The following is a 71,090-nucleotide window of genomic DNA, read 5'->3' on the forward strand; positions in this document are numbered from 1 at the left end:
TCATTCTACAACTACATGTAGTTAGGCCCTTCATATTAATTCCTCCTTTTTTCTCCGTTTTCCCTTTTTTCAATCTCTCTTCTAACATTTCTTCACAGCTCACCGTCTCTCTTTGAAATTAATTGCATCGATATACGTGCAGTTATGCAATGCCAGCTACTGTATTGAGGATACGCCCCGCGTGCCACTGGGCCATCCTATTGATTAGAAGGGCTCCCATTGGGACTTACCCAGCGATTTTGATTGGTTTGCCTCCAAAAAGATGGGTGTAAACTTGGAGAGATTTGACAGGGAAAAGACAAAATTTATGACAAAAGTTATCACAGTCTTCCAGAACAACACCCTGGGCTTATAATAACATTTTTCATTGCTCTGTTTGATCAATTTCACTCTATTCAGATCTCTGGTGGAGAACCCATACAATAATGCATGCACCCAATACTGCCTTAAAACAGATAAATAGCACCTCTTGGATTTTCTGTAAATGACCAATTTTTTCTCATAATGTGTGATTGAAACACCACCATAACATCATACTCCAAGTTACAAGCAGCTGGCAAGGAAAGAGTCATTCCTGAAAATAAATACAAGTTGTAACTGTATATGTATTCATACAAAACACCAATCAATTATCGTGTTGTTACACAACTGATTGACTCAACGGCAAATAGTCAGAAATGACTTGCATAGGAATTTTTGCACACGATCCCCGATCTGAAGTTCTTGAAACTAATAAGGCATAATCACGGTTTGAAAGATTCAAGGCACAGACTCCTCGCTACTGCCAGGCCTCCTGTTGTCCCATAAATACCGCTCATCACCCAGCATTCGTGCGAGTTCACGATTAAAAGGAGCGTAAAATTCATCCAGTAATTGTTGCGTCTCGGGAAGCATGGGACCGAGACTTAGTTTGTCTGGTGAACGAGTGTTTTCCGCATCGTCCTGACATATCTTGATTAATGCTGGAATTCGAAGCGGCTCTGTAACAATAAACAAAATAGTATGAATATGATTATAATGTTACGACGACTTGTATACAATGATAACGATATAATTATACTGTTTCTGTTTGTGGTAACTCCCGCAGGAACTCGGCAGGACAGCATTTTGCTGGTAAACGCCAAGCTGGTATATAACCAATTACCTATGAAACATTTTACGTCTAGGTTAATCAGTCATAGTGGCTGACGTTATTGACGACAGATATCACTCTCGGGCCTTTTTATCAAAGTGGAGACAATGGCAGAGTTGGGATTCGAACTCACAACCTTGCGATTATGAGTCCAATGCTCTAACCACTGGACCACACGACCTGTTCTAATTGTTCTAATGTTATGATTTTTTGTAGATAGTTTAATTATCTTTGATTTGTTATTTTTTTTATACTTGGCCCATGTTGACCCAATAATACATTTAAAGGGGAATCCAGCCTTGGCCATAAAATGTTGTGTTGGGAAGGTGAAAAATAGATTAAATAGAATGGCGAAAGTTTGAAAGTAATCGGACAAGCAATAAGAAACTTACAGCTGCTTTTAAATTGAGATCACTAATACTATGTAGATTTCAAATTGACAACTGGGTGAGTAAATTATGACAAAGGGCAAGGACAACTTTCCCATAGGCCATGTACTTTATTATCAGAGATTTTTGGTTTTCTCCCAAGTATCCATTCCCCTGGGGCAGTAATCTAAATATAACCCAGGTAGTATATTGTTTTACGTCCTCATGGAAGAAAAATAGAATTTGAAATAAAACTTTTGGGGAAAATGACATTTTAGCCATAATATGTATTGGAGTACATGGAAGAGTAGTCCTTGCCTTACATCACTATGACATCCCATGTGCGGCCAATTTGAAGTCTCCATGGGTGTAGTGATTACCAATATTTACAACTTTTGAAAATTCTTAATTTTCTTGTTGTTTGTCCAATATTGTTCAAACTTTCACCTATCAATTTGTCTGATTTTTCTTTTCCTTATAAAAACAAGATTTATTTGGGTTGGATTCCCCTTTAACCACAAAAAACATAAATATACTGGCTTATATAGTGCATCATTATCATCATTCCTCCTTATCCTCCTAAGTATTATAGTTATATTCTGAAAGCATATCTTGAACTCGACTTACCGAAATCCAGATCAAAATTCTCATTATCCAAAGAATAAGATAAAATTTTCATAATCATTTATAAACCATCCCAAACAATTGTATCCACATTGTAGCATTTCCCTGAATTAAGAAAATGTTGAATGTTAAAAAACAAGAGAATTTTTGCTTTAAATTCTTATAAATAATTGCTGTGATTCCCTTCAAAGCACAAAGGAGAGTTATTATCACAAAAGCTTCTTTTGGAGACCAGCTCAGGTCAAGAACTCTGTAAATTCAAGTGACGATAAAATGGGAGCCAAGACTCACCTATCGCTAAGAATTCATAAAGTTCTCTCAGTGTTTTAGCGCACTGCTGATGCCATTCTTCGATCCGGATTACTTTTAATCTCTTCCTTGGGAAGAATGATAACCAGTCTCGAAAGTAGACACTGTATAGACCGACTTCTAATCTCTGTAATAAAAACGAAAACAGAGGAGGAAAGTTTTCAGAAATAAAAATGTAAACACAAGGAAAAAGTCTTCATAGAATTATATTTTTTCTCTCATAAATATGCTATCTATGATACAATTTCATTACATGTACCAACTAAGGGAAATGGTACTTCGAAAAAACAGGTAATTTGTGATTATTGTGTGCATAATGGCACAGAATTGTCCTTGCTACTTGTCCTAAGTTGCCAATTTGATATTAACATATCCTTAGTGATCTCATTTTCAAAAAGGCCATAACTTTGTCCAGTTGTCATTTATTGTCTAATGCCAGATGGTTTAATTCTACTTTAATTGCAGTAACTATTTTGCTCTTTGTCAAAAGAAATGAAAATTTAGTTTAAAAACAGTTCATCTAAGCATATAGACTAAGTGGTGCTAGACCAAGCAGATATTACACAAAATGGGAATAGGCATACTGGAAATTGACAATATGGTAAATGGGCTACCTGGCAATTAGACCAAATGGTTAGTAGACAAACTGGATGAAGACAAAGTAAGATTAAACCATGTAAGCTGAGACCAGTGTAATAGCTACAGTGGATGACAGTGGTTGGGGCCCAACTGATAGAAGATTTCTGGCCACCACTCATGAAAAATACTGCTTCCATCCACCACTAATTTCAAATGAAAAGTGCTTCAAAGCTAACTCCTTCAAAAGAGGAATCACACTTATATTCATTTCTATCTTTAATCTTGTTATAATTGCATAATTTATATCAAATGTTCTTATATTTGATTTACATAGGTTATTTGCAAGATTTGCTAATATCAGATTGTTGATGTCCCTTCGCTTTTGGCTTTATTTTGAGACCACTGATTCAGCCTGAAAAAAACTTTGTAATGCCATGAAATAGCGACCACCACTAATATGGGTCTAGTTAGAACACTGACTGAGACCAAATGGAAAGTAGGCCTAGACCAAAGGGGTGTGGACCAAATTACAAGCAACCATATGAGTGTTCAGGGGACTTACCACAAAGTTCTTTATATTACTGGTATCGTACGTGCACGTACGGACATCTAATCTCTTTATACATTCATGGAACTTCTCTATACTTGTTTGTACTCTTTCATGGAAGTGTTGAGGTGTTAGCGTACTTGCAGGGGTGAAATAGAGGTAGTCGGAGTATAACCTGCAGGAAAATATAGACAGAAGTTTGACGACAATATGGACAAGTGTATTTTAATTGAAGGAACCCATCAACTTAAAAAAATAACATATTTAACGCCAAAATAAACATACTCATAATCATTCCAATCACTACCAAAATCATTCCCAACACAACCACATCATCATCTCAATCACCACCATCAAAATTTTAACCTGCAGTGCCACGGCAATATAAAATATAACACTATCACTACCACAATTTTCACCATCAATACGCAACTGTTATTATGATCATGCATTCACATCACCATCATCATCATTGTCATCATCATCGTCAGCATCATCATCACCATTATCATTATCGTCATTACAATCGCTATCATTACCAATTCATCGTCATCAAGATCATTATCAGATGTCTCCATCATTATCACTGCATCATCATCATCACCATCGTCATCACCATCATCACCATCATCATCACCGTCATCATCACCATCATGATTATCGTCACCACCACTATTACTATCATTATTATCATCAAAATCATCAACATCATCAACATCACCATCATCATCATCGCCATCACCATCATCATCACCATCATCATCTGCTAGAAGTTTACCTGTCTGAGGGGTTTCTCAGGATAGCTATCGCCCTTGCATCTGGTTGGATCGTTATAATCAACTCCCCGTTGACATGGGCGGGGCCATGGGTAGCCTTAGGATAAAATTGCCTCCACAGTCGGTTATCCCACATGGTAGACGCAGACCCATCACCTTGACACCAAGATAAAAACATATTTCATAGATGATGCATATTTCATGGATAATATGTATTTCTTAAACAAGTGTGTGTTGTTTGTGGGTTGACACGTAAGATTCCAGTCAGTCAATTACATGTTCGAACGGTTTATCAACTTTGAAATCTCATATTTTTAGACAAATTTTTACGCCTTTAAAGTATCAGCTACGCAGAGAGATATAGATTCCCATAGTATTCTGTTCTTTCAGACCCATCTTATTTACCAACCACTTACAAGAACAAATTACTGCTGTGAATTCTTTTGTGATAGTTTGTACAAAAGAATGGAATAAGTTACCACAAAGCTTGAGACCCAGTCCACCACTGCCCATGTTTAAAAATTCATGCCGAAAATATTTATTTGAAAGATCACAAAAACATCTTTAATTGATTCTTGATAAACCATATGTTTATGTGTGTGTGTATATTTTACTCTCTGGATCATCATTGAAAATATTTTTTTCATCTCGTTTATGTTGTAATGCACTTTATAAGGGGCCCCTCTCACAAGCTCTGCTTCTATGGGGTCACCAAAGCTATCATGTATTTTCATTTTTTGTTAAATTGTGTAATGTCTCTTGTTTTGATTGGTTTAAATAAACTTGAACTTGACTTGAGAATATCGTTACATAAAGATTTTATTCTCACCCGCAATAACCTTGCTTATGTTGCGATCATACACCTTTGTGTAGTTGACAAGTAATTTGGCAAATCGACTGTAGTATGAGATAGGATTGGAGTTTAACCTTGTGTGGTTCACATTGCCTCGACCTATACAAAGAAGATAATTAATGATCGTATTAATAATGATGATGATAATAATAATGATAATAATAGGAAGAAGAAGTTATAATAATAATAATGATAATGATTATCATCATTATCATCAGAATAAGAGTAGCAGTAGCAGTAGTAGTAGTAGTAGTAGTAGTTGTAGTAGTAGTAGTAGTAGCAGCAGCTGCTGCTGCAGTAGTGGTGGTTGTGGTGGTGTAGTAGTAGTAGTGGTAGTAGTGGTGGTAGTAGTGGTGGTGGTAGTAGTAGTAGTAGTAGTAGTAGTAGTAGTAGCAGTAGTAGTAGTAGTACTAGTAGTAGTAGCAGCAGCAGCTGTAGTAGTGGTGGTGGTGTATTAGTAGTAGTAGTGGTATTAGTAGTCATAGTAGTAGTAGTAGCAGCAGCAGCAGCAGCAGTAGTAGTAGTAATAGTAGTAGTAGTAGTAAACATAATCATGATAATAATAGTTACATATAATAATATAAGAATGATCACAATAATAATAATATTGGGTCACAAATCTGGTGCTGAGATTGTATCAGAATTCAACTTTGTGTGGTTCACATTGCCTAGACCTACAAAAGGAGGATAATTTATGATCATAGTAAGAATAATAATGATGAGAATAATAATAGTGAAATTATAATAATTGGAATAATGACAATAATGATAATATAATACTAATAACAGTATATATCAACAATTGTTATGAGTGTAGCTTTGCAAGTGGTTTGCATTGCCTCAACCTAAGATAATAATGATACGAATGATGATAACTATGATACAGTGATGATAATGATAATAATAATAATAGTAATAATGATATAATAATACTAATGATAATAACAATAATAATCATAATAAGAACAATAACTTACATAATTACATAATTATATCTTACAAATTTAGTAATTGAATATCCAGGGGCAGTACCATATAATATTTAGATAAACATACCAAAGTGACATCATATTTTGTTTCAATTAAATAATAAGAGTATTATAGAGTTACACAGACCAGGATCCTGTAACACGAAGGTTAGCGATTAATCATAGAAGAATGATCTACACTGTAAAAACTGCAGTGTTAAAACTGACACCAATTGGTGTTAATAGAGGACCACACCCTGAGATGTTAAAATTACAACCTAGAGATTAAACATATCGCCAAAGAGTGTAAATGTAACAAAATGTGTTGTAATAAACACCTATAGGTGTAAAACTAACACCACCAATTTAACACCGGTGTAAAATAACTGGTGTGGTCCTCTATGTACACCGGTTAACACCACAGTTTTTGCTGTAAACGGTCATTGCTTACCGTTGTGTTACGGGCCCCTGACCTGTCCTTTTCAAAGTCTTCTTTCTCCTTTTCTTCCATCCCCCCCCCACTTTTTCCAACATTTGTATTTTTATTGCTTTGAACCAAAATACGAACCCATCCTTATCCTACTCCACCAATGTGGTTCCTTCTTGGTGTCAGCGATGTAAGGATGACGGATTAATTTATTCCACAGATCCGTGGTGCCGCACTTGGGCATCCCGATGAGATAGAAATAAGGTAGACACTGCCTCGGTTTCTTGCGGACGTCCCAACATGGATTCCTAAACTTGGGGGAAAACGGCTGCGGAAGGGCCTTGAATAGCTGCAACAAAAAAGAATTAAATTATTTTGCGAAATTTATTTTGTTTAAACCGTTTGGGCCATGGGCACATGCATTTATTATTCTACGAAAGAGTTGAATACACTTAGAAAAAAAGGTTCTTTGAGGGTTATATGCTTGTCCCGTATTTGCAACCTTGTTGCTTAAAAAGGTTCTAAATTACCCTTATGTTCTTTATTAAAACATTTAAAGTTCTTGAGCACATAAAGAACATTTTTGGAAACCCTTTTTCGTGAGTGTTCCAATTCGCACTTTTTTTCTAAGAGTGTATATTTCTGTTACATGGGAAACAACTAAAATTGGAAATAGGCATCTAGAAATAGGTGTAATAGGGCAGTATTGGTTATTCTAAAAACATCAGTCTCTTTAAATAAAATATAAATAAAAACATTATTAAAAAATTTTCTCACTTCTTTTTATCAAATTAAAGATTCATACCAAAAATAAGACATCTGAGTTGTATCTGTAATTTTTTCCTCAAAGCAAGTTAATTTTACTGTCAGAAACCCATATCCGTAAATGCAAGGCAACATTAATGCCTTGTAGAAACAATCTATATATGAATATTATGAAAGGAGGCAACTTTCTCAACCCCCCCCCCCCCCTCCTTGGAGGGCCTTTTGGCACATATTTCAACGTTGAACACAGAAACCCTTCAGAAATGAAAAATTAAGTTTCCGGATATACATTGTGACTGTATTATGCGTCCAGGATCATATATCTTACATTTATGTATATTTATGTACTTACATGTGTCATAAAAATATATCGCGAAGTTATAGAAATACTTCGATACATCTGAGATCGGGATGGAGCTAGAATGATTTGATGTGAGCCCAAAACGACTTTCATCAATTCATGAGATTCGGATTTTTCTCTTTTTTATAGTTCATGTGTTTTCTTCTTTTCTTTTCTCCCTTTTCTAAGTCTATTTCCCCCTTTTTTTCACTATCTGAAAAATCAAATGGGTGGTCACCCCTGTCCCTCCCCCATAGCACCGCCCGGCTGCGAGATAATTATGGCGAGTGATGAGAATGGAAGCGACGGTGCACGTTTCAGGGGGTTTTACTTTCGTCGTCGTCAGCGATCAAAATTGTCTGCCAGTCGCGATTTGTAAGGGATCGGCAGCAATTTCCGTGTGATCTCACTGGATCTCGATCTCGCCGGTTTCGCTGTCAAAAACGTAATCTTCAGGACCAAAGGTTCCGACCTAAATTTTCCGGAGATTGTCCTTGATTTAGGAATGATTTCCTTTTAGTAGTCCAGGTGCCTGGCTGCAGAGAGAGTTGAAATCGAACGTAACTCCCCCTAAATCAAACACAATTTGCGTTTTCGATTGATAACTCTTTTTCTCAGAGGTTTTTAAATGTAACCCTTAATCGCATGCAGTTGCAGAATGGATTGCAGGAGGTCTTCTTAATAATAGTGCTTAACAGGGGGGGGGGGGGGGGGGGGGGGGGTTGTGAAGGAGAAGAATAGAAAGAGATGGAAATGAGAAAAAATGTAACGATGAACGGGCAAATGAATTAATTAAATGAACAAACGAATGAATGAAATGAAATGAATGAATGCATTAAATGAATGAATTAAAATAATGAATGAATGAATGAACGAATAAACGAATGAATGAATGTAGATTGAACCAAGGAGTGAAAATAACATGGATGAATGGATGGACAGAATTGATATTAAATGAAAAAGAAGAACTTACGAATGAATTGATGGGTGTTTGAAGGGATAAAATTATTATGAATGTATTATGTATGAAAGAATGGAACAACGAATGGATGGATGTAGACATGAAATAGTGAATGGATATAGTATGGATGGGTAAAGAATTAAATAATAAATTCATAAAAGAATATATCAGGCGGAGAGGTGCATGAGGGGAACACGGAAGCAGACCAATCGGAAAAGAAAGAGGGAAATGAGAATGGAGGCGCAGGAAGCTGCAAGAAAATACAGACTGTATCTGTATCTCAAATCAACAGCTAATCATGTTGTCATGTAAAAGTGGAAGGTCATTTATCAAGCCATGCAAAATTAAATGCCCAGACTAGAATTTCCTCTTGCATTACATGCAGATTGGAAGGTTTCAGATTGGTGTCCTGTTATACTTAACATTTGAACCTTTCGGTTCCCTATTTTGTCACATATAAGTTCGTGACCTGTGAGAATGTGTAACACCTTATCCCGATCCATCTGCCAGGTGTCACACTTTTTCAAAAGCAAATATTAATTTAAAGGTCAAGTCCACCTCAGAAAAATGTTGATTTGAATCAATAGAGAAAAATCAGACAAGCACAATGCTGAAAATTTCATCAAAATCGGATGTAAAATAAGAAAGTTATGACATTTCAAAGTTTCGCTTATTTTCAACAAAATAGTTATATGAACGAGCCAGTTACATCCAAATGAGAGAGTCGATGATGTCACCCACTCACTATTTCTTTTGTTTTTTATTGTTTGAATTATACAATATTTCAATTTTTACGAATTTGACAATTAGGACCTCCTTGCATGAAGCACAAAATGTTAAAATAATGGAATTCCACGTGTTTAGGGAGGAATGAAACTTCATTTTACATGACAATGACGAGAAAATCAAAATATTTCATATAATAAAATACAAAAGAAATAGTGAGTGAGTGATGTCATCAACTCTCTCATTCGGATGTAACTGGCTCGTTCATATAACTATTTTGTTGAAAATAAGCGAAACTTTAAAATGCCATAACTTTCTTATTTTACATCCGATTTTGATGAAATTTTCAGTGTTGTGCTTGTTGAATTTTTCTCTTTTTATTCAAATCAAGTTTTTGTTGGGGTGGACTTGTCCTTTAAGGCGGCCTGTCTCATCGGGAGTTCGTCTATGAAAAAAAATATATAGGGCATACTCCTTAAAAAGAATCAGGGGATTGTAGATATACGAATAATGAAATAATTTGCATTTTTATTGAATTAAACTTGAAAGATTTAATGAAATTATGAGGAGGAAATTAAAAAAAAAACTGTCAATGTTGAAAATGGAAGAAGATGAAGAAGGAAGAGAAGAAGAATAAAGAGAAAAAAGAAGAAGAAAAAGAGGAAGAAGAATAAAGAGAGAAGAAGAAAACGAAGAAAAAAAGAAGAGGAAGAGGACGAAGAAGACGAAAGACAAGGAGAAGAAGGAGGACGATGAGAATAAGTAAAAGTAGACAAAGAAGGAGGAGGAGAAGAAGAAGGAGGAAGAAGAGTAAACATCGCGCTTATTTAGGTTATTTTTAACTGCTCTTGCTTTTTCTATCAGAAGAGAAGGTGGAGGAGAAAAGGTTTATACAATCACCTGAGGTGCAAGATTTTTCAAACTGTTTTCCGGCGCATCCCTCAGTTTCTCAGCGTCATAACTCCACGACGACGCCGAAGCCTTGTCTAAGGTTTGTCTTATCCTTATCTCGTTCACCGCTTGGTAGTCGTCGACCTCGGTCCGGGCGAAAAAATCCTGAAAGACGGAGCGATTGTAGAAGCCGAAATAGAACAGTGTACTGCACAAGGAGACGAATGTCAGAGCATGTGTCCTCTACAAAACAATGATAAAAGAAATTATTGTTACTATGAATATTTATTGAGATTTTGATCAATGTGTAGTGCGGCCGGAACCTTCCTACTTCAAAACAAAAGTTGAAGATAGCTCATGCAACATTCAGTTGTCCCTCTTATGCCAAGAAATAATATTACGGTATATCGTATTACCTCGAGGTGCCGTGGCCGAGTGGTCTAAGGCGCCTGGCTATACATGGAAAGTCCGGGGTTCGAAAAAAAACAAGCAATGATTAAGAGAGATTTAAAGGGGTATTCCAGGCTGAAAATATATATATATCTAAATACGTAGAGTAAACTTCATTAAGCAAAATTCTGAAAATTTCATCAAAATATGAAAACAAATGACGAAATTATTGAATTATATGATTTAGCAATATGTGCACGTCGTCATGAATATTCATGAGGTATGCTGACATGGCTGATGATGTCACATCCATACTTTTCGTTTTCTTATGTTATTACATGAAATCCTTGTTTTCATAAAAGTGCGAATTGTAATGTCCCCCTTACGATGAAATAAGTTGCAGTAATGAGTATCCAATGCATTAAATCAGCTTTCAATCTAACTGTTTTAGTTCTTGGGGAAACTTTCATGGAATGAAATACAAAAAGAACAAGCGGGGATGTGACATCAGTTGTATAAGCAAACTTTCATGAAATGAAAAAAAAACAAGCGGGGAAGTGACATCATCAGCTCGCTCAATGAATATTCATGACGACAAGCACAGAGATGTTTCACCGAAATAACGCAGATAAAAAAATGTTATAACTTTGCTATTCCTTATCCGATTTTGATCAAATTTCCAGCTTTTTTGTCTGATGCTTCTTTATCTGTTCCAATCATATTATTTTATCAGCCTGAAGTATCACTTTAATTAAAAGTCAGCACGGAAATGACATGGAGCTATTACAGAGATAATCGGAAAGTTCGGAAACTAATGATCCCAGTGTCGGGGCATTTCCTTATAGTAAGCTTATGCAACAAAGTTTAACAAAATTATTAACAGCGGGAGGGCGAGGAAACCTCAAATTAACAATTTTGCGGTCATTACCGCGAATAACTTCCCTATATAGCCGGTCCGACCGCAGCTCGCACGATAATGAGCATATTCACGAAGATTTATTCAGCGGCCCTCTCGCGGTCTCCGAAGGAAAACGTGCGATCAATTTGGCTTGATTTTCCCAGTGATTTGGAGGGGCTGAAGTTTTAGCTCTGTACTGGTCGCTAACTTCAGTTTACGTCGAAACGAATTGTGGTAAGTTATTCTCAAGGCCTTCATCTACATTTTGATATATAATTTTTCATATTTCGACATTTTCAACCTACCATTTTTACCTGTTTAATTGATGCTTATTTTAGTAATATTTTAACTACGATTTTGTAGTCGGAATTTCACTTTTGGTTCCTGACTTTGCTACATAACCAAATTGTTTCGATCGGGGTTTTTTATAAACTAATAAAGAAGAAAAGTCACTGTTCAAAATATATCAGAACCAATTTGACGCAAATTCACCTTATATTTTTATTTTAGAGAAAATGATACCTTAAAAATCAAGAAATTTACGTTTTACCCGGAAGTAACCTTCGCGTTCACTCTACGATGGCGCGAAATAATGCTAAAATTGCGTTCGTCGCGGGTTGGTAGGATTTCGTCTTTGGTCCCATACGTTGAAACTTCTGTAATGATGACAGATGGCTCGCATTATTTATGTGACTGTGGACGGTGGACCTGTTTTTATTTGTAATTAAGACTTAATATAAACGAAGCTCAATAAGTAGAAGTCTTCTAAAATTCATTTAATGATTATCAGGTTTCCGAATTCCATCAAGTTTTTATAGATTGAGATATTTCTTGATTTATGTTTAAAAAAAGTTAACCTTTTTCTTAATAATTAGGCCTAGTCGAAGTTGAGTCCCATGATGATTTTTGCCACAGGCTGCGGTTAAGAATGAAATGATGATTATTTTAGACAGTCTACTCTATAGAAAATAAACAATTTAAAGTCAACTAAAAAGTTTGGTACTACCGTACTCGGTAGTATTTATAAACCATTTTGTTCAAATAAAAAAAATGTGGCTGTCGCAGACAGTACAGTACTACGTGTATTAGTCTCTTACATGTAAAATAATTCATACATGTACTTTGAATGATTATTTAGTAATTTAGACTATCTCTTTTTTTGTCTCTTCTACACACAGATCTGCACACTTGCTGACTCTGGTCCCTGCTCACTACTTCATTCTGGGAGATGATCCATCATGTACTGGTCGGACTGATTTGGACAAAGCCATTTTTCGTTTGCAAATTTTGAAGTGATAATGATACAGCAGAAAATTGATCTTTATCGGTATTGGAAACAAGAAAATTCGAGCACAGTTTTGGAGAGGACTAAGAATACTGACTTTGACAGGAATACAGCTTGACAAAAATAAGAATACACAATTTAAAACCAAAGAACAGTTTTAATATTACTAATGGTGCATTGCAAGAAACTTTCTACTCATTCACACATTCCAAAATCAAGGGTAAGTCCTTTGCTTAAACACAAACATGTAGTTGATTTGCAATTGAACATAAGTTTCTTGCAATGCCCCATAATTATATTTTGTTCTCAAGAAACTCTGTTAATGTTATCCAATGTGCTGAAGGTTAAGTGTTTATGTATGTTCACAATTTTTTCTCAAAAGCTATAATATATTTGTCCTTTTAAACGGTATTCGATTGTGGTTACGCTTTGTTTTTGTTTTCCACAGTAATTATTGCATGTGTGAACAGAAGTGAAATATTTGTTGCAAAGCACTGTGTGAATGTTGTGTGATCATGGAGCTATGGTGTGATGGTATTATGATTAATTCATCATTTTTGTTGTAAGACTGTAAACCTGGTGGATGTGAGGGAGTGGCCTGGATGAAAGGAAAGTGAACATGTGTCCAATTACTGATTTGCACACTTTAAGACAATTTTGTTCGTGGATAAATATTAATGTGCATTCCCTACATTCCATGCAAAGAGTAAAGGAGAGGTCCACCCCAACAAAAAAGTAATTTGAATTAAGAGAAAAATAAAGTATTGCAGAAAATTTAATAAACATTATGATTCAAAATTTAAAAAATTATAATTCTGACATTTAGAAATTTGCCTAATTTCATTAAACAATTATATGCTCATCTTGGTCAAGGTGCAAATTACAGAACTGATTATGTCACACACACTCTAATTTCTTGTGTATTTTTTTGTGTGATACCTGTTCATGACATGTATGTTTCATTTTGATTTTCTCATTTTCTTTGACAAATTTTGAGAGATTTTAAATCCTCCATTAAGATTTGTAGTTTCCATGAATGTAACCTATTGTGACTCGATGAAGAGTTTTTATTACAAATTTGCTAAAATTGATATAATTAAATGCAACCAAAATTTAGAAAGTAATGTGATGTGAATGACATAATCAACTCTATTTGCATACCATTGTTTTGTGTATATAACTGTTTTGTGTTAAAAAAGGGAAATTTCTCTATTTATTCAAAGAATTTTTTGTTGATGTGCACCTGACCTTTAACTCACTTCCCTTCCCACCTCTGCCCAAATAAGTGTAATCAAGAACCTGAAAATCAAAAGTGATTAAGAAGAAGTAAGATTTATTCATAGCTCCATGATTTAATAATACAGCCCTAAATAGAAATTCACATGAAAGTAAAAAAAAAAGAGAATAAAGCTGGGTAGGAACGGGGGAGGAATATGATTTAAAGAAAAAGCCAAAATATATCCCCACCCCGCGAAAAATAAAACACTCCGTCGGGTTCGAACTAGGGTCCCTGCACACGTCAAACTTTGTGCCTACGCAAGTCGCCATAGATCGCTCTCGTACCACTTCCGGGTTTTTAATACTATATAAAATTTTGTAAGTCTGTGCGCCGCTGTTGACCAATCAGAACGCGTCCGCAATTGTACTGCAATTCCAATCATTTTGCGATGGACATTGCCGTGGTTTTTTGTGGTTCCTGACTTTGCTACATCATGAAATTTCATAATTTTTTTTTAGTCGTAAAGAAGAATGTCTACGCTTTACATTGATTATAATATCAATTTGACGCAAGTGTGATTTCTATGCAAAAATACGCTCCGTTTATTCACACATATTTCTTGAAAAAAATCCTTTTTTCTAAGCTAAATATCGGTCTTCAAAATACGTCAAATGTGCATTTTATTCAATTGATCAGAAATTTCAAAGCCTTATCTATAAAATAAGACCAATTTTGTGAGGAATAAACGATTCTAAGAGCAAAAAACACCGATCGGAAAGTTCGTCTTCACAGCTCATTACGTATGCATAACCACGGACGGCTATGCATACCGCTGAATAAAATAGAGCACTTTCGGACGGGCTGCGGACTGACTGTAGCCGTCTGCACCATCCCGAGTTTCCAAATTAGTGCGCTATTTCTGATCCGGCAAATTATCTGAACAATCTCGAGATTATTTGCAGTTCAGACGCAATTATCGCGCTAGTTCGTAGGATTAATCTCGAGATTGCAATCCCAAGTCAACTTGTGATTATTTGCAAAGTAGCGCGCTATTTAACGAATTATCGCGCTAATTCGTCGGTGCAGACGCATTCGGGTTCTATTCACGGCGTCAGACCATAATGCATCGATGCCTTGCTCGAGCAGGAATCGCTCTTCTTGCGATGGTGGAGACGGATTCCCTTTTCATAAACCCATCCTCCAACTAGCCGCCTGAGAGTAATGCTGATAATTCAATAAAAATTGCGTTCACAAACTCCGAAAATAATCCGCACTATTTTTACGAGCGCCCGTCCTGAAAAAGACGGATAATCGTCATGACAACTGGACACGCCCCCTCCGATGCGGTGGTGCTGGAAAAGGGTGACCTTGTGACCGCACCATGGCAATTATCCGCATTATTTGGAAATGCGTTCATAAAGTCAAAATCTGATCCCGATGCTGCTGTTATGCGGATAATAGCAGCATCAAAATGCGGATAACTCTGGTCCTCCTCCGATTTTACGACCAAATTATGCTGCTATTAGCCGCATAATTGGGTTTATGAAAGGGGTAGGAGTTTCTTGAATTTCGAGATTACAGTGATTGGTTAACATTGGTTTGACTTTTAAAAAATCTGAGCTAGAAGGTCACACTTGTCACATGTGTCAGTGATATCTTACAAAAATGAAGCCCAGAAAAAATTGCGTTCGAAAATAATTATTCAGTGCTTCAAAAATTGAAATATAAAGTGTCCGGATACAACATCTTAATTTCATCCCATACACTAATGTGTACTATTTAGGCGTCTATAAGACGCCTATAAAATTATTTACAAAATTTGCCTTGTAGTTTTAGCTTTTCATTCTCAATAATGGTTGTTTTCAGGGTTTATTAATTCTAATACATGCCCTTGTACACATGTTTCATCTTGGTTTGAGAATTTTTTTAAATCAGCTGCTCACAAAGTTAAACAATACCTTTAATCGCGAAGAGGGCCGATCGGGCTAAAATCTGGAGATTGAGCGTTAAGTCTAATGGGATCAAGTTCCCTTTTGTCTACTTTTGTCATATTTTCATTTGGTGCACACTTAAGTCCAAAATTGGTTAGTTCCAACTTTGTCCAGTTATTTTGCACAATGAAGATGCTAACAAGCCATGTTGAAAAGTGTATATATTGTAGAAATGTATTAACTCGCGGACAAGGGAAAATGTAGGCCTACGCATGGCCGTAAGCAGATTTTTTTTTGACGGGGGGGGGGCAGGACGCGTAAACTCGAAAACGACGGAGCGAAGCGACTGAGCTTGACAATTTTGTAAAGTGAAATTGAAGGATTTCGCGCACACTTTTGGTGAATTTTGTGAAAAATCATCATTAATAAAATGTAAGTTTTCAAAAATTTCTGGGGGCAGCTTCTCCCCCCCCCCGGCACTGCCATGAATATACATAGGGGGAAATCTGACAATTCTTATTTCAGATTTCGAAAATGAACGAGAAACAAACAACTAAAACAACGTGGTATTGGGCGCCTTTTGGGAAAGAGGGGTGGACCTAAAAGTCAGACACCGTTTCCGCCTCCCTTACTTTCGGGGTGCAATAGGTCAGGAACTGCCCGTCCGCTGCACGAATGTTTGTACACAAATCAAACACTCTGAATTGAAGTGACAGCCGTGCTGCGGCGTTGCTCCAAAAAGTCTGCTGCAATCTTACATTTGGGCATTTTGTTCCTAATCACAAACATTTCGTTTGAGTGTTTTTTTTATTGGGTACCTGAAACTGATTCACATGGTACAAATACAGGTTTACACAAGCCATATAACAGAAATAAACTTTTGAAAGTGCTGCGTAACCTTATCATGTTTTGCAGCATATTCAAATTTTCTACTTCATGCACCCTAATGAAGGTAAAAAATAGGCTTTTCTTTCCTACACTTACATCGATATAATATAAAAAACGAGTACAGAAAAGGAAAAAGATAATGTGGTGGTCTTTGCTACATCCAATTAAACATTATTTGCAAAAGTTGACAATTGCATTCACCGTTTAATTTTCGAGCTCAAACATTTATCTGTAGGCCTATATGATCGCCTCGCCCAGAGTTGTGTCGGGCAAAAACAAGCATTTGATTCATTTCTGTGTTCATTCGTTTCGAAAATATGGAAAATATGTGGACCCTAGTGTAGAACAGGTGAGTGTCTATCAATTTCCAATTCTCAAGGACGTAATAAAAAAACAGAAAAGTTAGCATAACACTTTACGAGGGCGGAAAAACGCTTCCGCAGATAGCAATTATCCACTTGATTCCATTTTTTTTGGGGGGGGGGTATATTACTAATATCAAACAAAAATGTTAGGTTAAGCATGGATGCAAATTATGACACACCCGAGGTGTTAAGAAATACACCCTGGATGTTGAGTAGATGTTCATTCGTTTCGAAAATATGGAAAATATGTAGACCCTAGTGTAGAACAGGTGAGTGTCTATCAATTTCCAATTCTCAAGGACGTAATAACAGAAAAGTTAGCATAACACTTTACGAGGGCGGAAAAACGCTTCCGCAGATAGCAATTATCCACTTGATTCCATTTTTTTTTGGGGGGGGTATATTACTAATATCAAGCAAAAATGTTAGGTTAAGCATGGATGTAAATTATGACACACCCTGAGGTGTTAAGAAATACACCCTGGATGTTGAGTAGATGTAACACCAGAGGAAAATAGCGAGTTATCGCAAATGTAACAGGGACGGATTCTACACCGTAGTAAATACAATGATAATGCCCGTCAAATCACAATAAATAGCTGAGAGGTCTTTGTCGAAAATTGGTGAAACGGGACGGCAGATCTTCTTAAGATTCACAGCTGTCGAAAAAAATGCAAATTTATCGTTTGCCACACTGTAAAAACTGTGGTGTTAAAACTGACACCAATTGGTGTTAATAGAGGATCACATCCGGAGGTGTTAAAATAACACCCGAGAGATTGAACATAACACCAAAGAGTGTAAATGTGACAACCATAGGTGTTGTAATAACACCTATAGGTGTAAAACTAACACCACCGATTTAACACCGGTGTAAAATAACTGGTGTAATCCTCTATTTACACCGGTTAACACCACAGTTTTGCTGTGCAGAGTCACGGACGAAACTTTTGTTGTGATTCACCGATCCGCGACAAAGACTTCTTTGCCATGAATGGCTTTTGGCAATAGATTCTCTACGTTCCTAAAAGCGTCTAGGTAGTATTGTGAAAAACTTCCTAATTATGGTCCTATTTATCAAACAACAACAAACTAGTAATTTATAGTAGGTCAAGATTAAATCAAGAGCAACAGGGAAAACGGAGAAAGGTGCCTTTAAAGGAAACCAAAACCCAAGATGAGAAGCAATCTTATTGGAAAAAGTAAAATAAGAGGAACAATTTAGAACAAGTTTCATCAAATTCGGTTGTGAAATAAGTTATGGACGTTTAAAAAGTCTTGTTGTACTTTCTATGGGGATCCTCAAATTGGCAAACATGCTTCAAAATGGCTGATTTTGTGGACAACTCTCCATTTGTTTTGTACACAATTTTTCAGATTTCCCCTATTATCTTCAAAATGACATATTGCCTCATTCTGAGCATAACATATGTCATGGGAAAATATAATTCACATCGTCAAGGTCAGGAAGAGATGATGTGAAATATGTAAAATAAAGGGGAAAATCCGAAAATTTGTGTACAAAACAAATGGAGGGTTGTCCAAAAAATTAGCCATTTTGAAGCATGTTTGCCAATTTGAGGATCCCCATAGAAAGTACAACAAGACTTTAAAAACTTCCAAAACGCGCTTATTCTATTACCAATTTCGAAGAAACTTGTTTTAAATTGTTCCTCTCATTTTACTCTTTCCAATAAGATTGCTTCTCCTCTTGGGTTTTGGTTTCCTTTAAGATGATTTCGAACACTACGAGGTCACTTCCATAGTTCCACTTTCGCCTGTCAACAATATGATATCAATAAATAGATTATCAACATGATCATATGTCAGCATATCAAAGTCTAGTAGTATAGTCGCCAAAACAGACATGAATTTCGGAGAAAAATAGTGGATCCAACATCTTTGATGCTAAAATAACGTAACTGTGTGCGTTACCATGTCATAAAAGTATATGCATGCACTATATAGGAGCATGACTATTATGATTTTAAGAAAATATAAATACATGTATTTGCTATTAAAAAATCAGTGTTTGATGAAAACAGAGAAAAAGGGTTATGGCGGAATATTTTGAAAAATAAGTTTCGATGGTGGAACGTGAATGTTTACAAGAAGCTATCAACATTCTGAAGAGCCCAGAAAAAATGTGACGGCGGAGGAAAAATAAACGCCCCCAGACCATTGAGAACACCAACGAATGTTTACATCAATTACATGGCCTATAAAAGAAGCAAGTCAATTGACGCTGTGTTTACTCTAAACACCCACTTCACTCTCACACGATTGTGTCTTTACTCTCACACGATTGTGCCAAGTTCAACTGTTTTTCCTACGATCACAAAGGGGAAGAGCGAATGGAATAATAAACGACTGACGCCTTTGGTGTTGCCCGAAGTGCCAGCATTGACAAGCAACAAGAACGAGAAGTGATGGCAGAAAAGTTTGCATTACTCAAGGGTATTTTTCGACAAATTAATAAAGAAAACCGGCCAAGGTGACTTATTTATTATGGCCCAATTATCATAGAATTAAGTAACTTGCATTGTTTTGTAGGATGAGCAGATGATAGGGCCTAGAGACCAGTGGCCTATATACCTGGAAAATCTCATCAAGAGTTCAAAGTGCACCGCCAGTGCCAGTAATACTTTCCAAAAGCCAATTAAAATTCAAGTGACTAGTCATTAATTGACAAACTCACCACACTCTCACCAAGGGATCCAGTTTACCAAACTTCACCTGGGCCCTGGTTTTATGTTTTGCAAACAACCGAGGCAAAATTTTGAGGCGGCGGAGTTTTAAATTAAGGTGCATTCTGCAAAAGTTGTATGCGCTGAAGGTGAGCTCAAAAACAAAAATATTTTTGTCAATTATTTCGACGTGTAACAGGGCTGAATCGGCCAAAAACTTGAGGGGTGCGGTGATAGACTTACATGTAATCATGATTTTTGAAAATATTCTATTATTCGACAATAATATAAGGACTAACTTTTGTGGGGGGGGGGGGGGCTGGGGTGGGTGGTTACAAAAAATACATGTATATGATGTAGGTCTACACCATGGACCTATACTACTCTAACTAGGTCCAGGCCTATACATAGGCGGCGGAAGGGGGGGGGGGGGACGTGTCTCCCCCCTAAATTTGGGGAGAGGGGGACGGTTCCCCCCTAAATTTGTTGTTGATGACCTTTTTTTGTGCTTGTCCGTTTATTTGCCTACGTCTTTCCTAAAATTTTTTGGTTGAGAACCTTTTTTTTTTTTTTTTGCTTGTCAAAATTTTTTTGTTTGTCCCCTCCTAAAATTGTTTGCTTCCGCCGCCAATGGGCCTATACACCAATGCTTTCATACTGACACTTTGACAGTGCTGGGAATCGGGGAAAAGAGTCTGAAAATTTTCTTGGATTGTAACGAAAATACAACAAAATGAATTTAAAAATGTAGAAAACTTGATATGACTGAGAATCAGAGGATAAATATTGACTGAAAAACTTCTTGAATTCCCCCGTCCCAATTAGCCATAAAGAATCTATATAGGAAAAATATCGTACTACAGTCATAAATATAACATGCATGCAATCGTGGTGTTGAAAATTTAATGTGATATATAAGCCTAACCCTCATCACGCTAACTATTCAACAAAACTATAGGCCTACAACTTTTGTGGGATGTGGAAGGGGTCGCTACAAATAGAATCCGATCAGTATTCACACATTCTTACACATTGACATTCTGACATCATTGGGAATCGGGAATTACAGACTGAAAAAAAACCTTTTTGAATCGCAAACAAAATACAGTCATATATCACGTGAACTCGTGTGAACTTGAACGTGCGGTGGGAAAAATAACATATGGACAAAAGTCAAGTCACAGACGCAATTCACACCACTCCGCATTCAAAATAATGGGCACTATTAAAATAATATTGTTCAGAATCAAAGGAAGAAAAACGATGATAAAAATATGTACATTTAAAAAAAGTATGAACCTGTCACTGTCATATCACAGGTCATCTATCTATTGGATTAATTTCCAAGACGTGAAGTTTTCGAGTTTGTTGAAGTTACATCATTATTTTTTTTTTTTGGGGGGGGGGTACTTGAAAAATACAAGATTTATAGTGTAGTAATACTGGTCTGAAATTTTCAAAGCAAAACGTGGGCGCTAACAATTTCATAGGCCTCAGTAAAAAAATTAAACTGAACCATGGAGATACAGCTATATCTTCAAATACTATATACGAACTAATAACAAGCAAAACATTATTTTTTCGAATCTGGTTGGTTCTCATTCACAAAACAGCGAAAACATTAATGGTATGCAAATGAGTGTGAGTTGATGAGTACCAAGAGCATGATTTGTCATATAGGCTTATATTGCTATGATTTTAAAAGATGTGTGTAGGATACGGTTTCCCACCACTGTGAAATGGCTGCCAAACTACACATTATATTGCATGACAATTTAAAGGGGAATCCAACCCAAATAAAAACTTGTTTTTTAGAGGAAAACGAAAATTCAGACAAGTTGATAGGTGAAAGTTTGAACAACATCGGACAAACAATAAGAAAGTTATGAATTCTAAAAGGTGTAAAAATTGGTAATCACTATTCCCATGGAGACTTCAAATTGGCCGCATATGTGATGTCATATGTAAGGCAAGGGCTACTCTTCCATGTACTCTAATACATAAAATGGCTAGAAAACCACAAATCCTGTGGAAAAGTTTTCCTCGCCCCTTGTCACAATTTACTTACCAAGTTGCCAATTTGACATCTACATAGTCTTAGGGATCTCAATTTTAAAGCAGTGATAAGTTTCTAATCGAATGTCCAATTTCTTTCAAATTTTCCCCATTCTGTTTTCTTTATTTTTCTCCTTTCCAACACAATCTTGAAGGCGTGTGTAAGGGTGTAGCAGTACAAGGCCTATAGAAATAGCTTTTACATCTGCCATCATACTATTTCAAGAACTTGAGCTATGTCCATATGTCCAAGCAGTCCACGTGGCCAAATAGATTCGAATTTCTGTTTGTCGCTCCCTTTCCTTTTCTCCAACCCTAGGCCGTATTTTCAGGGATCCATATTACCAGGGAACATTAGTCTTGATGAAAAATAAATCACTTAATGATTCTACTATTTTATCAAAGGGATATATACCCTATTTTATAAAACAGTGGAATCATAAAGTAATTTCGCTTGATAATTCCTTTTGTCACTTTTTCTTTTGAAAACTATTTTTTAAGCGGATAGTACCGTTATCAGTTTGTTCATGGCAATTTATTTGTTGTACCTTGCAAAAATGGAACAGTGAAATTATGTATTTTACGTCAATTTCTCAAAAACAAGAAATATGCCTTATAATTCCCTATACAGTTGTAAATTGGGCTACATCTTCAGTTACTCCTTTTCAAAAAAAATAACTATATCAGTGGACAAAACTTAAAACACTATAGGGATACACTATAGGAATGATCGATGCATAATGGGTAATAGTCCAGGATAGGCCCCATAGAAACTTGACCAAACCTTGTTTTTTTATATATACAATATTTTTTGATGATTTCTTGTCAATTCGAGGGTGCTGATTACGAATCTGGATGATGCCACTCGTGTAACCATGAGCATTTTCCGCAAATTGGCAAAATCCAATATGGCCGCCAAAATTATGCAAATTACCCATGAAAATCCTAAAATTGTCCGCACATTGGCTATGGAATGCATGAAAGCGTGTGGCAGGAGTAAAATACACTCTGAAAAAATAATTGTTGACAAAATATTTATTTTCCTGATATTCAAAATGGCCGCCATAGTCCATTGTATACTCTATTATGTACAATATATATAAATAGGGAAAACCAATTTTCACAAAAATGAGCACTAAACCGCAAAAAATTGCGATGTGTTAACGAAATAATATATGCAAATCATCATTACTAACGAGCTATATCATTTATTATGTCATAAATGGGAACATTTCTGTATTTTGATATCTAAAATGGCAGCCACTGGCCCAAACAGTATTGCGTACAATGGCAATGGGGGCCGAAAAAATTCACAAGAGTGACCACAGAAATGCATATTATTAAGATTAAACGAGTGGGATATTGAATAAAAACATAATTGTTAACGAAATATATTATCAATATGTGATGTATGTGATGAATGTTGTATTTTGATATTCAAAATGGCTGCCAAAGGCCCTAAAAGTATTATCCACAATGACAAAGTGAGGCAAAGAAATCACAAGAGTAATCACTAAAAATGCATATATGTGATAAATTACTGAGATACTGTTTAAAAACATATTTTCTAACGAAATAATTATAATCATTCAAGTTTAAAGTGTGTGTTAAATACTATATTATTACTTTCAAAATGGCCGCCAGAGACATTAACAGTATTATGCACAATGCAAAGTGGGAAACCAATATTCACAGGAGTGAGCACCATAAATGCAGGTATTAGTGATCTATGAGTAAAATATTGTCTGAAAGCATAATTTCTATTAAGCAGTTAAGAGATATCATTTATTCTGCCAGTTAGGTGATAAATACTGTTATTGGAAAGTCAAAATGGCCGCTACAGGCCCTTAAGATATTATGCACAATGTGAATGGGAACAAATTATTTCAGCAGAATTTGGCTTTGCTTGGCCAGATGGTGCCAGGTAAAAATGGCAGAGGTAATAATGGCAGAGGTAAAAATGGCAGAAGTAAAAATGGCAGAAGTAAAAATGGCAGAGGTAATAATGGCAGAGGTAGAAAATGGCAGAGGTAAAAATGGCAGAGGTAAAAATGGCAGAGGTAATAATGGCAGAGGTAAAAATAGCAGATGTAAGAACAGCAGATATAAAAAGAGCAGAGGCATAAATGACAAGAGGTAAAAATGGAAGACGTGACAATAGCAGAGGTAAAAGTGGCCGAGGTACACTATTAGAAAAAACAGTAGATTCTACAGAAGAAAAATAAAAAAAAACAAATAATTTTGAAGATTATAATAACAGGATGGTTTTCCACAAGTTTTCTTAAATTTTACAGAACAGATATGTTTAAAAAATAGGGGAAAACAGTTTTATTACAATAAATTTGTAAGGGTACATGCACAAAATACCAATTTTCTGTAAGTTTATACAAATGCATGCATGTAGGATTACACAGTGCAGTAAGATTACAGGGGTTCTCCAGACTCTGTTGCAGGATTTTTTTTTATTTCTAAGCATAAATTTTCTAACAGTGTAAAAAATGGCGGAGTTGAAAATGGCAAAGGTAAAGATGGCATAAGCAAAAATGAAAGAGATATGGGGTGCTGGTTTGTTAAAAAGCCGAGAAGAAAAAAGTTTTCACTCTAAAATCAAAGGGGAATTGGTTAAGGGGGAAAATGACTTAAAAAGTATTTCAACTAAGTGAAGTTCTTTTGACTCAGAAAAAGAATTACAACAAAAATAATAACAATCAGATAATAAACAATGTTTTTTTAGCATACCAAGCTAATTACCAAGAGGGTGCTGCTTATGGCGTAAAAAATACCCAACAGCACTTCCGCTTCCAAGGGTTATGACCATCAAGCCGTCTATATCATATTGGATGCAATGGTAAAGAAGGTTCAGGGTCTTCTTTTATGCAAAGAAGCTGAACCAGATGGTGATGTATGAGTAAAATATCGTCTGAAAACATGATTTATAACAAAATATATCATATCTTATGTAATTTAGGTGATAAATACTGTATTTCAACATTCAAAATGGCGACCAGTGGCATAAAGAGTATTATGTACAAGGGCAATGGCCGGGGGAAAAAAGTGACAAGAGTGAGCACTAAAATGCATATAATTAAGATAAACTAGTGGAATACTGACTAAAAACATCATTGTTAATATGCCATTTATGTTATAAATGCTGTAATTTGACATTCAAAATGGCCGCCATAATCCCTATATTTATTATGTACAATGCGAATGGAGAAATTAATTTTCACAAGAGTGAGTATCATAAAATGCATATGACTGTGATATACGAGTAGAAATATTGTCTTAAACATGATTTCTAACTAAATACATCACATATTGGTTGTGGAGGTAATAAATGCTGTACTTTGAAATCCAAAATGGCTGCCATAGGTCCTAAAAGTATTATGTACATTCTGATGCAAGGGTGAAATGTTGTCAAAAAACCATGGTTTCTAACAAGATATATCATAATGTCGTGTATTTAAGGTGATAAACACTGCATTTTTAAATTGAAAATGGCCACCATAGGCCCTTATCGTATAATATACAATTTGAGTGTAGACAAATAATGTTCACAAAAAGGGCATATGGCAGCCATTTTGAATGATGAAATACAGTATTTATCACCTAAATTACATAAGAGATGATATATTTTGTTATAAATCGTGTTTTCAGATGATATTTCACTCATACATCACCATTTGGCCAAGCAAAGCCAAATTCTGCTGAAATAATTTGTTCCCATTCACATTGCGCATAATATCATAAGGGCCTGTATCGGCCATTTTGACTTTCCAATAACAGTATTCATCACCTAACTGGCAGAATAAATGATATCTCTTAATATAAATGATGCTTTCGGACAATATTCTACTCATAGATCACTAATACTTGCATTTATGGTGCTCATATTGGTTTCCACTTTGCATTGTGCATAATACTGTTAATGTCTATGGCGGCCATTTTGAAAGTAAAACTACAGTATTTAACACAAACTTTAAACCTGAATGATATATTTCGTTAGAAAATATGTTTTTAAACAGTATCCCATTAATTTATCACATATATATGCATTTTAGTGATCACTCTTGTGATTTCTTTGCCCTTCTTTCTCATTGTGTGCATAATACTTTTAGGGCCTTTGGCAGCCATTTTGAAAATCAAAATACAACATTCATCACAATACATGGCATATTAATGATATATTTCGTTAACAGTTACTCGTGTAATCTTAATAATATGCATTTTAGTGATCACTCTTGTGAATTTTTTGGCCCCCATTGCCATTGTACGCAATACTGTTTGGGCCAGTGGCGGCCATTTTAGATATCAAAATACAGAAATCTTCCCATTTATAATTTAATGAATGATATATCTCGTTAGTAATAATGATTTGCGTATATCACTTCGTTCATACATCGCGATTTTTTGCAGTTTAGTGCTCACTTTTGCGAAAGCTAGTTTTCCCTCTTTATATTGTACATAATAGAGTATACAATGGACTTTGGCGGCCATTTTGAATATGAGGAAAATAAATATTTTGTCAAAAATTAATTTTTCAGAGAGTATCTCACTCCTGCCACACAATTTCATGCATTTCGTAGCAAATGTGCGGACAATTTTAGGATTTTTATGGGTAATTTGCATATTTTTGTGGCCATATTGGATTTTGCCAATTTGCGGAAAATGCTCAAGGTTACACGAGTGGCATCATTCAGATTCGTAATCAGCACCCTCGAATTGACAAGAAACCATAAAAAAATATTGTATATATAAAAAAACAAGGTTACGCCTCTTCTATCCTGGACTATAAGGCATACGGGAGAGTTTGAGCAGATCAGGACTGGAGATGATGATATACAAAGTGACTGGGTCAAACTATAGAAGTAAAGGCGGGAATAAAGGGCTGCACACTTTCATGAATAGGGATTGAATGACAATAAATGAAATGGTGGAGCGGGGGTATCAACAACAAAATTTGGGAAGTATGTATTTCTACTTACTCACAGAAAATTAATTACACGAAGGAAACACGGCTACCAGCCAGTGATATTTTCTTTACTTAAATAAATTCTATCATGGATCTAATCATTCTAAACACGGCATACTTACCCATCGAGCGGCGGACCTTTTCCGGCGACGAACGAACATTTTGTAAAACTCAAACTATAGCAGACTATCATCAACCCATCTCAGAGATATCCTTGGCCATCTTCAAAATTATGCATCCATGCATGATTCAATCCCGAGCATTCATATGTCCTTTTTCAGAAGATATGTATCCGAAATCATAATTATTATTGTTGATCGATGAACTATGTTGTTTCCAGTGGCAATGTTGTCTGCACCCTACCCAGCATACATGAATCTGTAAAGGTTACACGTTGTATGCTTTTGGAATTTAAGAGGAAGGGAGTAAATGCAAACATTACGTTTTTGAACACCGGTCGTTGTGATGCAAGATGCAGAGGGGTACAAAAGAATCTGGCAAACAAACCCGAAATAAGAAGTCTATCGAATCGAACGAGCCCCCCCCCCCCCCGAATTGCTGTATAGCCAGTCACTAACAGGATTCATATTGCAGACACTTTTTTCACAAGGGAGAGACGAGTTCATGCAGCCCTACTTCCATTTTCATAATGATGTCTACTACGGTAACGCGAGATATTGCCTCTCGACCGAAAAAAATGAGAATCTGTCTGACAGCAGTAAAGAAACAATAGGATCATGTACTGGCGTATATATCCGGGAGGGGGGGGGGGGCACATTCGGCCCGTTCGCCCCCCTTTGAGAGCCCAAAACAAATATTTTTGAGGTGAATATGCCATGCATATGCAAGTGAGGACTTTTTTTTCTGGCTTAAATCATCTTGTAAAAAATGCCTCCCCTCATTTGGAAATCATGACATTATATTCCGCTATGTCCTTTCTGCATCATCATTTAAAGGACAAGTCCACCCCAACAAAAACTTGATTTGAATAAAAAGAGAATAAAAAGAAAAATTTAACAAGCAGAACACTAAAAAATTCATCAAAATCGGATGTAAAATATGAAAGTTATGGCATTTTATAATTTCGCTTCATTTCACAAAACAGTTATATGCACATCTCGGTCAGTATGCAAATGAGGAACTGATGACATCACTCACTCACTATTTCTTTGGTATTTTATTATATGAAATATGAAATACTTTTGTTTTCTCGTCATTGTCATGTGAAATAAAATTTCAGTCCTCGCTAAACACGTGGAATTCCATTTTTTTAACATTTTGTGGTTTAGGCAACGAGGTCCTAATCGTCAAATTCGTAAAAATTGAAATATTGTATAATTCAAACAATAATAAACAAAAGAAATTGTGTGTGAGTGACATCATCAACTCATTTGGATGTAACTGGCTCGTTCATATAACTATTTTGTTAAAAAATAAGCGAAACTTTGAAATGTCACAACTTTCTTATTTTACATCCGATTTTGATGATTTTTTTTTCTCTAGTGATTCAAATCAACATTTTTCTGAGGTGGACTTGACCTTTAAGAAAGGAGATCCCCCAGTAAAAAAAACTCCTCCCCATTTCGAAATCGTGACATTATTTTCCGTTATTTGTCCTTTCTACACTATAATGGAGATCATCCTGTTGCTGAATGAGTAATCCCTCAACCATTCATATTTACCCCCAATGGACATCACAGCGAAAGTCATTATATTTTCAATTGTTTTATAAAATGGTTCACATATAAGCTTATATGTATGCATGGACCTACTAGTACATAGACTGACTACATTATCACACCGGGTCAAGAGCTAAAGATATAAGGATACATAGCACAGGGGAATGATTACCAGCCATGGCGTAATTTCCTTCAGCAAGAAACTGATCCACAAAGTGCTGCACTCAACCCAGGTGAGGTAAATGGGTACCGGTAGGAAGTAATTCCTTAAAAAGCTGTGTGCGCTATGAACGCCTAGCTTAGCCGGGTAATATAGGAGCGCCTTGAGCACCTAACAAGGTGGATATGTGCGCAATATAAATACCCTATATCGTTATTATTATAATTACATTTTCATGTATTTTTTAAAAATATTGTTTAGGGTTTAATTGTTTTGTTATACTTCTCTAGATAACCACCGCTTATATATCTGCGTTTGTGTAAAACGAGGGCACTCAAAAAATACTCAATTATGTTTATGATGTAGGTCTACAAGTTATTCCACGTTCATGTGCGAATAGGTCTGTCATATCCCTAATCTATATCAAGGTAATCATATCTGAACATGATGATCCCATTAACTGTATAGCATATAGGAAATACTTGTTGGAAATGATGATGCAGTCAATATCACTGTCGTTATTTATATACGAACACAAATCACAATGGAAACTTGTGAGTTACTTCCCGAAACTTTGATGATCAGACGACTAAAACTAATACATAAGATACCTGCGGGGGCCTTCCTAATCATGGACCTATTACAAAATAATGATCTAAACAACTCACCTGTCTATTGCGCAACATATCCTTCACAGCGAAGACCTCTTCGTGTTAATAGCTTTTCATTTGTTCAGTAATTATGTTTACATCAATATGATTTTGACCTTTTTGTTCCTTCTCTTGTTTCTTTCCTATATAAATTATATAGGCATATGAATAAGTCGACCATATTTTCTCAATTTCCAAGGGGGATCAGTTGGACCCCTCATTTCCATTTATGCTCAATATTATACTGTTTTCTTTTTTACGAAGTAAGTTCGCCAGTAAAATTATTTTTGATTTGTAATACTTTATATTACTTTCTATTATGTTTTGAATGGAAATGGAATAAAAAAATGAAATTGAAATTAATAAAAAAGGTCAAAATTGTAAGATTTTCTTTTAGATCAGCGGTATAGACTCTACGAGGCTCCAATAAAAATCTTTGGATAAATGATGTAATCTGTTCAAAAACACTATGAACACGCTGGAGAATAGCGAATGGGCGCTATTCTCCTGATTTTTTTTTAGTACGTTTGTAATTCTAATCGTGATTTTGAAATTGTTTTAGTCTTGATTGTGATGAAGATTGCACAAATTACCTTGGGGTGCTCGATGTGGAAAGAGTTCACTCCCGATCTCCCCATCCCCTTCCAACTTACCTCTCCCCCTCTTAACCCCCCCTCCCCCATTAGCGGGCAGACTGCCCCCTGATGAGTCACAACACATGCAAGGGACGTATCCCTGCCCCCCCCCCCCCTGACGAGTCAAAACTGATCCCTGACGAGCAAGTGGCAAGTGGCCCATCCTTTTTAGCTTGTCAAATTTTTGGGCGGACGAATTTGCCCCCTTTGGAAAATCCTAGGTACGCCACTGCCCCCCTCCTTCTCACCACCTTTTACAACCCCGCTGTTTCAGGGACTGATTGACGACATCAATGACATCGACACAACCTCCAAGGATAAACGAAAGACAATGTCAAAAATTAAAAATAGGTTCGCACGAATCCCAATAAAGGTATTTTGAGAAGGTTTCGGTTACATTGTTTGTCACTAACAGCTGCTCCTGCACAAAATTTATCAAGAATAATGAGCATCACATTTCCCCTTTGGTCTAAGCACGAACCTCTTATCACCAAGAATGTGGAGTCCCATGGCATCATGATTAATTCAAGGATCTATATTATGGGATAGGTCACATATCCAAGGAGAGGTTTATTTCCAATTCGTCTAATGCCAATTCGTCCAACAATTGCCAACTAGTCTACTACCATTTGGTCCATCATCAGTTCGTCTACTACCATTTGGTCTATCATCAGTTCGTCTACTCACCACATGGTCTACATTCATTTGGTCTAATGCCATTCCGTCTAATAACCAGCTGGTCCAATAATAATTTAGCCCATATACCATTTGGTCTAATTAAACTTAAGTGTTAATTGTTCACAATGAATGAAAAGAAAATGGGTATTAGACGAACTGGTTATTAGACGAAATGGTAATAGACGAAATGGTGATAAGACGAAGTGATGATTGGACCAATGGTCTACTTTCATTTAGTCTAATGCCATTCCGTCTAAAAACCAGTTGATCCAATAGCCATTTAGTCCATATACCAGTTGGTCTAATTAAACTTAAGTGTTAATCGTTCACAATGAATGAAAAAAAATACATGGGTATTAGACCAACTGGTTATTAGACGAAATGGTGATTAGACGAAGTGATTATTGGACCAAGTGGTTGTTAGACAAAATGTTGATGGACGGAATGGCATTAGACTTAATGAAGGTAGACCATGTGGTGAGTGGACAAGTTGGCAGTGGACGAGTTGGCAATTTTCCCAAGAGGTGACTGTATACTAGTTGAGGGGCGAAGAGCAGATGTTCGCCAACGATACATTTTTGCTTACTCGCTTCGATCGTTCGCTTACCATCGCCCCCCCCCCGTGAATCTATTTCACCATGAAAACAAAATTGGCTCTTTTTTGGAAGTACAACGCACTTCTGGATGAAGAGATAGGCCTAAACTTTGAGACCCCCAACATGAGCAGGGGGCTGATAGGGTTGGGGGTGGAGTCCGTAGTGGGCTATCGATAGGCCTATACGAATTTATTTTTTTAGTGATTGTGGGGTCCTTTTTGCAACCTTGCTAAATAACTAGAATGATCCGTCTCCATCATCGTAGGATGTTAAATAAATGGGGTTCCTTTTTAAGAAAGCAGCTTTACTTTGGCATCTGTATCAATAAAGGCAGGAATTTAAATTCCATCCATCTTCTTTCACAATTCTAGAGTCCAGCAAAATAAACATTACTGGGTCATTCGAAATCGAATGAGATCATCTGTCCAAAACATCGAACCCGAATTAGTTTCAACTTCATTTTTACTTATTCAGTTATTCGTATTGAGCCACAAATTTATAGAGGTCCAGATTTGGCGGAAGGGGCAAAATATATTTAAAAAAAGTGCGAGCGAGCAAAAAGTTTGACCTTAATACAAAAATCCAATTGGATATATTTTGAGAAAGCATTAAACAAATTACATATATTTCACTCAATTTTCCCTTACCTTTTCTTTCGCTTTTCTCTTGTTTTTCTCGATCGTGAATCGTTTGGGGGCCAGCACCAAGCCCCCCCCCCCTGTATGCCAGTGCATTTATTCATATTTATTTGATTATTCATATACCTGCCTACCTATCCTATGCTTACTTTTGACCCACCACTTGAATGTTTATTATGTACACTTTTTTAAAACAACCTAATTTTACAGAAAAAAAGAGAAAAGCAAAACAGAATCATTCTGTAAATTCGTAAACAGGAATTTTTCTGTAATTTAAAAAACAGGTCTGTTTAAAAAGGTAAAAAGGGTGATTTCTTAAAGGAAATTTGTAGGGTTCCATACACCATGGACCTATTTAGTCTGCAGGCACAGACCCTCATTGGAACTTTGATCAACAAGTGTGCCTCCACGCAAAGACTAGCACATACAAAACTTGAGCGAGAGAGCCTTCAGTACACAAGGCATAAGTAGGCTGCACATTCAGACCCTTATTTCGACTGAAGGGTTTGCCCAGCAGACTAGGACCTAGTTGGTCCATGCATATACACCTAATACCAATTTCCTGTAAGATTAAGCAATCTGGTAGGATTACAGGTGTTCTCGAGACTCTGCTGCAGGAACTTTTCTTACAGTGTATTTTGTATTCTCTGTTTGGCCTTTGTTTATCCTTTGTTATGTAATATATTTGTTGCGATAGTATTGTGCTTATGTTTTAAATCATTTTCAGGTTTTATGGAATTGTAGAAATAAACTTTGAACTCAGTTACACATTTACTCACTTACCGACTCACGCACCACCCACTGATCATATCATTTTGTTTAATGATAATTTTTTTAGGGGGGAGGTGGGGGTACCTTGTCACCCTCGGATCGAAATTTGAAAATCAAAGTTCAGGACAGGCACGAGAGGCAGAAACGTCCCTTTATTTCGCTCATTTCGCGGCTGTGTCATTCACCGAGTAAATCAAAAGTTAACCAAAGTTGTGGAATAACTAATCATTTCCTGAGGTAACCGTTCTGTGACGTCTGAACAAAGATTGATCCAAGTTTAGCGAACAAATTACCCATTTCTCTATCGAACGTATGTAACTCGCCGGGTAAGTTCGCGTAAAAGTGTTCTATTGCAAATGGGGATCGAGTTTATGCGAGAAAATCACTTCAGTACAAAATATTCACGCACAAACACTCTGTATGTTTTTTTTTCCAAATATAAGTTTTTCTTTTGGGTGGGGGTTGTAGTCCGTTCTAAAAAACACATCTTTCTCATCACAAAATAAAAGAGATTTAACACATATAATAACCTGGGGGGGTATTCTGAAAAGTCTCGTAAGTTTCCACTTAAATATCCTTTTAAGTTACCCATTTAATGGAGCGCTAATGTACCTCCAAATTCGTATTCTGAAAACTCTATTAGCGCTCAATTAAGTCCCTTTAGGCCACTCCCCTACTGAGCCGAATTAACCAATCAAATGCGCTCTTACAACGTAAATTTTTCTCCTAGCGCGCAGGGTCTCTTCACTTTGCTGCCTTGCAGCGCAGCGCCCGGCTGCTGCAGGTGCACTGCACCACGATCTTGATACAAAGAATTTTTGCTGAAAATATAATGCTTAAGCATATTTGCATCGGAGATTAGAGGTTCGTTATGTTGTTTAAATTAACTGTTGTCTTTTCCCTTTCTCTCTCATTTATTGTACCTTTGTGCTTTTCTCTTTTTTTTCGAACGCGTTCTGATTTTCACAACCCCCTATCCATTGAATCCATTTGTAGCTTTCTTTCTTTTTCTTTTTTTTTACAATATTTTATTTACTTCTGTCTCGGGGCCATGATGGGGGGGGGGGTCTTCTTTAACGTAATTCCTACTTATTTTAAAAACTACATACTTTTCATTTATATGAGAAATCTTCTCCAACAAAATTTGAATAAACATATTTTAAAAATCAAACAAGCATAATTAAAAAAAAAGCCGAAATCTTATTGAAATTTGATGTACAAACGTTATGACATAGGTTTTAATATGTGGAGAAAACGATGGCATCACTTCACTATTTTTTTCTTTTGTATTTTATGCTATATTCGTTTAAATACTAAAGGGCCGGGTCTATGCTTATTTTTTCATTGTCAGAAACAAGGTTTAATTCACTCCTGCACTTTGCTGCATCTGCCGTGATTTGGCAATTTCATTATTGTCAAAAAAGTGTGCAAAAACAAAATAGTTTATGATGCTAATAATAAAAGAAAATATAGAAAAATAAAAGTCATGTTTTCCCTACAAGTACACACATATTTCTGTCTCCTTTTCCCCCTTTTCTAATTTATTTATTACCAAATATAGTCCATAGGCCCTATTCCTTATTTTACTTGTTTCTATACACCACTTCCCCCCCCCCCCTTTATTCTATTTCCTTTTTAGGTCTCACCTTTATTCTCTTCCTTCCTCCTAGTATTAAACCGATTTGATGATATTTATACGAAATAAAAGCAACATTTAGCAAGATATGGTGAGACTTAATGGACCTCTTATCACCATTATCTTTCCCCACTGGAAAGTCCGCTAATTGAGCGCTATGAGACTTTTCAGAATACCAAAAGTCTCGTAACTACTCAATTAAGTCTTCGCGCGGTCATAACGCGTAGTATTGCAAGTGCGCGCAACGCAACCCTGCCAAATAAGGAAAGGGGCACTTAAGTGACTTTTCAGAATACCAAAATGCTAATTGAGCGCTAATTGAGCTTTCAGAATACCGCCCCTGGTAGAAAACTGCAGCATATTTTTCATTTAGAGCAAATCAGAGGCGATAGTCCATAGTGTACGTGTGCATGCATCCTGTGCGTTGGTGTACAAACAAATGGTACCAAACAACACAGAGGCAGTGCGCGCACACACTGGACACATTTCCAATAAGCTAGGGAGCGATTTACACTATAGCAGGAGTTTACAGTTTAAGGCCGTAACAAACGTATCCATGTACTCGGTGTAGGCCTATAGGTATATTGTACCCACCCCCGCCTCATGAACGGGGAGGATGTAAGTTCGAATCCTTGCTTGTTCATGATGAAAGACTGAGCACTTCAAAATCCCCTTTCCGGTGGAGCTTCCCGTATGAGAATGGATAATGATAGTGATTATTTAGGGCACCGCTGGAAAACCAGAAAAGACCCCGTAGTTCTTAATGAAGTAATTGCGATTCCTGTATCTTTAATCCTGTATATATTCAACATATTAATGTTTTGAATTATAACCTCAATTCCATGCAATAAGAAAAAAATCCGGTATGAATTTTTATACATTATCATGGAATGAAAATCAACAGTCACTGAACTTTTGCAAGATCGTTGATAAGATAATATCCTAATGTAATTCAAATATTAGAAATATGAACAAGCTTATATAACTTTTAAACAATATAGTTTGCTGCATAGCTGAAACTTAAGGTATATGAACCTTGGCGAAGTTTACATAGGTACTGCTTATAACAGATTATTTGTTGTAATCTTTAATATTTCTTGCCTTTTTTTCATTTTTCTCTAATTTTACCTTGTAATGGTGATTATTTCTGATTTCTTCAATCTCATTGAATAACTGTAAATATTGTTATTTGATCTGATTCTTTATAAAAACGTAAATTAAAAAAAAATCAATTTTAAACAATATATAACCGATTAATTTATGTCTCTGTGATTATTGTCATTATCTTACTGCCCTGAGTTTCTGTTTGTGTGTGTGGGAGATTAATGGTGCTTTTTTTTTAGTTTTTAAGCATTGCAACAAACGTGATTTTGTCATATGAGGGTGCTTTTTTAAAACAACAGAAGGAAAAGTCACTTCTCGCGACAAAAGGTCGGGCTGGGATGGGCGCAGGTCAATTTATCTTTCCCCACAGGAACTACGGGGTCAAAGGTCATACGAAGATGCCATCTGGTAGAATCTGTTATCACTTGGAAAGTTCATGGGTAAATAACACCAACTAATTATTGTGTAGGACAGGATTAAGATATCGAATCGTCCGTTACACCACAACACGTGCAGATAGTGGAATGCACTTTTCATCATTACTATTGTTTTGTTTGTCTCAGTCAAAAACAACAAAAACAACAAGATCATGGTGTAAACTGAACAAAATTACAGGTGTAATCCTGGTGGGAATGATATATTTAAATATGGTAAAACTTCAATGTGTAAAACACAGAAATTCTAATCAACAAGTTTTCACAATATTTCGTGAAAACGGATAGGCCTACATGCATGCGATAATGGGTGATTTCAAGTATGGTGTTGACCTTTAGGTGTTGGTGTTAGGTAAATTTTTGCACGATTATAACACCAAACATAAAATGAAGATGCTCCTGAAAAGTAAGTCACTAGTTGTTGAGGTGTTAATAATGTGAACTGGATCAGTTTTGCAAACTCTGAAATGAGTTTTAGAGCCAGGGAAAGCAATCCAAATTTCAACACTAACACCAACACCGAGGCCAACACCGGACTTGAAATCACCCAATGTTATAGGTCAGTCGATGATATCACCTCACGACAAACATGACATATTTTTGTCCACATTTCCTTAATGAATTCACACATTTAACCAGTCGTCAATCTTTCTTTTCGAGGACAACATTTGAAAAAATATGTATACAAAACTACAAAAGCTTATGTGGGGATATGACATAATCAACTCGTTGCAAGTTCATCAAGACCTGAAGACACACACACATCAGTCTCACTGAAATCTTGCAAAACTTTAAAATGTCATATTTTGTTATTCCTCGTCCATTTGTGACAGAATTTGTTATTGTTTTGGTTTGTCTGGTTTGACTCCACTCCCATCAGTTCATATCATATTATTTTTCAGCCCGGAGTACCCCTTTGAATATAAGCGGTGAAGATACTAGAACAGCGTATCTCTTGTGACGTGCCGAGAGGCATGCTGAACGTTTTGGCAGTGAATGAATGTGTATACTATAGCCATACTAGCTCTCCAAAAGCGAATTTTAGGAAAGATTCTTATCGCTGATATGAGGAAGTGATAGCACGACTCATCTCCTGAAACCAAAATATGATTAGTTCCTTTATATTCCACATCTGAAACTATTCAAACTCGGGGGACAAAGAAACAGCCATATGTGTTATTACTGTGAATTTAGAAGAAACTCATGAAGTGAAAAAAAAAACAGTGAAAAGTTGAACATTTCTGTAGTAGAGGTGTTGTGGCTCAGTGGACAGGTCTCCATACTTTGAGCCACAAGTCCCAGGGTTCGAATCCCAACCCAGCATACTCGTCCTTGGGCAAGGAGTTTATCTACATTTGCACTCTCCATCCAGGTGTAGTAAACGTAGTAAATGGGTACCCGGTAGAAAAAAAATCCTTAAAGGACAAGTCCACCCCAACAAAAACTTGATTTGAATAAAAAGAGAAAAATTCAACAAGCATAACACTGAAAATTTCATCAAAATCGGATGTAAAATAAGAAAGTTATAGCATTTAAAATTTTCGCTTATTTTTCAACAAAATAGTTATATGAACGAGCCAGTTACATCCAAATGAGAGAGTTGATGACATCACTCACTCACTATTTCTTTTGTATTTTATTATATGAAATATGAAATATTTTTATTTTCTCGTCATTGTCATGTGAAATAAAGTTTCATTCCTCCCTGAACATGTGGAATTCCATTATTTTAGCATTTTGTGCTTCAGGCAAGGACGTCCTAATCGTCAAATTCGTAACTTAATTGAAATATTGTATAATTCAAACAATAAAAAACAAAAGAAATAGTGAGTGACATCATCGACTCTCTCATTTGGATGTAACTGGCTCGTTCATATAACTATTTTGTTGAAAATAAGCGAAACTTTGAAATGTCATAACTTTCTTATTTTACATCCGATTTTGATGAAATTTTCAGCATTGTGCTTGTCTGATTTTTCTCAGTTGATTCAAATCAACATTTTTCTGAGGTGAACTTGACCTTTAAATACGATAAGAGCTGCCGTGCGAAAGCCGGGGAACTAGTAATAGTCTGCAGCGCTTGGATAAAAGTGTATATCATAATTATTATAGGCCTAGATTGTATCCACTTGGTCTAAGAGCGATGATCAGACCGCATAACACCATCATGACGAAACACACTTGGACTACTAAATGTCAATTATACAGTGCGTATCAAAAAAAAAGTTTACACTTTGAAAAAGCCCTGGGAACTAAAAAATATACAACATCATGAACATGTGGGTAGTTTTTTCACATATAATCTTGGGTTTGGGTCTCATCTATCCAATGAAAGTAAAAGTTTTGTCAGAATGTTACACTTGAGTGAGCACTGTCCATTTCTGTAAAGCTCGCAGAAATCTGTTTGCGCAGAAATGCTCGTTTAATAATAAATGTCAAGTCGAAAGGACGAAATCAAACTGACACTACGAAAGATTTATCATACATTTCCCTTGCACTTTTAGTCAATTGGAATAAAACGGATATATTCAAGCATTTTGTGACAATTTTGCCACCCAAATTGAAATTTCAACACTCAATAAGCACAACCTTTACCCTATTTGTGCCAGCTGGATCTGAGGACATAACTGAATCTGAACAAAAGTTTATATCAGACATCTCCAGCATTTTTTCACTAAGTTTTTATCATTGAAAGTTGGTTTACATTTCATTGTTTTATTTAATACTTGTTTCTCCACACTTTTCCCAAGCTTAGCAATGATTAACAAAATGAAAATCAAGCTTAAGCCATTCCATGTAAATCACAGCTCAGTGTAAAGCAAATATCGTCACGATGGCCTCGGTGTGTGGGGGAGTGGGGTGGGGCAAAATGCACTCTTCGAAGTGTTTTGGGCAAGGAAACAAGTCAAACAATGTAGAAGATATCTTCAAATCACTTTTACTAGCTAAATTCCATGTGTTCTTCATGATTAAGGGCTACTTTTATTCGCATAACTATTTCAAATTTCTGCGCAAATCATTTTTCACTAACTTTTCAAAAGTAAGTGGTGCTCACTCAAGCGGAAATATTTTTCGACAGTTATATCGTCATTTGCTTTAATGGACCTGTACCAATGTTAAAATGTGGAACAATCTTCAGGATATTACAAATGTATAATTTTACAGGATATTTTCAAAGTGTAAACTTTTTTTTGATACGCACTGTAGAGCAAATGGTCAGTAGAGAGAGGTGTTGTGGTTCAGTGGATAGGTCTCCAGACTTTGAACCACAAGGTCGGGGTTCGAATCCCAACACAGCACTTCCGTCCTTGGGCAAGGGGTTCATCTACCTAACGGCTGTAGAAGTACTAGGGTCAGGGAATTGTTGTAGTAGACCAAGTAAGGTGAGACCATAATGGAAAGTAGACGAAATGGGTGTAGACCAAGTGGCGATTTACCAAGGGCAGAAATCTACTGCGATCGTATTGACAGGGAGTTGGGATAGAAGAGGCGCGATAGCTCAGTCGGTAGAGCGGGGGTTTCAGATTCCGGTGACCCGGGTTCGATTCCCAAATGGTGCACTAGTTCCCTTCGGAGAGGACCTTAAGCCGTTGGTCCCATGGTTGCTTGCTCACAGGCATTCGTTCTTTCTTAGCAGTCAGGTAAAAAATCGGTGTAACAAAACCCTTGAATTGACACCCGGCCTCACTCTCCACCTACTGCTTGCACTGCCGAAAGAAAGTTCGATAATGTCTTCTCTAGAGACTACTACCGTAAGGCGTTGTATTTGATGAGAATGTCATTACCATTTACGGTCTATGTCTGCAGACTAGGTGAGACGGGAGTGACAGTGATAAGTGCTTACGCATGTCCATTTAGCACGTGTTGACCTATCGGCCTTTGACCTTTGCGGATACCTTGACCAAGGTTATTGACCTTGTCGAGTTCCGTCCGTGGGTCTAGTTGAGTCCGAGCCAAGCTCCAAACAAATCTTTTTCAATGTGTGCTTTTTCCAGTCAAGCTCTGTCAGAGTCGAAATTAGATTGAACAATTTTTAGACGACACTGAAAATTTAGGGTATGGTGCAATCTTTCAGATAAAATCTGAAAGAGCGAAGAGATCGAGCTGGAAATGATAACTTCATAATTGATCATTGGCGGCGGAAGCCAAAAATGTTAGGGGGGACCACCAAAAAAAAAAGGGTCATCAACAAAAAATTTAGGGGGTGGATCGTCCCCCACCTCAAATTTATGGGGGGGGGGGACGTTCCGCCGCCTATGTACATGATGTAATTGATTATGATGCGCAAGATATGTTTCTCATTTTTATTTCAATTTTCCATCTTTGAAGAAGAAGAAGGCAGGTAATATTGTTGTGTTTTTTCCTTTGAAGAGTTAAAAAAGGGAAAGGGGCCTACTCACCCCCCCCCCCCTTCCCTGTGATCCTCCAGCAGTCAACGACAGTAGTTTGCTTTTTTTGCCAGGCGTATCTCTGATAGTTTAGGGGCATAAACCCCGTGGTCACTTCTAAATTGCACGGAAATGGCAAATAAAGATTGTTTTAACAAATCATTCATGTAGGTTGGCCTATTTCAGTTTCAATAACACACTCTATATGGAAGGGGCGCTTTCCCCCACCATCTTTTTCCAACTTCCACTATAGCCTAATAGTGTGTAACCTCACGAACACAGCATTACGATAGACATGATAGAAATGCATGTGTAATATTCAATGCACATGAAGATGTACTTCATGATCATCGGCTTAAATGTTACAGTCATACCAATAGGACCGATTCCGAACCGACCGATGGTATGTCATCGGTAATGACATAATAGATTAGGTCGGTCTGGAGTTGGTATCACCGGTGTAACTGTGGCATGCATGATGTAACGTCAGTGTGACATTGCCAGGCTCCTCCAGCCCGGTATGCACTGAGGAATGGAGGGCCCCACCAGATGGCATCCACCATGATCAAGAACGAGCAATGTCATCCAGCCATAGATGATCGTGGACATATGAGATACATATCCACGATACAGCCGATGAGGGGCACAATTTCATTTCATTTTCAAGAAAATACAAATCAAGTAGTAATAATAAGAGACATTTATATAGCACCAGAAATAATCTTTTCCGAGGCGCACTGCATATTCATATCATTATTACCCCGGCTTTTGCTCGAGCTGCCATTCAGCGCTCAGTGCATTCAAGGAATTAATCCTGCCGGGTACCCATTCACTTCACCTGGGTTGAGTGCAGCACAATGTGGATAAATTTCTAGCTGAAGGAAATTACGCCATGGCTGGGATTCGAACCCACGACCCTCTGTTTCAAAGTCAGAAGATTTATCCACTGGGCCACATCGCTCCACAGTAATAACAATCGAGTCAATACAAATCAATACGATAAATAATATTGTACAATCAACACTTCAAATAAAAAATCTATGTACTAATGATCTGTAATATAACATCAAATTGCCCCCCCCCCCCACTTTCATGCATTCGCAGAATTCGATTCAAAACTTCTGCAGAATTATAGAACAAAGTCATTGCCAATCCCGCTGACATGCCTACTCGCAGAGAATCAGTGATTTCATGATTTGATCATGTACAATAAATGATTCATCAAATTTATCTCAAACCTCATCCATTCTATTTATCTTTGCTTATATTTTTGTAATTGGATAATAGGAAGGAAGTATGAAGGAAGGAAGACTTCAAACATCAGCCTCAACGCTAAACTTTACAAAATAATATTACTCACTACTGTTTGGAAAAGAACCAACTTTGTCCCAAGCCAGGGTTAAAGATTTTCATCCAAACTTGTATTTTTGATTGAACTGATTTGTTTAGGGTATCGGTAAAAGGTAGTCTATATACTATAGTCAGAAACTCAAAAGCTAAAATGTTTGAATTAGTTAAACGTCAAGTCCATCCCAGAAAAATATTGATTTGAATAAATAGAGAAAAATCAAACTAGCAAAACGCTGAAAATTTCATCCAAATCGGATGTAAAATAAGAAAGCTATGACATTTTAAAGTTTCGCTTATTTTTATCACAAAACAGTTATATGCACAACTCAGTGACATTTTTTTTTTTTTTTTTTTTTTAACTATGTGTTTTATTGGTATTCAAAATCACATATAATCACAATATTTACAGGTAATTGGAATGATTTGAAACAGTTCAAAAGCATTCAAATGAGAGAGTCGATGATGTCCCTCACTCACTATTCATTTTTTTTATTGTTTTAAATATTCAATCTTTCATTTTTTTAAGGATTTGACAATAAGGATCAACCTGACTGAACCACCATATAATATTAAAACAATGCTAATTCCATATGTTCGGGGAGGAATTAATCTTTGTTTTACCTGACAATGAGGAGAATATTGAAATATTTCATATTTTGTACTGAATGAAATACAAACGAAATATCAAGTGGATGACGTCATCATTCTCCTTATTTGCATACCGACCAGGATGTGCATATATATAACTATTTTGTGATATTAAGCGAAACTTTAAAATGTCCAAACTTTCTTATTTTACATCCGATTTTGATGAAATTTTCAGTGTTGTGCTTGATAGATTTTTCTCTTTTAATTCAAACCAACTTTTTGTTGGGGTGGTCTTGTCCTTTGAATCAACTTACAAACTTCTTTGAATGAGACGATTTCAAGAAGAAATTTTCTAATCTTTTTCAGCAAGTCCTGCTCTTTATATTGTTTTCCTTCTAATCTTTTCATTTTTGCTTTCAGTTTCTTCGTGTCTGTTTCCCTTTCCCCCTTTAGCCCCTTTTACACCTTCACGGAAGCAACACGGATCATCCCGGATTGTCAATCCGGGGTCATCCGTGTACAGTCCGGGACTACCGTGTACACTCCGGCTACTCATCCGGCGCCATCATTGATGTACCGGCATGTCCGGGAGAAAAATGGAACATGTTCAATTTTTCATACCGGAGTACACGGACTGATAATCATCCGTGTTCATCCTTGTAGCCTCCTTGTACATCCGTGTAGCTACCGAATGCATCCGGGAGGCTCCTTGTAAGAACCGGGTGATCCTTGTTGATACCGGCTTTATCCGGGGTCAAATGTTTGTATTGTTTGCGTACATGAACAATAGTCCGTATTCATAACCAAGCACGAGCATGCTCCAGATGCTGCAAAAAGGGACGAAACTTCATTCTAGCAAGATGCCGGCGACAAGTGGTAAGGTCCGTGTAAAGACCCAGTAACATCCGTGATCATCCGGGTATTCCGTGTTGGCTCCGGGAGCATATCAAACAGGATCCCTATTGCTACCTTGCCTATCCTTGTAGACTCCGTACTTTTCCGTACATATCCGTGTTAATAACCAGTTAACTCCGTACTCACTCCGAGAATGCGAGGAAAATACAAATTTGGCACCCCGGATCATCACGGACTGAGATCCGTGATGATCCGTGTTGCATCCGTGAAGGTGTAAAAGGGGCTTTTCCTTGTTCTTTGTTTCTTCTTTTGCTGTCTATGTTCTGTTACCTGTGTGTTCGTCTTCAAAGGCACTTATACACTAATATGTAGAAGGGTCCACACACTACAAGCATTTACTCAGATATTTATGATGTGTGTATAATAATTTGCTTTTATTCAACAATTTGTTTACTTATGAAAAAACATCATACATTGTATGGGGCGCCAAGTGTCCGCCAGTATATTCTGTGCAATTCAAGCAATTCCGTACACAAAATGTGTTTTTATTCAGACGAAAATCTTTTCGTCATGACGCTGTTTTATTTCGTACACGAAATTTATTTTGTGTCACACAAAATTAATTTTGTCTCAACGAAAAAAATTTTGTCTAGACGAAATGTAATTGCGTCCACAAACTTTTTTTGGCGTGCCATACTCCGTCCAATTCACGCCATTCCGTACACAAAAGTTTTTTTGTTCATATGAAAATGATTTCGTCATGATGCAATTTTATTTCGTATACAAAATTATTCTTGTCACACAAAATAAATTTTCGTCGAGACAAAATGTAATTTCGTCCACAAAATTTATTTCGTACACACGAAATGAATTTTGATCTAACGAAATGGCACCCCAAGTGTTCAAAGGAAAATTCTGTAGGAAAATTTGTGTTTCACTCCAACGAAATTCATTTCGTCATGATGCAGTGTGATTTCGTATACGAAATTTATTTTGTGTCACACTTATAATCAATTTCGTCGAGACGGAATAAAATTTCGTCCTCAAAATTCATTTTGTTGCGATGCGAATATCTATTCCGTCGATGAAATGATTTTGTGTCACATCACAAAAAATTCTGTCGACGAAATGATTTTGTGTCACATCACAAAAAATTCCGTCCATGTAAAATAATTCTGTCTCCTCTTTCTGGCAGGGTATATGAGATCGTCGCTGATTGGCTGCACCTTGCTCAAGCCGATCTTCGATCGATCGATATCCGGCCGCGGGACGGTCACACTCACAGGTCGGCATGTTGGTGAACCTTTCCTGTTTAGCTTAGATTTCACGTTATCATGGTTATTCATGCCAACAAGAGCTGCAAACAACTTCTCTAATTAGTAGAATGTGGACGGACATTGCATTCGTAAGTTCAGCTATGTTTGAATTACGTTGAAAACAAAATGGGAAATCGTAGTGGTTGCCATACCTGCTACTTTCATTTGCAAGAAGCTGTGTACTGTAAAAATTATAGTCCCATGTATTCAAGTTTGTGTACTGTAGTCAGACAAAGGGGGGGGGGGATTGGTCTTTTCTGCACACCTAAAATGGTGAGGAATTATACAGGCTGAAGATATTTTGGCCTAGAACTTAGCAAATAATGTAAAATTCATACAGAGCAAAATGCTGAAAATTTCATTGAAATCAGATGACAAATATATTTTTTTAAAATTTGAAATAACAAATTTATTCAACAGTTTGGGCATGTTGGGCGGGCTTGGCCGCAACTTGGCGCAAGTTTACCCAGCCTCACTAACCTCGTACCCCGGGCACTTGAACAAAAAAGTGGTGGGGGGGTGTGCCGCAGGAGAGACAAAAACGGGCCTTGGCCTTGGGCTTGGAGCGGGAGTATGTAAAAGGAGGGGTCCTCGGAACGGGGTTTGGAACTAAAATTTTGTGAAATGGGGGTCCTTGAAGTTGGAACGGATCGATCGCCAGCGTGTGTACGTGCGTATGCATCCTATGGAACGGGCATCCGTGCATGTAGAGCTAGCGCAGCCTCCGGTTGGTCGCTCGCTCAGAGACGATGGTCGGACAGCGCTTTGTGGCGCACCAAAATTGCAGCAGATCAATGTGACCGGAATCGTAACGAAAAATAAGCGAAGCTTTGGAGCGGAGCTTTCTTCTTTCTAGATAAGAACAAAATTGCCTTGGAGCAGCTTTCTTTGTTTTTTTCTCAATAGACAAAAATGCTACTTCGTTGGCAATAGGAACGGAAATTATGGTGTAATAAAATGGGTCCCCTACCGCGGCACACCCCCACTATGCATTATATACTGAGTGCCCCCCCCCCCCCCCACGCCTCGTATAGTTGAGTGCCCTAGCCTACTCCATTACACGTATTGCGATTTTCAGTCTTGATTCAGGCCCTCTTCAAATTCAGCTCCTCTGTAATTATGCTCTCGCAGACAAAGTCCGGAGGGGCAATTAAGCGCTTCCACCTGTCCATCCCTGATTCCCCCCCCCCCCCCACCCCCACTTGGTTTCAGTGCAATAAATTGAAATATATTTGATTGTTTTTTTTTTAAATTTAGGTGTGTTGGTAGATGACACTCTAGGCACCGTGCCTATTAATTCCTGTGTTAAAAAAGTGAGTGCACGCGAATTAAAAGTTGGACTTAAATTACTAGATTTTAACATGGAACTCCATTAAGAAAACTATTTTTAATTAGTCCCTAGATACTACTTCTTTTCTTGGGGTATTGAAGCCTATTCGTCCAGAACTTGCTCAACTTTTGCGACTAGCCTTGTCGCCATAGGGTTGTACACATCCTCGTTTAATACTGATTGTCACGTGACACGGCAATGTGTGTGTGTGTGTGTCGTTAGGCTGTTTGGCCTGTATTCAAGGCGTTCTATCCGTTATGATTTTATATTGAAGCAGAATACATCAGGTATAGGCCCATGTCAAGTCAAATCGATACAGGGATCGAGGAGGGGGGAGGGGTAGAGCAAAAAATTCCCAGTCACATGGTATGAAAATGATATTTTTTAATGATTGTTCATGCATTAGGGCAAACCCCTGTGTGGCAGGAGCATGATGAGTAAAAAAAATGAAATAGTAGAAAGAAAGAGGCCGAAACATATGGCACGTGGGAATAAAGTTGCTTTATATGTTCCAAGCGAATGAAGCAAGCGAGAAAAAACCTTTCGTGCAAATCTAAATTTGAGACAGATATCTTACCTTACACTTTTCCTAATTTTGGTTTCTTTAATTCCCTTCATTTTTTTATATCTTGGTTGTACGTAGAACATTCGGGGGGCATGCACTGGGCATAACCCTGGCTTGTGTACCCCAGTGCTAAATCAGCAGGTGGGTTTTGATATCTCTGGATCTTTAGCAATTTTAAAACTTTTTATAGTTGTAATGGATGAGAAAATCCCTGCAATCTGATTGGTTGAGAGCAATGCAAAAATTTTACTGGGCTGCATGAACGATATCCCGATAATCAAAACGCAACGATATCCACTGTAAACAAGCAATCGTCCGAAAAGGTCATTGTGATGTCATCGCGCATGTACTGTTACCGTCGCTTGTTTACGTCAAAATTTGAATTTCGATCAAAGCAGAATGAATCAAAGGATGCAAAATGATCTGTAAGTACAAATACGGTACCGTAATTGTCATTGGGATTAAAACTGCCCACATACTCGTTAGTTGAGAAGTCCAGACATACATGTACGATCTAACGTTAGATCTATACTGCCCTGGGCTGGCTGTGCACAGCGAAATATCCACTGCAGGCCCAGGCAGGCGCTGGCCCCCGGCGCGGCCCGCATACACACACACAGCTACATGTATTGGAGGTCGGAGGCTGCCTCAACTGCTCAAGATATAGTCAATGCAAAGCTGTATCTGGCATTTTGGGTATAACAATATCTTTGTGGCAACATTATCCAGTTAAGCCCATATTTATGTTGTCCAGGGTTATCAAAGTGTCTGCGCTCTGCATTAGATTTTGGAATTTTCATGCATCGATCCGGTAAATAAATCATGCGTCCAGTAAATAAATCATGCGTCCGGTAAAAAAAATCATGTGTCCGGTAAATTAAATTTACCGGACGCATGAAATTATCATGCATCCAGTAAATCATTAATTTTTGTGGTTTATTAAAAAAAAAATTCCATTCTATAAAACAGATGATGCATGGGTTTCTTTCGTGGGTCAGTGGAACTGTGTGCATGTGGTTACCTTGTACACAGAGTTCCTACTGACCCACTCTAACGCATCATTTGTATATAGATGGCTACTATTTTTTATTAAATCGCGAGTGTAGACCTAAATGTAATTATAGAAAAACATTTCGTTAAGGTTTTTATTTTTTTGACCCCCCCCCATAAAAGGAAAAAACAATTATAAATGAAGTTATAATATACACCCCTTTAATCTTTTGATTTCGCTTTTTCTTCTCTCTTTTCCCCTCCTTTTTTTTGGGGGGACCTTTTCGTTTATTTCCCAGTCTTCCCTTTCTCCCCCCCCCCCCTCTCTTTCTTTCTTTCTTTCCTTTTCTCTTATCTGGATTTTTTCCGGTGAAATCCACTAGGGATCAAGGGCCAGCCTGCATGCCCCTGCAGCGGTTTACGCCTCTGCCGTGGTATACGCATGATCTTAACCCTAAAAAGACTGAATCAGCCCCCCCCCTCGACATTTTTCGTGATAAATCCGCCGCGCAAATCTTTTTGACCGCGTTGCTCGCTGACTTTTTACTTTCAAGTCTCGCACAACTTTTGAGACCAAAATTGTGACCCCCGGGTACACACTTTCGAAATTACGCAACATTTCGTTCGTGCATGCAGACCCAAAATTACTCAAAAACGTGAATTTGTGTACAAATCCAATACAAATAGTGTTTTTAGCCAAAATTCATAAATGTATTATTATTTTTCCTTTTACTGCTTAAAATCAATTTATTTTATCTTTTTCATGGTCAAAATAAAGTCCCTGACAATTTCCATTGAAAAAACAATGAAAAACAAAGTCGAAAAACAATGAAATACATAAGAAATTTAGAAAACAATAGAATACATAAGAAAATAAACATGATGTTGAAATTTTTAAAAAATAAATTTGATCAGATGCCTATCTAGAGTAGGTGAAACAAAAATTAGCATTTCAGGGGCATTATTTTATTAATTAGAGCAAACTAATGATTTTACGCAAAAATTAGCATAATTAATGAAACATGAGATTTTTTGCATAATTTGATGTGATAATTTGGTAGATTATGCCATGGGTAATGTGTGCCAATTTTCGTCGCGATCGCGCAATCGACGTCCGAGATCATAAGGGGGCGCTGAATCAGCCCCCCTCCCCAGTCTTCTTAGGCATCGAAATAGCCCAGTCTATTTAGGGTTAATCATGATTAAAACTAGAGGTAAATCCAAGATTTTCCAAAGTAGGGGGGGGGGTGAATTTTTTCTCAAGTACAATTAGACAACTCCCAAAAAAGGTTCTCACTTAAAAAAAACCGGTCATTTTGTCTCACGTAAAGTGATGGTCACTAAAAATGAAAGTCATTTCGTTCGCGTGATATTCGGCAAGCTCCCCCCAAAAAATAAATAAGAAAAGGGAAAGTCATTTTGTCCATGTTATATTTGGCAACCCCCCCCCAAAAAAATTAAAATTAAAAAAAAGGTTTTAACTGTAATAATGATCGAAGGTAATTTTGTCTTGCGTAAAATTTGACAAATGAAAAATAAGATTGTCACTAAAAAAATGAATGTAATTTTGACCCACATAAAATTTGGCAAGCCCCCCCCCAAAAAAAATGAAAAGGTTTTAACAAGCAAAAAAAAGGCTAAAAAGAGAAAGAGACAAGAATATGAACGAAATATATCCCCATTACAAATAATGCTGTGATCATCATGAGGGAGGGGTCGCATAACTAATATAATTCCAAAATATTTACTATAAATCTCAATAGGGGGATCGTGTAGAAATGCTCACCAACAGTGAGCATTAATATAATCCATTTTAATTTCAACTAATTTTATAAAGTATTAAATGTCTTCCCACCAAATGAAAGTCATATCGCATAACTCCAATTTGTATTAAGGCGTACATTTACCAAAGTCTTGAGTTTGAAATCAGATTCAGAACAGCATTGTCCAACCGGCAACCCATATTTTGGGTAATGTCGCCTATGAGGTCCAAACATTAACATTAATCATTGGTACTAGGAGTGTGTGTGTGTATTTTGAGTTTTTGACAGACGTATATCAATCAGGTTTGATTATTTACGTCTGGGACCGACCTTTAATGTCACAATCCGAAAGACGTGATCAGGGCTCGAACCTCTGCATCAATGTGTAACTTCCCCACAGCTTGGAGTGGGTGACACCATAGGAGTGGATGACACCATAGTAATAATAATAATAATATTCCACATATTTATATAGCGCTTAATGCATCGGAACGACGTCTCTAAGAGACTAAGCGCTTTCCAGACTCAGTATTACCACGGTCATCAGAACCTTGTATGCCTGCGTACAATGTATGCACCTTCTCCACTCCCTGGGGAGCACTCCAACAAGAGTTCCAAGACTCAATTGCTAGGCATACTACATTATACATAGGCTTTCACATCCTACCAGGTACCCATTTAACACCTGGTGGAGAGTGGCAAAGTGGATTAACGCCTTGCCAAAGGACGCTAGTCCATGGCGGGATTCGAACACACGACCCTCTGATAGTACAGGCCAAGTTTGAATTTGGAGTCGGCAGGTCAAAACACATTAAATATGCAATTTAGTTTCCGCATGATAATGTCTTTTTTATGAGTTATGAAATATTCTACTTATTTGAACAAATTTGGGTGTGTAGGTAGATGATACCAATACAGGCTAAGTTCGAATTCGGAATATGCTGGTCAAAGATCACAGCTCATTAAATATGCGAGTTGGATTCCTCACGATATCTTATCAAAAGTCATCAGATTTTTTAAAATTTGGGTGTGTTGGTAGATGATGATGCACAGCATTTATATAGTGCCATATATCTGTTAAAGACATTCCAAGGCGTATTGGAGGAGCCAGCCAATCTGGGTCGCCTACAAGGGTGCGCACACAGAACTGTGACCCGCAGGTATCTCCTCCCAATTACTGGTTGGGGGTATCCGGGTGGACCACTACACTGGGTCATTAAATATGCGAGTTGGTTTCTTATAAAATAACATCAATATGAAATAATCACGTAGGCCTTATATAAAAAGTGCAAAGGCAAGCAATTTTTTTTCTTACTTTTTTTGGAACTTTTATATATGTATTTAGGATGTATTTTGTCCTGAAAATTTAACATTCTAGGCACCGTTTGTGATCCTGAACAAGATGTGTGTGTTCTAGATAATTACTGAGAATGCCAAGCACGAACATAATTTTTAATAAGTGTTCTAGCATGATCCTGTTAAGGACTGTTTAACCATGAGGATGGTACATATTTCAATAATGGGAATGCGAAGCACGAGCTGAAAATTGTTGACATTCCGACCTAAAAAAAATGGTCATTTGTTCTATGCACTAGATCATAAAATGATAGGTACGTAACTAAATAATTGATGCGAGTGCAAATTGGGAATTTGAGTGTGGCAAACTGATTCTGTTTGGTTCTGCTTGCGTAGACTGGGGCCCGTTTCTCAACACCGTTAAGTCTTCTAACTTCTTAACTAAATTGGAAATAGTTAGCTACCTGTTAGCGAACTGTTTCACGAATCCCTCTTTGCCAAGATCGGGGACAACTTGACCAAATAGTTATGACATCTCCAAACCTGTCATAACTTACTTCTTTCTTAAGGGTCAAGTCCACCTCAGAAAAAATGTTGATTTGAATCAATGGAGAAAGACCAGACAAGCACAATGCTGAAAATTTCATCAAAATCGGATGTAAAATAATTTAATGACATTTCAAAGTTTCGCTTATTTTGAACAAAATAGTTATATTAACGAGCCAGTTACATTCAAATGAGAGAGTCGATGATGTCACTCACTATTTCTTTTGTTTTTTTATTGTTTGAATTATACAATATTTCATTTTTTACAAATTTGACAATTAGGACCTCCTTGCCTGAAGCACAAAATGTTAAAATAATGTAATTCCACGTGTTCAGGGAGGAATGACACTTCATTTCACATGACAATGACGAGAAATAAAAATAATTCATATTTCATATAATAGATTACAAAAGAAATAGTGAGTGATGTCATCAGTTTCTCATTTGCATATCGACCGAGATGTGCATAACTGTTTTGTGAAATGAAGCGAAACTTTAGAATGCCATAACTTTCTTATTTTACATGCAATTTTGATGAAATTTTCAGTGTTATGGTTGTTGAATTTTTCTCTTTTTATTCAAATAAAGTTTTTGTTGGAGTGGACTTGTCCTTTATGTAGTGATATCATGTGGATAGACTGTGACATTCAAATGAGCCTCGAAATTTGAAAATTTTATTACGTAATAATTTAAAGAAAAATGAATTATATAGCAAACAAGTGGGATAAATCATTCAATAGTAATTGTAATGCACAGAAATTATAACAAGTGTTAATTTAAGGTAGTAAAATAATTGAATTGACAAAGATTCTACCACTTCAGGTCATCCATAATTGGACTCGTTTTCAGACCCTTATCAAAATTTTAATAAATTCTTCCTCTAATATACGCATAGCATTCATAAAATTGTGCGTTTAGGTATCTAAAGAGTTTAACAATCCATGATAATATATTTTTTGATGATGTTTGGAATCCTGAAAATCTGTTTGATTATCATCATGTTAAAGGCAAAAAGAAGCTGCTGAAAACTGCTTATCTAAAAAAAAAAGAGCCAATGGAGTAAATTAGAGAGTCAAAAGGGGCCTAAGCTTTCGATCCTAGCAGAATCTTCGTCGGAGGCAAAATGACAAACATATAAAGTGGAACAACCATGATATAGACCACAAACATCCAACAGCAACACTAGAAACCATCATGTTAGGAAGAAAGCCTTATGGTTTACTTACGTAAACTATTCAAATTTTATATCTTGGGATAAATATCTCAATGTCCACTTACATGTGATTTTTTTTATCATGATATGAATTAGTGTTAATTTCATTTCCTCAGAAATTTAATGCCCATGTCTGCATGTTTAAGTACTTTTTAAGCATATTTTGCCTCTATTTTTTGCAACTTTTGGAAAATTTGCTATTTTGTGACTAAGGCTACGTCTGGTATGTACTTTCCACCAATAGTATCAATATGATATTAATGGATTCTAGTTAATCCTTTTGGGTAATTTTGGAACTAATTCTGTGTTTGGTAGATAAATAGGACTAACTTGTCCAGGTGTTGAGAAACGGGCCCCTGCTGATGAGTAGGCCTAGAGTTTTTATGCCCCTGCAGATGAAGCCCGGAGGGGGCATTAAGTGTTGCCCCTGTCAGCCCCCCCCCCTTGGTTTCCGCGCAATAACTTGAAAAACATTCAATGGATTTAAAAAAATTTGGTGTGTAGGTAGATGTCACCAAAATACAGGCTAAGTTCACAGCTCATTATGCAAGTTGGTTCAAAATTTATTTTTTTGATTATATTTATATGCGTATTGATTTCTGCATGATATTAAGTTCAATCATATTGAATGGATTTCTGATCGCGTTAACTGGGGCCCGGGTTGGCACGTTTTAACCAGTGTGTTTTAAAACACATTTTTTTTACTTGTGTGTTATAAATAAATCCTCTTTCTCTTCCCCCCTTTACTCTTTCTTACTCTTTCTTGATTGCTTTGTCATGTTCCTCTTCTCCCTGTTCAATCTTGCACAGCAATCAATATTAAGAATATCATTTTAACAAACAAATCTATGTGATTAGCTCACTTTTATCTACAATAAATTCGTAAACATGGCAGGGCCACACAACATTCAAGACTATTTTTGGAATGCATGCATGGTTACGCAGTTATGATATACACAAGTGCATATTATCAGATCCCGAATTGCTTAAAAACTTGATTTCATGTACAACTCAATGTGAGTCATTGCCAAAATTTGTATCTGTATCATTATTTTCAGAAATTGCTGAAAATTTCTATTAGTAATAAATTTGAAAATCTGTACATAAGAAAAATGAAAAAGTAAAAAAAAAAACATTACCAGTAACCTACATAGACTGGGCTATTTCATTTCCTAAGAAGACTGGGGGGGGGGGGCTTTATGATCTGGGCAGTCAATCATGGGATCACAGCGATGATTGGCAAACGCATTACCCATGGTATATTCTAAAAAACTATAATCAAATTTTGCCTAAATCTCATTGCTAATTTACGCGTAAAATCAAAAGTTTGCTCTAATTAACTAAATAATGCCCCTGAAATGATCACTTTTGGTTCAGACTCAATATATTTCAACATCACACTTATTTTCTTATGTGTTTATTGTTGTTTCAATGGAAATAGTCGGGGACCATATTTGACCGTAAAAAAGTTGAAATTAATTGATTTTAATCAGTAAAAGGAAATATAATGGCACATTTATGAATTATGGCTAAAAACACTATTTCCATAGATTTGTACGCAAATTCACATTTTTCCAGCAACTTTTGGTCTGCATGCACTTCCAAAATGTTGTGTAATTTCGAAAGCACATACCAGGGGGTCGCAATTTTGGTCTCAAAAGTTGCGCGAGACTCGAAAAAGTGAGTGATGCTGTAAGTCTGTGAGTGATGCGGTAAAAAAAATTGTGCAGTGGATTTATTGCAAAATATGACAAGGGGGTAAATCAGCCCCCAGTCTCATAAGGGTTAAAAACATTATATAGGCCTACTGATTGTTTTTAATATACATTTGATCAGAATTCCTGAATTAAAAAAATAAGTAGTTCAAGGGCTATATTTATAGGTTTGAATTGAATTTGTATTTTATGCCCTAAAATTGGTATAATTGATTCAAATGAAATAAAGCATATTGATTTACCCGAAATGAAATTAAGCTTTGAAACCCAATGTATATCAATTTTTCCATTGTGCAAATTCTCCTCGCCCCCCCCCCCTCGATTGACAAGACTCAGGACACCTAGGGACAACACGTATATAATCATGTATTAGGAATGAAATGTCATATTACTTATAAAGTGTTTTTTTTTGTAGGCATTCAATTTCCATGATTTAGTAATTTGGGGGGAAATATCAACTTTTCTGTTCAAAATTCATAAACAAAATTGTGGTAATCTCTTATTAAAACATCAAGAACTGAAATCTTATTTTATTTAGTGTATAGTTTAATTGATTTACAGAAAATTGCATCATAAAACAATAAAAAACATTTTGTACTACAATTCTGCGGGGGCATCTGTTTCCTTTGGACACGTCAAACTTTCTTAATTATGTGTAATTGATTCTATGACATGTGTTTACATTTGCTGCAGATTCCCATTCAGCCATTGGACTGAACCGGTACCAAGACCGGAACTGTAACACAGTAAGGATGGTCAATATGAAGCGAGCTTCATTGAATTCCTCCAAGAGCTCTGTACTCTGTTCTGATCATTTTGAAGATGCTTGCTTTGACCTGGGCAGACGATACGTCTTAAACAGGATGCTGTCCCAACCATATTTGATTTCCCGCCTCGTCTTCAGAAGGTACAGTGGATCTATATCATACATGCGTTCTAAAGAAATATATATTCTGTTTTATCTACCTTTGTTTTGATAGAACATTGCTTTAATTATTCAATTTTCAGTAGCAAAATAGAGATGAAAATTATCCTAATCAGGAGGATAACCATGGACCGGGGCCTATACTGTGTATTTACAGTAAACTACTAAATAAATATATTTTTTAAAATTTGGTTTAACTCATAATCCTGGGCTACTTTGAGATTGCATAGCCCAGGGAGGGGAGGTGGGCTTTTTTGGTCCCCCTCTTCAGATCTTGCCTCTGATCAAAACGAAAACCAATGCACACATCAACATCAATGTAATCTGCAAGCATGGAACTAAAGGTTACAGAATTCATTAAAATTTATTGTTAATAAATTATTTATTGTTAATAAATTAGTAATGCTAATTTATGCGTAATAGAGAATTCTTTGTTTTAAAGGTTAATCTCTAAAGAATTCCCGAAATTCTATGATTTCTAACAAAGTTGCTCAAAAATAAATGGTAAATGACATTTCTAATCTTATGTATTTTATTGTTTCTATAATTCCATATGTATTTCTTTGTTTTGGGGCCTTATGTATTTTATAGTTTTTTTAATGGGATCTGTTCATGGCACTATTCTGATTATAAAAAGCAAAGATTTGATTATTTTCAACCAATAAGTGCAAGAATAATGATAAATTTGTCATTATGACTGAAAATAGAATTTCCATTGGATTAAATGTGTATACAAAATAATATTTTTGAGCAATTTTTGGTCCGACATAAACTCATAAAATGTTGCGTAACTGAATATCCGGGTCTCAAAAGCTCTGCAGAATTGACCAAAAAGTAATCATGGTACCTCATTTCTCATTGTGGACTTATCATGAAAAATGTGGATGGGAGGGGTTATTAAGCCCCCCCCCCCCCCCGGGGCTAGATAGGGTTTATATATCATCATGTATATTTTTAAAAAAATTATCTTGTTGCAAGTCACTGCAAAAGGTTTGATTTCTAAACGAATATTGTTCTTCATGGATAATCGAATATTTGATTGAAAAATTATCTTTGAATAGTTATCTTTTCATTCTTGTATCTGTTTTTGTTCAATATTCTTTTTTCTTATTTTTTTATTAATTCGTCTCCTACAGAATTCACCCAAACCAAGGTATTTCCCAAAAGACTTTTCGATTCAGCAAACAACCTCCCAGATACTGCAAAGACACCAGTGCCAAAGTCTTCAGCACCTTAATTTCTCGAAGACCACTCCTACTGAATACCAGAAAGTCCAAGAGGGGTAAAGTGGAAGTCAACAACAATAATGGACTGTATTAAAACTTGGAGAAGAGGCTGAAAACCACACAGAAGTCCTACCTTATACATTACTTGCTTTTAAGTTTGGACAAACATTGATTTGCACAACTTTACAACAAAAAATTTACGCTGTGTGGATTCTGATTATTTAAAATAGCTCAATGAAAACGTTTATCACTGGGCATGTAACAAAAATGAATTCATTGAATTTGAAGATGTCTTACAGTATATTCATTCTGATTTGAATGTCAGAAGAGAAAAAAGTTTGTGAAAAGTAGGAATGACGGCAAGCTGACAGAAGAATAGAATACATGTAGGATAGAACAAGGCCACAGTTATAAATGAGCTGTTGGATAGAGACAAAAAGATGAATTAAGAATGGGGATAGAGAAATAGAGACAGGAATTGGGGAGCCTGTGATGAATGCCTGAGAAAGTAAAAATTACCATATTTTATTTTTTTAAGGATTTGAACAGTCAGGAAGAATGTGTCTTTTTTGTTGTTATTTCTCAAAATAAAATACTGGTATGTTTTGTGTACAGAAAGGGGTATAATCCTTTGCAATAATCACTCTCACAGAAAATATTAACTAATCAAAAGAAAAGTCAAATATTTCACTGATTTACAATTGTTCGGTCACTCTCATATCTAAAGTTACCCCCCCCCCCCATCATTTCAAGGTATTGGAGAGAGAGGTTGGGCAGGACATGGCTGTCAGCAGAAAAAAAATGCAGGGTGGGGCAAAACAATTTTGGGATATGTGCGAGGGAGCGAATGCGACAGAGCAGAATTTTGTGGGGGATATATGCGAGAGAGCAAAATGACAGAAGGAAAATGCAGGGGCCAAGAGATTTGAGGAATATGTAAGAGGGAGCGAAGTGACCAAGCAGAAGAAATGTAGAGGACAACAAATTGTTGGGTGAGGGAGCAAAGCAACCAATTAAAAAAGGAGGTTAGTCAAAACGTTCTTGAATATGAGTAAGGAAGCAACTTGTTCACTTCCGAGCAGTAGGACTCGTTTTAAAATAGCTTAGGAAATATGTGTTTCCTAAGCATGGTAAACACATATTGTAGGCCTATAGTACAATTTAGGTGCTCTAAGAGTTAAATTCTGAATGAGCTGCATTTGCTGGTAAATCATGCGCAGAGGATCTTTGTCTTTTATCCATTTCTACACTTTTCTTTAGATTTCAGTTTTAAGGCGGGAAGGATCCCACCCTCCTGTGGATGCTAATATTTTGACTGACCCTGGTAAATAGAATAATTACAAAAACAAAAATGATGTTTTAATATGAGATTTTTTAATGCCCCTTGAAAGTCCACCATCTTTCTCACTCTCTCCATCTTTCTTTTTATTCATTTTAACTTTCCAATTCTTTCTCTCTTGATATCTATAAAGTTCAGGTTCACCCTTTTAACTTGCACTATTCCAAGCCCCCAACCAATTGGCATCCACAGGAATGGGGGAGTGGGGCTTCCCCCTAGAAAATAAAGTCAAACAAAAGAAAAATGTGGAAAATAGAAATGGATAAAGACAAATAATCCTCTACGCATGTCTTACCTACCAATACAGTTCATTCACAATTTAATTCTTGCAACACCTAAATTCTACTATGAGTTTACCATACTTAGAAAATGCATATTTCCTATGCCATTTTTAAACAAGTCCCTATCGCTGGGAGTGAACGTGTTGCTCACCAGCACGAATTCGAAAATATTTTGATTGACCTGGGGCCCGTTTCATAAAACATTTGCCGCAGCGGCAACTCCCATTTTCTGCGGCAAATCTCAAAACAGCGGCAAATGACAATTTCTGCGGCAATATTTGATGCAGCTATTTGAGCTGCGTCAAATATTTGCCGCAGATACTTTCAGGGGCAAATGACAATTTCTGCGACAATATTTGATCTATTTGAGTTGCGTCAAATATTGCAGCAGAAACGGCTTTTTCATCAAAATATCAACAATTTGGAGGGCCTAACAACCATATTGCTAAAGTTTTTGATGATATTGAATTGATAAATTGCTTTTTGTCATTCTAAATAGAAAATACAGGTATTTTCACTCATTGACAAATAAAAGTAGATATTTATTGAATCACTAAATTTATTGAATTGAATTTACTGAATTTATTAAAGTCAAATTTATTTCATTAAATAGATACATAGGAACATCCATTGTGTTCCTGCAAATTTACACTTTAAAAAAGTATTTCTTTATCCTGTAAAAGAATGAATAATTGTCTCAGTTTGTCAAAGATGTTGCGTCATTGGCTTTTGAGTTTCAATTAGATTCATTTCATTATTCATAAGTGTTTTTTTTGCTGCTGTTGGTTTTTTTCTGATGTGTTTGTTGAAACTCCAGCTGAAGCTGTGGTTGCTGTTAACGTTCCCGGAGTGCTTGTTGGACACCTTTGATTTGTTGAGGTTGCCAGTGTGGTTTTTGCATCTCCTGCAGAAATTGTTGATGCTGCTGTAGTTGTTGCTGTTGGTCAATGTAGTGTTACATCTCCTGTGTGTTTGCTGCTGTTTTTGCTCCTACTGTGCATGTGATTGAAGTACCTGAAATAGTAATTAATTTATAATGCATATGAGCAAGATACTCCCGGGGGGGGGGGCACTCGACCAAAAATGTGGTGGGGTGTGCCGCGGGCGAGACAAAAAACGGGGGCCTTGGAGCGGGCTTATTGTAAAAAGGAGGGTCCTCGGAACGGGCTTCAAACGACAAATGTTTGTGAAAACGGGGTCCTTGGAACGGATCGCCAGCGTGTGAGTGCGTATGCATCCCCACGGAACGGTCATGCGTGCATGATGCAGCTAGCGCGGCCTCCGCCGGGGAGCTCTGCGGCCGCTTTTCACCAAAATTCGACTCGTTCAATGCGATCGGAGCGGCGTAACGAAAAATATGCTAGCTTTGGAGCGGATTTCCCTCTTCTTTTTTCTCGATAAGAAAAAATGCTATGCCTTGGAGCGGCTTTCTTTGTTCTTTTTATCAACAAGGCAAAAATGCTATGCCTTGGAACGGAAATTTGAGTGTGAAAATGGGGGTCCCCTCCGCGGCACATACCCACTATGCATTATATACTGAGTGCCCCCCCCCCCCCCCGAAGATACTAAACTTATTCCTAATTTCAATTTCATTGTTAACCCTAATAGAGTGGGGGGGGGTGGAGGCACCTCTTGGTACTTTGCAAGATTTATCCAAATGGACAAGATCCTCAGGCACTCCCGGGATGACCTACCAGAATAGCCTCACAGTAAGGTGTATTAACAGGATTTTGTACTCATAACATTCAGTTGATTTTGCATGAACTCAATTCATCAAATGAATGTAAAGGGTCTACCAGTAAAAAAAATTCTGTGAGCTTTTTCGGGTAATCTTTCTGAGTCCTTTTACTCCTTTAATGAAATATTAATAATTAAATACATGATGAAGTGAGTTTGACAGTTATTTGACATGTTGCATCTTATGTGCTAGTGGTGGGGTCAATCATTATAGAAATGCAGAATATACATGTACATGTACCAATTTGGCAAGAGAAAGCAAGTCACATTATCGACCAATGATTGATATTGGTTTGTTACTTTTGCAGCTGAAAAAAAATCATCAACACCTCAAACTAAGAGTTTAATTCTAAAATTTGGATTCCTGACAAAGAGCAAATCAAGAAGACAAAAATAATTCAAATTGTTATTATGACTTACTTTCTATGCCAAAATGAATCAGAATTATAAATAAGTTTAACTTACCTTTAAAATCACATTTCTCGGCTCTTTATCTGGCTCTTCAAACCCTTCAGTTGTTGATTCTGGCATGACTTTCTGATACTATTTTGTGTCCTTCTGGAACTGTGGACAAAACCTCACCTGAAGGAATAAATTAAAATTTTCAAAAAATGTTTGGCACTATAATTTTTTTCTCACATGAATACATTACATGTATATCAAAAGAAAAGAAAAGGAAACTTCATTTGACTATTAGGTTTTTGTCAGGGGGGGGGTAAAGGGGTCAAGATGGGTCAATATGATGAACAAAAATGCAATAGTAAATAATATATAAGGATCAATCTCTGGTTGAAAAACGTCACTTCATGCAATTATTCCTCATAATTCATCTTGCACACACATATACACATAGTGAGGATGGGTGTGAGAGAGAGCGAGCATCGTCATCGTACATGCAAAAAGTATTAAATCCATCACTGATGTATAGATGGGGGCCATGCCCCCCAGTCAGACTGCAGGTCCCAAGAGAGTGGCTTCTTTCATCCAAATGATATTCATGACTTGAGATGTTTTGTATATTTAATGAGCTTGACGCGGACCATAACACCTTTTCATTCGGTCATTGCTGCTCTAACTGTGCATCGAATTTCATGAATTTGGTACCATTGTAAAGAAGAATCATTCTTTCATGTCATATGTTTGGATTTATTCAAAGATTTTGTAATATAGGTTCAAAGTTTGATCTAAAATATGCTATAAAATAAATATTTTCACCAGACAAAAGTTGCTATTTTCACACTTTATTTGTGTTTGAGCCCAAATGATTTTTATATCATGATAAAGCTGAATATGTATGCTTTGAAACGATATAGGTTTCAAAATAAGAATTGGTTTAATCGGGTCAAGATCACACTTTTCATTTGCCAAGTACATAAAGCAGTTTGAAAACAAGAATACTGCATTCTGATTGGTCAAATAGACCACCCAGTGGCAAATTCCAACGGTTCCAGTGCCAGGGTTCGTAGGAAGGTCACACTTCCCATGTGGTAATCTCCTCAAATACCCTGTGCCTGTTGTTCTGTGAACCTTATCCAGCCAATCAGAACTCTGGATTTCATGCAAGTACAAAATTACAGAAATCTCGTATTGTACCTTAGTGGGAAAAGTGTGATCTTGACCCGATTAAAAGGTGCCGCATATCAAGAGTGGCATTGTGAGAAAGAAAAGAAGTTCAGCTTTATGGTGATATGGATATCATTGAGGCTCAAAATAAAAAGTTTGCACAATGTGCAAAAGAAAATGGAAGAAGAAAATTAAGTTTTGAGGCACACTTTCAGGCCAGAAATTTACTTATTTAACAAAATATTGTATACAAAATAAATGACCAATATGAAAGAGTAACTTTTACTCTATCTGATAGTGCAATAATATTTAATTTAACTTGAGGTTAAAAAGAAATGCCAGTAGTTGCAGTAAACACTGATTTCATGAGAAAGTCTGGCTTAATTGTCAGTATATCATCGAGGATCTAGATTTGGTAAAGTTACATAAACTGAACTTTGTGAAATCTTGAAATCTACGCTGAAAAATGTTCACACTGAAGATCACCAACACAGATAGGCACACGTGGGACAGTGTATTATTATTGCTGGAATATGAGCTTATTTTGCTTATTTCTCAGCAATTACACAATTTCTTCCAGAATCCTTTGGCACATATTTTTTATTCATACAGACACTTGGGTGGTCATTATATTAGATTCTGTAAAAAGTCATTTTGAGATCGTTACCAATACTGGAATTTCTCTTTAAAACAGGTAAATTCTTAGACTCGAGAAAGAAAATCTCATGAATCACAAGATTTTGCAAGGATTCAGCCACGAGATGATTTGGATGTATCTGGACTTTTTGCTCATTAGCATAGGGACCTGCGGTCTGACTGCCCCCCCCCCCAATGTTTAACGACCAAGAAAGAAAAGGAGAAAAAGAAAGAAAGCGAACGAGAAAGGGTGAAATAGAGAGTATTTACTGGATATTATTACGTCAAAATCTTTCCAAATTTTGATTTCTGTATTAAAAAGTTCTAAAATTTTGCACACTCCCTTCGCTCTCTTTGGAGAACTTTTGTTCCATTCGCCATATTTAGCCCTCTCAAAATATTTGGCTCATTACGCCACTGAATTCAATTGTAAGAATTTTATGTTTGCTTAATGTAGACTTAATCTAACCCTAATAAGACTGCCAGGGTATTTTGGAGGCAGGAAAGATGGGCGGAAGGGGAGTGGGGGCCCTCAAGATTGACCGTTAATTGCGCAATTGTGAAGAAATGCAAAATGCCTGCCACAGATGAAAAAATTGTATATTTGATCATTCTAAAATTATTTAGAATTATATGTTTTACTAAATCATGCATGAAATTAGAATTTGGCTGGAAATCTATAAACACAGACCTTGAAGTTTTTGTTCAGACACATAAAAATTAATTGATATCACATACCTTTCATATGTATTTTTTTCCTTTCTTAAGTATTTCTTTGTTTTTTTTTACTTTTTTATATTGTTGACAAAATTTTCTGATCATAAGCACAATGAAATTAAAATTTTAATCAGTAAAAATAAACATTAACCGGTACGATACAATTATGAATTCTGGCTAGAAACAGATTTTGCATTGGATTTGTCCATGAAATCACATTTTAGTGCAATTCTGACATGTGTACTTACACAATGCACAATGTTGCATAATTGCAGAACCGGGTACCCAGGTGTCACAAATTTTGTCTGAACACTCATAAACTTTTTTTAAAAAAGGCTTTATAATGACGCGGCACAATCTTTCACGTTGTGGATTTATCGTGAAAATTTTTGGGCTCCCACGCCTTTTTAGGGTTAAATCAGATAGCACATCATGATGGGTTTTACTGATATTCATTCTGCAACCCATATTTCAAAGACTATCCATCATATCTGACATTGATTTTTACCTGTGGCAGTATGTTAGTCTCTGCATTTCTACAACTGTGGCCAAATATTCTACTACTAGTTCATTAGATGGGCCCATGGCATTTTTCTTATTGTAGGAGACTGGCAAGCCCTGGCTTTGAAGTTCCTGGTATATCCTTCTCCAGCTGCAATATCTGGTCAGTTGAGGACTTGGGGGCTTTGTGTCAGGAGTGGTCTTGGTAATGGCGGTGGCAATGGTGATGGCAGTGACAGAAGCAGACTTGGTGGTGGTGACTGCAATTGCAGCATTGTTGATGGTGGTATATGCCTCATCACGACCAACATTAGCTCCTGCTGCCATGCTGCTGGTCTCCATCTATTATGTTTTAAATAGAATAAAACATTAAAACAATTGATTATTAACACATCAACTTCAGAACACTAGCATATTGATAATAAAACTTATAGATTAGCAGTCAAAGCATAAAATGAACTTCCACAGAAGAGTACATGTACCTTCTAATAGAATTTCAGACCACCTTGAGGATGTTATGCTCAAAGCAAGGTTTTTATTTGACAACATTGGTCAGAGGGACATGGATTTAAATGTCAGAATACAACTGGTATCATTGGTTGATCAATCATACTGTACAATACCCCATTTAGATATATGTTGCTGTTATCTTCCACTTTACCCCTCTTAGATTTTTGGCATTGAGTAGTAGTCCCAGGGAAGGTGCTGAAGACTTTGGTACAGGTGTCTTTGCAGTATCTGGGAGGTTGCTTGCTGAATCTAAATGACTTTCTTTCGAGGGTTTCCCTGGTTTGTGTGCATTCTGTACGAGAAGAGTGAATAAAAAAAAAAACATTAAAAAAAGAAGAAAAATTGAATAAACCGAGATGCAAGAATGAAAAAATGACTTTAAATTTGTCAAATTAATATTCAATAGTACATTTAGAATAATATGTTTTAGAAATGAATCCTTTTCAATGGACTTGCAGCAAAATAAACATGTTTAAATATTCATGATGATTTATTAACCCTATCTGGCCCCAAAGGAGGAAGGGGGGGTCTTAAAGGGATGGTCCAGGCTGAAAATATTTATATCTTAATACATAGAGTAGAATCCACTGAGCAAAATGCTGAAAATGTCATCAAAATCGGATAACAAATAATAAAGTTATTGAAGTTTAAAGTTTAGCAATATTTTGAGAAAATAGTCATATCATGAATATTCATTAGGTGGGATGATGTCACATCCCCACTTTCTGTTTGGTTCATAAAATCATAATTTTTTCATTATTTCATACATGTGTAAATGATGTGTCTCCATTATGATGAAATAAGTTTCAGCAATTAATATCTAATGTACTAAATCAGTTGTCAATCCAATTTTTCTAGTTCTTGGAGGATAAAATTTAATAAACATAATTTCATATAATAAAATTCAAAAGAACAATTTGAGATGTGACATCATCAGCCCACCTAATGAATATTCATGACGACCGTTTTCACAAACTACTGTTATAAACTATCAAATTCAATAACTTGATTATTTGTCATCTGATTTTGATGAAATTTTCGGCATTTTGCTCAGTGACTTCTACTCTATTTATTAAGCTACATGTATAAATATTTTCAGCCTGGACCATCACTTTAATAAGCCCCCCTCCACATGTTTTGCAATAATTCCACAGTTAGAAACATGTCCTCATATTTTTTTGTTGGTCAAGTCTCGCAGAAGTTTAGGGACCAAGTTTGCGGCATCCGGATACGCAGTAATGCAACAATGTATGAGTTCATGTCGGACCTAGAATTGCTCAAAAACATTATTTTTCTTACAAATCTAATCCAATGGAAATTCTATTTTAAATCATAAATGACAAATGCATCATTATTCTTGCACTTATTGGTTGAAATTATAAAATCTTTGCTTTGTCTCAAAATATTATATCTATATTTTGATATTAATAGATGCTCTAAGATCTTATCTTTGAAATGGCATTTAAAAAATAAATTCATGCTTGAGCGAACACGGGACGTTTTATACTTTTAGACTTTTGGCTAATCAGCAGACTTATAATATATTCATTATCTTTGCCATAATTTTCGAAAAATGCTGTCAAATTTCACTAATAAATTTATTCATTTACCTGAATTACATTGGTTTTAATTTGAACTTCTTTTACCTTTGAATTTTCCTTCATAAGTAAGAAGAGACTTTCTTGTCAACCCAAGTGAGAAGATTTGCATTTTTAATTGGGAGAATTTGTAATCATTCAAATCCTTTTTATTATGTGAAACAAATTATGTTATGGTACCTTTGATAATAATTATGTGAAACAATTTATGTAATGGTACCTATAAAAGACATGAATCCTATTTTCAAGGGGTCATTGAATCCTTCACCAAGTTTAATTATGTGCTTGACAGGACAAACAAGAAAATATTCATGTCTTTCAATGGCAATGGTGTATTGAGTCAATTTTGAAGGAGGAAGATATGGCAGATCAGGTAAAATGCATTAAAAAGTTGTGAAGCGAGCAAGCAAAAATTTCCAGTTTTTACTAAAATATCCAATTTTGTGATTTTGACATAATATTCAGAATAATATCATATTTCACTTTCTATGTTTTCTGTTATTTTTCTTTCCACTTTTTTCCTTGGTCATAATTTTGTATTGGGAGGGGGGAGCACCCCGAGCCCCCACCCCTCAGTATGCCACTGTTCAAAGGCATCATTACCTTTGCAGAACACAATGAAAGGATTCGAAAAAAAACACGCTCTACCATAATTTGGTTTAAAAAATGTTCTTGCCTAAGGAATATTCAAAACTAAAAGAGAACATATTAAAAAGGAACAACACCACAACTATCCAAATAAATAAGTAGATTTGGAAATGAATTTTGACTGCATAATTCGAAAATTATGGCAAAGATAATGAAAAGGTTAAGAGGAATTCTGCTGATAGCAAGAAGTCCGACCATCATATTATGCCATTTTGGCGCAAGCTTCCTTTTTTACCCCAGACAAAACAAAAATTTGTGTTTGCGTAAGCACGAACAAAACCAAATTATTTTAATAGCATTTGAAGGATAAGACTCCATAGCATGTATTGACACCAAAATATTGAGATCATAATTTGAAACAAAAATTTTATAGACTTTTCAAATCTATCCCATTTTTTCATACGCACTGTAGAACTTGGGAACTTATTTAGAGATTTACTTAACTGTACAGCAGAGAATTCTCTATTTATGCATAAAATAATTTATCAAAAATGAATTTTAATAAATTATGAAAAATCAGCAATACACCCTTAGCTTTGCAATTTCAAAGAAGCTCATGCTAATTATGTAGGGCTAAACCAAATTTTTAATTTGTTTGATCATTTAGTAAGCGTTAACTTAAAATACACAGTCCCCTGGTACACAGTATAGGCCGAGGTCCATGGTGACCCTCCCGAATAGGATAATTTTCATTTCTCTTTGGCTACTGAGAATGGAATATTCAAAACATTGTTCTGTCAAACCAAAGGTAGATAGATAATACAGAGATTATATTTCTTTAAAACACGTATGATATAGATCTACTGTACCTTCTGATGACGAGGCGGCAAATTAAATGTGGTTGGGACAGCATCCTGTCTTAGACGAATCGTTTGCCCAGTCCTGTCAAAGCAAGCATCTTCAAAATGATCAGAACAGAGTTCAGAGCTCTTGGAGGAATTCGATGAAGCTTGCTTCATATTGACCATCCATACTGTGTTACAGTACCAGTTCAGTCCAACGGCTGAATGGGAATCTGCAGCAAATGTAAACACATGTCATGAAATCAATTATATATAATTAAGAAAACTCTAGGCCTACTCAGCAGCGGCCCGTTTATCAACACCTGGACAAGTGAGTCATATTTATCTACTAACCACAGAGTTAGTTCCTATCTTTAGGATTTTTTACAAGAAATAATCCATTAATAACGTTATATTGAGACTATCGGTAGAAAGTACAAGAGATGTAGCCTTAATCACATAATAGCATAATTTTCAAAAAGTTAAATCATGATAAAACTTGCAATTATTGTGATAAATCAGGAAATACATCCAATCAAAAAAATAGCAGAGCCAAAACTAGAACAAAAGCTTCAATCTCTGTTAAAGGGGAATCCAACCCAAATAAAAACTTGTTCTTAGGGGAATAAGAAAAATCAGTCAAGTTGATAGGTGAAAGTTTGAACACTATCTGACAAATAATAAGAAAGTTTTTTTTTAAAGTTGTGAATATTGGTAATCCCTAGATCCACGAGACTGCAAATTGGCCACATATGTGATGTCACAGTGATGTAAGGCAAGGACTACTCTTCCATGTACTCCAATACATAAAATGGCTAATATGTCATTTTTTCAAATGTTTTACTTCAAATTTTTTTTTTCTTTCACATGAGGACATAAAACAATATACTACCAGGGTTATATTTAGATTACTGCCCCAGGGGAAGGGCAGTTAGGAGAAAAACACAAATCCCTGATAATTAAGTACATGGCCTATGGGAAAGTTGTCCTTGCCTCTTGTCATAATTTACTTACCCAGTTGCCACTTTGAAATCTACATAATCATAGGGATTTCAATTTTAAAGCAGCCATAACTTTCTTATTGTTGGTCCGATTTCTTTCAAACTTTCACCATTCTGTTTTATCTAATTTTCTCCTTTCCAACACTATATTTTATGACCAAGGCTGGATTCCCCTTAAGTGTAAAGGCATCCGGCCGAGCGTTGTTGTTGGAGCGGAGAGAAAAAAAAATCATCACTGCTCGCTACCGTTTACCATTTTCAAGTTCGATTTTAGTTTTTTTTGTTTTCGATTTTTTCCCCCATTTTGAGAGAAAAATTCTACCGCTCCAACAACGCTCGGCCGGTGTGACCATGCCTTTATGTTGGTTGTTCAGCTGAATTTCGTTGGCTTCACTCACCAAATACAGAAAAAGATATAAAAATACTCCTCGAGACAGAGGGCTGCCAGCTGTCTACTAAAGGCAAAACATGCATCAAACATAATTAAACCATGCAGACTTGGGGATTAAAATGCCGAGAAAAATGAAATCATCACTAATTCATTTTGAACATGACTAAAAAACAAGGCAAAAGCAATTTTTGTCTCGCCCACTTATGAAAATAACCAGAAATATTGTGATTTGCGAGGGCACGCAAGAATTATATCGAAACTTCATTGTGAAATTACTGGGATGGAATAACACTTGTCATACCAGCCTTGCACGTAAACTTTAATATTGACCTGAAAATGACCTTTGACCTTACCATGTGACATCCGACTGCAGCATAAGTCTGCAAGTTTGGTTGAAAAGTGACTTACGGTTGCGGAGTTAGGTGTCATAAGAGAGTCTTGCATGTAAACTTTAACCTGTAGATGACCTTTGACCTTTCCATGTGACCTCTGACTGCAGCATAACATGCAGGTCCCCCAAGTCCATCTACCTTCCAGTTTGGTTGAAAAGTGACTTACGGTTGCGGAGTTAGGTGTCATAAGAGAGTCTTGCATGTAAACTTTAACCTGTAAATGACCTTTGACCTTTCCATGTGACCTCCGACTGCAGCATAACATGCACGTCCCCCAAGTCTATCCAACATCCAAGTTTGGTTGAAAAGTGACTTACGGTTGCGGAGTTAGTTTTCATAAGAGAGTCTTGCATGTAAACTTTGACGTTGACCTGAAAATGACCTTTGAACTTATCATGTGACCTCCCACTTCAGCGTAACATGTGCAGGTCCCCCAAGTCCATCTACTGTCCATGTTAGGTTGAAAAGCGACTTACATTTGCGAAGTTAGGTGTCCTGCATGTAAACTTTAACGTTGACCTGAAAATGACCTTCGACCTTACCATGTGACCTCTGACTGTAGCATAACATGCAGGTCCCCCAAGTCCATCGACCATCCATGTTTGATTGAAAAGTGACTTATGGTTGCGGAGTTAGGTGTCATAAGAGTCTTGCATGTAAACTTTAACCTGTAAATGATATTTTACCTTACCATGTGACCTCTGACTGCAGCATAACATGCACGTCCCCCAAGTCTATCCAACATCCAAGTTTGGTTGAAAAGTGACTTACGGTTGCGGAGTTAGGTGTCATAAGAGTCTTGCATGTGAACTGTAACGTTGACCTGAAAATGACCTTTGACCTTACCATATGACCTCAGACTGCAGCATAACATGCAGGTCCCCCAAGTCCATCTACCATCCAAGTTTGGTTGAAAAGCGACTTACGGTTGTGGAGTTAGGTGTCATAAAAGTGTTGCATGTAAACTTTAACGTTGACCTGAAAATGACCTTTGACCTTACCATGTGACCTCTGACTGCAGCTCAACATGCAGGTCACCCAGGTCCATCTACCATCCATGTTTGGTTTAAAAGCGACTTACGGTTGTGGAGTTATGTGTCATTACAGGTTTGTGACGGACGGACAGACGACATTTGGATCCCTTAGTCTCGCCTTCACCTCTGGTGGGCAGGACAAATATGTCATACGGACGTTGAGATATGCCGCGAGAGCTTTTCTCGAAAGGGTGGGTTGAGGAGGAAAGTCAAACAAAACACACCTTTTCGGGACAACCGGGGGAACTTTCCATGAAAGGCTGCATGTGTTTTAATATTTTTTCTGAACCAATCGTTTCTATGAAAATTAGTCTTGAAATAACAATATAACAGTAATATAGACACTAGACAGAGGTGCATAGATGGGGGGAGGCTTGGGATGCTCTCCCCCCCCCCCCCAAAAAAAAAAGGGAAAGAAAAATGAAATATAACATTTTCTGAATATTTTTATGTCAAGCTACAAAATGTGATTTTTTTTAATGAAAAGCTTGCTCGCTCACAACTTCTATTGAATTTTGCCTGATATGACACATCTGACTCCCTCAAAATCTTGGGCTCATTTTGTCTCTGATTATTAGGAGAAAAAGAGAGCTTGCAGTTTTTGTGATTCTGAATAAAATTTCATATTAATGAAGTAATTCTGGACACAAAATAATTACACAAAGCCATATGGAATTATGAGAAATAGTAAACAAATATATCAGGCTTTGAGAAAGTATAGTTGAATTATTTATCCGAGGTTGGTCTGACAATTACTTCCTGAGGGGCGAAGCCCCGAGGGAAATATAGTAGTTTTGCCAGTCCAACCGAGGATTAATAATTCCCACTATGCTTTCGAATGAAACGCCTGATATATTTGTTGTTTTATCCAACTTTTTATAATTTATAACCAAAATCTATGTGATGAGCTTGCAAAGTCCGGTTACTTGAGTTGAATTACCTACTTTTCTCTGAGCCATCGTGCTCAGCAGAACGCAGATCAGTGCCTGTGCCGACACATCGCTGGACTTGCCGGGAGAGAGAGCGCGCTGGCCGGTGTGCCTGAGAGTTTAGCTAGATCCAGTTTTGTGAAATAATGATGTCAGACCTCGATATACTAGTATCCAAAAATATATCGAGGTATGACGTCAGAGTTGAAATATATTCGGTCACATGATGCTACTTGAACCAATAGTACTATACATGATTTACTCTATGTAGGATATAATGTATTCTAATCTATAGGCGTAAGTATTTGCATAGAAGTGTGATGAAACAAATCAGTGGCGAAGTGAGCCAAAGTTTTGAAGGGGCTAGATATGAATAATTGGGCAGATCTTTTTTTTGTGAGCGAGCAAAAAAAATAAAAATATTTAACTTTATAAATATCCAATGAAAGCATAATATTCAGAAAAAATATATTTCACCATTTTCTTTTCTACTTTCTTGGTCATAATTTATTTTTGTAGGAGGGGAGAGGGGCAAGCGCCCGAAGACCCCCTCGCCTCATCTTGCACTGAAGAAATTACTTTGAAACTGACTTTCCTTTGCAAGCTGCTGGATAATCTTTATATAATAGTTACCATGCAAGGACGGCTGCACTGCCGAGACTATTGAAAATAAATACATGAAAATGCACAAAATTTGTGTTTTCCCTTCTTTCCTTCCGTTTTGTTTCACCTGCATAGGAGAGTAAAATTATATTATAGGCGCTGTTTTTTCTGACGTTGCGGCATCAACACCAAATCTTAACAAAAGGTTGTGTTTTTTAAATGAAAACTTAGAAACCTAGTTCATGAAATTTGGGCATAAGGTTATCAAGTATTGCTAAACGTCCTGCCTGAGTTTCAGGTCACTCAGTTGTTGTGTGTCCGTACAGGTTGTGTGTCCACACGATCAATGTTAAAAGTCATTTGAAAAAAGTAGAAGCGAAGTTTATCAAATTTTAGTACAAAATGTTGGAAATATAAAGAACAAA

At 36.5% G+C, this 71,090-nt stretch overlaps 3 protein-coding genes and 1 long non-coding RNA gene across 7 annotated transcripts; 2 read left to right on the plus strand and 2 right to left on the minus strand.

Annotated features, from left to right (window-relative positions):
* Positions 1–706: 706 nt before the first annotated feature.
* Positions 707–27,574, minus strand: LOC121429866 (carbohydrate sulfotransferase 15-like). Its single transcript, XM_041627124.1, has 8 exons — positions 27,079–27,574; positions 10,276–10,509; positions 6,725–6,932; positions 5,165–5,287; positions 4,338–4,491; positions 3,575–3,734; positions 2,416–2,560; positions 707–980 (listed from the first exon to the last, which is right to left on the minus strand). Exons 1-8 carry the CDS (start codon positions 27,115–27,117, stop codon positions 760–762), a joined length of 1,284 nt encoding a protein of 427 aa, XP_041483058.1. The 5' UTR covers positions 27,118–27,574; the 3' UTR covers positions 707–759.
* LOC121429867 lies at positions 11,623–13,250 on the plus strand. Its single transcript, XR_005971976.1, has 2 exons — positions 11,623–11,788; positions 12,733–13,250. It is a non-coding gene; the product is annotated as an uncharacterized LOC121429867 (long non-coding RNA).
* Positions 27,575–44,301: 16,727 nt separating the features above from the next.
* Positions 44,302–56,427, plus strand: LOC121429447. 2 transcript variants are annotated; one of them, XR_005971934.1, is made up of 3 exons: positions 44,302–44,523; positions 54,546–54,759; positions 55,914–56,427. XR_005971934.1 is itself a non-coding variant. In XM_041626453.1 (3 exons), exons 1-3 carry the CDS (start codon positions 46,748–46,750, stop codon positions 56,095–56,097), a joined length of 405 nt encoding a protein of 134 aa, XP_041482387.1. In that variant the 5' UTR covers positions 45,684–46,747; the 3' UTR covers positions 56,098–56,427. The 2 variants fall into 2 exon arrangements, 1 of the variants encoding a protein (XP_041482387.1); XM_041626453.1 differs by lacking the exon at positions 44,302–44,523 and adding an exon at positions 45,684–46,754.
* Positions 56,428–56,598: 171 nt separating this feature from the next.
* On the minus strand, positions 56,599–70,332 carry LOC121429446 (THAP domain-containing protein 5-like). 3 transcript variants are annotated; one of them, XM_041626449.1, is made up of 6 exons: positions 70,074–70,332; positions 66,343–66,548; positions 63,439–63,579; positions 62,785–63,119; positions 59,826–59,942; positions 56,599–58,637 (listed from the first exon to the last, which is right to left on the minus strand). In XM_041626449.1, the coding sequence occupies exons 1-5, from the start codon at positions 70,090–70,092 to the stop codon at positions 59,939–59,941; spliced, it is 705 nt and encodes a 234-aa protein (XP_041482383.1). In that variant the 5' UTR covers positions 70,093–70,332; the 3' UTR covers positions 56,599–58,637; positions 59,826–59,938. The 3 variants fall into 3 exon arrangements, with proteins under 3 accessions (XP_041482383.1, XP_041482384.1, XP_041482385.1); XM_041626450.1 differs by having other exon boundaries at positions 70,078–70,329; XM_041626451.1 differs by lacking the exon at positions 63,439–63,579.
* Positions 70,333–71,090: the final 758 nt, after the last annotated feature.

The sequence above is a fragment of the Lytechinus variegatus genome, chromosome 16 (genome assembly GCF_018143015.1).
Source record: "Lytechinus variegatus isolate NC3 chromosome 16, Lvar_3.0, whole genome shotgun sequence".
In the NCBI taxonomy this organism is placed as follows: Eukaryota; Metazoa; Echinodermata; class Echinoidea; order Temnopleuroida; family Toxopneustidae; genus Lytechinus; species Lytechinus variegatus.

Coding starts and splice junctions, on each gene's coding strand:
- LOC121429866 (XM_041627124.1), bottom strand. CDS start 27,117: ATGTTCGTTCGTCGCCGGAAAAGGTCCGCCGCTCGATGG. Junction 6,933..10,275: donor TGAAAAATCTTGCACCTCAG/GTGATTGTATAA, acceptor TTTTTGTTGCAG/CTATTCAAGGCCCTTCCGCA. Junction 3,735..4,337: donor CTGAGAAACCCCTCAGACAG/GTAAACTTCTAG, acceptor ATTTTCCTGCAG/GTTATACTCCGACTACCTCT.
- LOC121429447 (XM_041626453.1), top strand. Junction 54,760..55,913: donor TCCCGCCTCGTCTTCAGAAG/GTACAGTGGATC, acceptor CGTCTCCTACAG/AATTCACCCAAACCAAGGTA.
- LOC121429446 (XM_041626449.1), bottom strand. Junction 63,580..66,342: donor TGCCGCCTCGTCATCAGAAG/GTACAGTAGATC, acceptor CTTCTCGTACAG/AATGCACACAAACCAGGGAA. Junction 63,120..63,438: donor ATGCCAAAAATCTAAGAGGG/GTAAAGTGGAAG, acceptor AAAACATAATAG/ATGGAGACCAGCAGCATGGC.